The sequence below is a fragment of the Mytilus edulis genome, chromosome 12 (genome assembly GCF_963676685.1).
Source record: "Mytilus edulis chromosome 12, xbMytEdul2.2, whole genome shotgun sequence".
Taxonomy (NCBI): domain Eukaryota; kingdom Metazoa; phylum Mollusca; class Bivalvia; order Mytilida; family Mytilidae; genus Mytilus; species Mytilus edulis.
The window spans coordinates 7,632,759-7,704,847 of record NC_092355.1 but is presented as its reverse complement, the minus strand read 5'-3'; the positions used below and the strand labels follow the sequence as shown (position 1 = coordinate 7,704,847).

General features: G+C 34.1%; 3 long non-coding RNA genes across 3 annotated transcripts; all 3 read right to left on the bottom strand.

Annotated features, from left to right (window-relative positions):
• Positions 1–6,512: 6,512 nt before the first annotated feature.
• On the bottom strand, positions 6,513–8,533 carry LOC139499618 (uncharacterized). Its single transcript, XR_011658228.1, has 3 exons — positions 8,371–8,533; positions 7,857–7,892; positions 6,513–6,776 (listed from the first exon to the last, which is right to left on the bottom strand). It is a non-coding gene; the product is annotated as an uncharacterized lncRNA (long non-coding RNA).
• Positions 8,534–19,828: 11,295 nt separating this feature from the next.
• Positions 19,829–22,675, bottom strand: LOC139499620 (uncharacterized). The gene is made up of 3 exons (XR_011658230.1): positions 22,604–22,675; positions 21,841–21,912; positions 19,829–19,900 (listed from the first exon to the last, which is right to left on the bottom strand). It is a non-coding gene; the product is annotated as an uncharacterized lncRNA (long non-coding RNA).
• A 3,971-nt stretch (positions 22,676–26,646) lies between these two features.
• On the bottom strand, positions 26,647–29,517 carry LOC139499621 (uncharacterized). Its single transcript, XR_011658231.1, has 3 exons — positions 29,355–29,517; positions 28,272–28,343; positions 26,647–26,718 (listed from the first exon to the last, which is right to left on the bottom strand). It is a non-coding gene; the product is annotated as an uncharacterized lncRNA (long non-coding RNA).
• Positions 29,518–72,089: the final 42,572 nt, after the last annotated feature.

The window sequence follows — 72,089 nt, the reverse complement described above, 5'->3', positions numbered from 1 at the left end:
AATTACTATAGAAAGCTTCCACCAACATACCACTGAATTACTATAGAAAGCTTCCACCAACATACCACTGAATTACAATAGAAAGCTTCCACCAACAGACCACTGAATTACAATAGAAAGCTTCCGCCAACATACCACTGAATTACTATAGAAAGCTTCCACCAACAGACCACTGAATTACAATAGAAAGCTTCCACCAACGTACCACTGAATTACTATAGAAAGCTTCCACCAACAGACCACTGAATTACTATAGAAAGCTTCCACCAACATACCACTGAATTACTTTAGAAAGCTTCCACCAACATACCAGTGAATTACTATAGAAAGCTTTCACCAACATACCACTGAATTACTATAGAAAGCTACCACCAACATACCACTGAATTACTATAGAAAGCTTCCACCAACATACCACTGAATTACTATAGAAAGCTTCCACCAACATACCACTGAATTACTATAGAAAGCTACCACCAATATACCACTGAATTACTATAGAAAGCTTCCACCAACATACTACTGAATTACTATAGAAAGCTTCCACCAACAAGAAAGCTTCCACCAACATACCACTGAATTACTATAGAAAGCTACCACCAACATACCACTGAATTACTATAGAAAGCTTCCACCAACATACCACTGAATTACTATAGAAAGCTACCACTAACATACCACTGAATTACTATAGAAAGCTTCCACCAACATACCACTGAATTACTATAGAAAGCTTCCACCAACATACCACTGAATTACAATAGAAAGCTTCCACCAACAGACCACTGAATTACAATAGAAAGCTTCCGCCAACATACCACTGAATTACTATAGAAAGCTTCCACCAACAGACCACTGAATTACAATAGAAAGCTTCCACCAACGTACCACTGAATTACTATAGAAAGCTTCCACCAACAGACCACTGAATTACTATAGAAAGCTTCCACCAACATACCACTGAATTACTATAGAAAGCTTCCACCAACATACCACTGAATTACTATAGAAAGCTTCCACCAACATACCACTGAATTACTATAGAAAGCTATCACCAACATAGAAAGCTTCCACCAACAGACCACTGAATTACTATAGAAAGCTTCCACCAACGTACCATATAATACTAACGATATAAGGCTAGAACAAGAATACCATTTACTGTCCGTATTGTAATACGGCATATCCCAATTACATACAAATTTCATGCATGAGAAATGCAAGGAAAAAAGTATTCAGTAGTATTCAAATAATGACGATAATACGAACTGCCCGACATATATAAGGTGAAGTAGGTTTCAATATAGGGTAACTTCTGCAATGTCGGTTCTCCAAATGGTGAGCAGGTTGCAATGGTAAAAGTTTTGTAAGACGCAAGGTTTTCTTATCATCTGGGAGTTTACAATTGATCCTGGACCACAGTTATAGTCATTGGTTCACAAATATAGTCATTAGTGAGGGCAGTGTATAACTTGCATTTTTTTCATACATCTTTCAACTTTGTATGTAATTATATCTTTTGCATGGAATAGTAGGCTATGTAGTGGGATGAAATTACATGATCAAAAAATTTGGGTGATAATTTTTAGGTAAAGTAGTGATATGGTCCAGTTTTAAAATTAGCAGCAGTGAAACTTAATTAAAGAACTCTTTATCATGGAATTGTCCTTATTATGATTTAGAGGTGGTAGACTTTTCTATTGTTTTTCATACAATTTGTCCAAGAAATAATACACTATGCTGTAAAAGAAATGTTGAGGTATCGTAGGTGGGTTTTTTATGTGATACTAAAATAAATGCACAATGCAATAACTGTGTTTTTGGGCCAGTTTAAATTGTCTGTTTTTTTAAGATCGTTTTCTTTTTTTCTTAATACGGAGAGTTTGAAATTGCTACCCTATAGTATAGGTTCATGAATAATAATTATGCGTTTTGGATAAAAAAAAAATCTATAACTGAAGATCGTATATTGACCTCACTGTGTGTTTTTGTAGTTTCCAAGTCGTAGGGTTGCTGTCCCGTTATCGTAAACTGCATATATTTATTATTCGTATTCTAAATTAAAGCTGCGAAGACATCCTTTCAACGATTATAGACATAGTAACAGTAATCTCAAAATCCATGTATCACCGTGTAACATCAGTACACCGGAAATAGGTACTAAGCAAGCGGAGAATCATCAATTTTGACCTGACACGGTAAGAAAATCTTTGTTTTGTTTACATAATGTCAATGTGTACCTCACTCTTTATATAATTGTTGTTTTAAGAAATGATTTTATCGTAAATTCGTGATAAGGAAAGTCTTATTATTTTCTCAAAACAAGAACGCTTACTAAAAATAGTTGCAAATACTTGACCAAGAAGTTGGCACTCGTCTCATTCCATATGATTCTATATTCATTACAACTATTTTCCTGATAGAAGGCCACTGTGTGTGCGTAATAAGTATAGCTGTTTCAATAATTGGCATTGAAATCTTTCAGACATATGTTATTTTTGGATATTTTAGTCTGGAAAGACGCGTTGTATATGGTGTATAGCTGACCAAATAAATCCATATGTACGGTGCATAGTTAAGTGAATGTACGGTACATAGCTTTTCCAAAAGTGTTTAAAAAAATGTACAACCACTTCAATGCGGATCAAGTAAATTCAAAACCAGTTATATGATCACTAATTAACGATGTGTATAAATATGGGGGAATTCTAATGTCAGTTATATCTAATAAAGCTAGTCATCAATTGAATGCTTGTGATGAAATCACACAATTCTTTGCGTTGTTTAATTTATGTAATTTCAATTCTGAGTATTGATAGATAAACAGTAGAATGATCTCCTAATAGTGTGTAACAGAAGGATCGAGAAACTCGTATTCACATACCAGCGCTTTCTATCTAGAGCTGCTCGTTACAGGACGCTTGCAATTGCATAAATTGGGATCGCTGTATTTCGCTCATGCATATAACTTTATACTATTACACGATCATAAAACAAGCTGTTTTATAACTGGTTATTCCAAAAAAAAAGGATGACCCTTCATATATGTCAAGGCTGCATGCTGCATCTACCCCTGCGGATATGTTCAATTCATGTAATTTGATGCTCGACTCATTTCGACTTATGCACAAGAACTGTACTACTTGATTAGCTCGTTTTGACAGTCAGTCATACACAGTTTTAGGGTTAAAATATAAACCAAAGTGATAATCAAACTCATAAGTCGAAAAAAAACTGACAATGCCATGACAACAGTAAACAAAAAAAAATAGAAGACTTAAGACTGAGCAACACGCCCTCCCCCCCCCCCCCCCCCACCCACCAAAAAAAAAAAAAAAACAACAACCAAAAGACAACATAAAAACACTTGACTCTGAAATTAAACTGTTTTAAAAAAAAAAAAACTTCAATACACAAATTTCAATTTCAAATGGTACATGTATTTTCAATCTCTTATGCATATACAAGGAAAGTTAAAGAAAATGAAGGAATCGCATGAACTATAAACGGAAAAAGACCGGTGACATCGTCAATAATGCATATAGATTGTTAAACTCGCATTGAGGTGCTTCATGAACTAATTCCTAGATCTCTTGTAAATGGGAAAAACATTCTCCTGCATACACCCCTCCCCTAGAATTTCAAATGGTCGTCCCCTTATGAAAATATATAAAAATATGTATCTTTATATATCTTATAGATCAAACAAAAAAGTGTGGTCCATGCTTCAAAATGCTCACAACCGTGGCAACCTCGCGGTTGACACAAAGATCCACCCGCTGGGTGTTAAAATATCCATATCTACTGATATGAACGTACATAAACATATACGCTATCATTGACATAGCTAGTAAGTAAAGAGTAGAGAGACATTTTTGCGTCCAGAACAAAGTCTTTTTACGGGAAATGTTTGCCTGTAGTAAACAGTTTACACATGTTCATACCCAGTAAATATTGTTTTGAATGGATATACCCAGTGAGGTATTTTAATTCAAGTAACTATACCTCAAGATATATTTTAGTTATGAAATTATGGACGAATAAACTTACTACTTGTACGAAATCGTATTATTGTGTTATTTTTCAATTTGCAGCCCCGCAATCTAATGTTCATTTAAGATATAATATTACATGTAGTATTGACATTGTGTAAGTTGCTATTGGCTTTGAACCAGCGATCAGTAACTGCGAGTACTCTTGTGTCTGTACTTAGAGGCTTTTTGTTGTGGATATGTGTAAGTATCCTGCCACGTCCACTCTGTTTTTATTAGCTGTAATTTTCTATTTGTATCCATCTGATGAGTTCAGCCTTTTACAACTAATTTTTATAGTTTGTTCTTATGTTGTACTGTTGCACCACTGTTCCAGGTTTCGAGGAGGATTGGCGCCTTCAAACAAGTTAATCCTGCCCCATTCTGCATGTGCCCGTCCCAAGTCAGGATCCTGAAATTCAGCTGTTGTCATTTGTTGCTGTGTATCATTTTTCTTGTTCGTTCATTATTTTGTACATTAGTCAGGCCGTTAGTTTTCTCGTTTGAATTGTTTTACATTTACCATTTTGGTGCCTTTTATAGCTGACTATACCGTATGGGTTTGCTCATTGCTGAAGGCGGTACGGCGACCTATGGTAGATTTATGTCAAATTGCTAATTTGATATAGAAATAAGGAGATGTGGTAGGATTACCAAAGCGACAAATATCCACCAAATTTCAAATGAAGTGGATGAACACATTTATTGGCAACCGTACGGCCTTCAACAATGAGAAAAACCTATATCGCATATAGAAATAAAGTTATTTGGTGAGACAACTATCATCAAAAGCTAAAATAAAGTGGATGTAAGTAGTTATAGGCAACCGTACGGCCTTCAACAATGAGAAAACCCCATACCGTATAGTCGGCTATAAAAAGGCATCGACTTGAAAAATATGAAACAATACAATCGAAAAAACTAACGGCCTAATTTATAAAAAAAAATTTACGAGAAACAAATATGACAGACATGAACCAACGAACACCACTGAACTACAGGCTCCTGATTTGGGACAGGCACATAAAGAATGTGGCGGGGTTAAACATGTTTGTGGGCACTCGACCCTTCCCCTAACCTTGGACAGTGATGTCGGCTATAAAAGATATCGACATTAAAAATGTGAATTCAATTTAGAAAACTAACGTCCTAATCTATAATACTGAATTCAATTGATAACACCAATTTTGAGTTTCGATTAAAATGAATGCTATTGCTGGCAAAGCTTGAGATGCTATCTAAACTTTGTCGACAAAGAGAAAATACTAACTCTTATTTGGGGTATTGCACCTCACAACCGTTATTTTTTACAAATGGGCAACCGGAAGTCGACTGACTAATATTAAGAAGTTGGTCAAGTTTATTTGATACAAATGTATATGGTAGATCAACATAACTTATATCTGAAATTAATATAAAAAGTTCAATAGTAATTGAAATAAAAACTTTTCATATTATAACTATTTAAAAAAATCACGCTTATTCAATCTGTTAATCTCCTGTATTTAGCATGTAAGTAATTCATTAATAGCAGCCCAGTATGCTCATTGAAATTGAATTCATCGGAAGTAAACATAGAGTGGGAGAACAATAGTTATAGAATATTTAGGAACTTTACAAAAAAATGCATATGCAAAGGAACATGCATGATCAAAACATGTTAATGTAAAAAAAAAATATGACGTTCTCTGTGGAAACCAGTGTCACCTTGAGTAACAAAATAGAATTATCGGATAAACAAATATTTAATTTCAATTGTTCGCTTATTCACTTTATCCATCTAACTGTAATTATAACAATTTGTATAACGAAAAATAAAGATTTTGATAAATGTTTGTTTGAATTTAACCCATATGATCCCAAAACAAGTATGGTCAGCTGGACCGTAAGTATACTCATACGGTCCGACCGTACGCGTATGGTCCGACCGTACGAGTATACGTATACGGTCCGGACCGTACGCGTACGGTCCAAATACTCGTATGGTCTGGAACATATACATGTAGTTAGTATATGGTATGCTGGTGAAAATGTTATACAATAGTCCAGTGGTATGTTGGTTATTGCGTTCTGTTATCTCTATATTGTAAATTGATTATTCAGTTTGTATGTGGTGTGGTGGTAATTGCGTTATACAGTCAATTCATGGTATGCTAGTGATGCATTTTATTCAGTTGATGGCTTACAGGTGAACGCGTTATTTAATGATTAAATGATATGCTGGTGTCAGTATATGTTTTTGACAGTGTTATATGTTCAGTGGTATAAACTATTATGTTAGTGATAACAGTTGTCAGATTGGTCATTGGTTTTTTTAATTATTTTTCAGTGGTTATCTAAAAACAAAAAAAAACTACAAATTAACATCAACATTTATTGAGAAAAGTAAAATATTAAATTATTCCAAAGGAAATTAATGTCACCAGGTGCCACATCGTATTCCTATTTACATTTATCCCTACAGCCTGATTTGAAATCCCGAAAAATGATTTAAGATACACAAAAACTGTTTACACTTATCCCTACAATCTCATGTGAAATACCTCAAAATGATATATTAGAAACCAAAACCAGTTGACATATATTTTTATAATCTCATATGAAACCCCTTAAAATGAAAGATGAGGAAAAAATACCAAATGACATTTATCCTTACAGCTTCAAGTGAAATATAAAGTTTATCGTTGTTTTTTAAATTCATGATATTCTTCCTTTTCAATTTTCTTGCTTTCTTCCTTTCTCCATCTACAGCAAATAGAAAATTGTAAATTATATTTATTACCGTAATTGTAATAGATTTTTTGTTGTTTTATGCATAATCTTTTTATATTACTGCTTTATACTTGAAAAGAGAGGTGCAACTACAAATCACAAGTCACAGAAACATTGACAACACCTTGGTAAAAAAAAGATTTTTTTTTAAAGAAAAACACCGAACAGAAAACTATGGATCGAGAAATTTGAACTATTCCAAAAACCTAGGTTATTCTTATATGCTCATCATACAATAGCAGATTGGTGAATGTCTCTTGTTCAACACTAAAAACTGTCCAAAAACCGTAAACCATCGGTACCTATAAATACTGTTACCCTTAAACATGTTAAAAAAAACGTTAAAATTAAAAACAAATACATTGCTTCTTTATCCGACACTTTAAATTAACATTTAAATCGATTTTTGTTTGTAATTTAAAATGATTCTTTCTTCAAAGTATAATAGAAGTATTAGAACACTATGATTAGTGTTCATTGTTTGTGGCTACTTGTATATTATATGCGTGATGTTTATTTCATGTATACTGACAAGAGTTGTTAATTGTTCCAATAAAATATATAGTAGATTACTTTTCGCCGATGAAAAAACAAGAAGTTATCAAAGAGACAATCACAATTCACAACCGATTTTTTACTTGGGTTTCGTGCCGTTTTTTTTCTCTCACCTAACATTGGTAGATTTTCTTCAACTAATGCGTTTTGAATGTCCAATCGGTATGTTCCGCCTTTTTATTATTTCTCTTATCTCTTTTACATACAAAAATAACCTGAATTTCCAAAACTAGAATAGTCTTAAAAGTTCCTATGTTTTTTTAATGGCTTCGAAAATGTCAATTTGTTTAGAACCTTTCAAAATACAACAAATATTGTAAGTACTTTTTTGGAAAGCATTATTTTCCTTTTTTTACTATTCTAATGCAAAGGGATCAAATGGGACACTAAAAACTTATTAGTTGATGAAAAACTAATAATGTTAGGTGCAAAAAATACGAAAAAAGTGCAGATTATACAAATATTGTATATAAGTAATTCATTTGTAATTATATTTACCTATTTTTTTGTTTTTGCCTGCATCTTTTCACGATTCTGAAAAATAGAAATTGTAGGCATTATATGAAATTGAAGACAAAAAGACAAAAATAAGTTATAATAAATATAATACACACACATATATATATATATATATATATTGCATTTTTATCTCGATTTATATTTTTAAAGTCGTATTGTAGCGTCTTCAATATAAATATCACTTAATTCATCAGTTGTTTTAAGGAATCCATACCCTGTTCCATCACTTAAAATGTGTTCGCTGCAAGGATTCGGATATTTGTGCGCAATTGAGAAAAAGAAAAAAAATGTTGAATTACGGAAAGGATTGTCAAATATGCCCTTTTAATGGGTTTGATATTTGTACAGCTATAACATGTCTGGTAAAATATCACAATTAAAAAATGCTTTGACTATTTACCCGTAAATGCCAAGCAATAGTGTAAATGTCAATCAATAATTAAAAGTACAACTGTCATCAGAAACGATATACAAAAATTATAATATTACTTACTGTGACATTTTCCCAAGGAACATAGTTTTCTCTTCATATCACAACCAACACAACCATTTCCACCACCAGAAGGAGCAGGGTTGTCACATCGTCTAGTTCTTATTCCTATGCCATTACCACAGGTAACAGAACATCTCACAGACGACCAGAGGCCCCAATGTCCATCAACTATGATACAAAAGAATAAAGAATATTGTTAAAAAATATACATGGCTTATATTCAGTATTGCAAGGTGATGGTGATTTAAACATTTTTTTTCTAAAGTACGTTGTGCTTTATTTGTATTAGGCTCAAAGACATATCTGCTTCCTTTTTTCATTAGCTGTGTATACTTCAATCTTGTATATGTTGTAATTAAGAAACATAAAACGTTTCAGAATACAATTTTATCCATTATTGAATCTTGGTTTAGAAATTATATTGAAATTAAGATTCCAAAGCCCTCAGGCAGAGTGGTCCATAATTATCTATTCATCTTTGGTCTTAGTGTTTTATCGTTCTGTTTTTAATTATCTATTCATCTTTGGTCTTAGTGTTTTATCGTTCTTAATGAAAATGACATCAGAAGCAACAATTCAAGCATCTATTCCAAATTCAAAACAAAAGCATTGTAACTATTTTTTTTAATGTTCGTTTGAATTTTAAAATAACAAACAGACCGTTCAAATGGAAATAAATGTACGCTCAAAACACAACCCTTGTTTTGTTTCTTTCTGACTTTAATGGTATGTAGGAGATTATATTTTCAAGACGTACATGTACATTAATAAAAAATCAAACAAATTTCAATTTGGATATACGAAGTAAGTATCAAGAATGCTAGTTGGTATTCACATTTATATTAAGGAATTTTATCAACCATTCAATATGACACGTCAACTTTATAAAATTATTTGTATACGTCTATTACGTAATACCCCTCTTCATATCACATTTGTTAATATTGTTAAAAAGTTGACAGTGCTGCTTTCAATATTGTAGCAACTAGTATAGCCGTTATGTCTTAGATATCTATCTATGTCGACCGATAAGCTACGTAGCTAGCCTATCAAAATGACGTGATGGATTATATCCTTTCTGACGCCTTTTTGGATTTTCTAGAAACATACATTTTTTGGTCTATCTAGATCTATTAAGCCGATAGGCTAGCTGCACGTTCGATAGTAGCCCAACGTAGCACCTACCATATTGAACGCAATCCAGATATAATATGTAGTGGAGTGTTACGTAGTTTACCTATACAAATATTTTTATAAAATTTAATTTTAATACTTCCTAACAGATTTAAAGGAAGACATAACTTAAGCTGCATCTGGCAATACGTTTTGGAAATCTGGGTCCTCAATGTTCTTTAACTTCGTACTTTATGTGGCCTTTTAATTTGTAATGTGGGCGTCACAGGTGAAATTTGGTAAAACAAAACACACTTTTGGCGTTTACAAGTATTAGCTTGGTATCTGTGATGAGTTTACACAATACTTCTTAATACAATATTCTACATTAAGCCTAATATATATTTGCTGGGTGTCACTTGTATATATATACTACATGTGCTATCAAATATGCGTGTTTGGCAGTTTACAATGAGGATGATTTAAAGAAGTACGGTCTCACTAAAAATATTCTCTACTACTGCTGCCTCTTTTGCTGCCGTGCCATTTATTGACCAGGTTTAAGTAGTAGTGATACCATCAACACATGTCTACTGGAAATATGCATTGATAAATTCTTCACTGTTGGATGGATTGGTGTTTAATGTATAGTTGTGAATGTACTTTAAATATACATTCTACTCTGCTATGTGGTTGACACATCCTTATTGAATGGATGAATGATGATCCTTTACATTTGGTTGTAATTATTACAGCATTTCACATGTTAATGTAATTTGAATATGAACCTAGAATATGAATTTGGAAGACATGTTATCCTTCCGAAATGACTCAGACGCGCACACACGCTTGAAGACACCTCTTGCATAGCAGAGAAGAAGCAAATACAGAGTTCTTGATTTGATCCGGTCGAGATCTTATTAATCACCTTCTGCATCACAGATGAACATGCTAACTATAGACCACCGAAGCGGTTGAAAGATATTTAAAGAAACAGTCAATAGTTTTACAAATACACATTTATGTTGCATAATTACTATGCAACTAGACAACAAATTCGTCTTCTTCATGTAATGATTAATAGTGAAAAAAGTTCCTATAACGATAGAAAAAGTTGTCTTCTGAACATTTTCATTTTTTTTATGCCTTGCTCTTTTCATCCCTAAGAACTTATAAGTTCTTTTATCACACTGTTTTGCGTTCAGTTTGGTAAGTCGAATAAGAAAATCAAGCACTAGAGTTCCAAAAAAAGCCGCCAAGTAAAATAACTCAAACTCAAAATACGTGGTATCGAAATCTGTACACACCATGACCAAGAAGACAATCGACGAAAAGGAATCCAAAAGTTTACACAACACTATACCGTATACAGACAAATAAGTATAAGCAACAAGAGACCAACTCAAAACTGTATTTGATTTAAGGTGCACCAGAAGGATCTGCACAAAAACAGGCGTGTAAGTAAGTAATGCTCCCGCGCAAACTATAATTCATATAAAATATAACACTATGAATATGAGGGTGAGATTCAAATATACCCAATTGAAAAAAAAATACTCCGTCAACCACCATGTTATCATTATCAAATTGGTTTCTCATCAAATTTAGATTTAGAATAGGCCCAAATGCACCTTAAACGAACTACATTGTGACCATGCCCATGAATGTGTGATTTTGATTTGAATAAAGTTCATATTAATGAGTGTCAAGTTTAAGAAATTATAAAAAAAGTATTGGTAAAATGTAAAATCACAAAAATACTGAACTTAGAGGAAAATCAATTCGGAAAGTCCATAATCATTAAAACCACACAAAATAATTTAAATATAAATGGAAATTCTCTTTATAAACAAATGTTGTAATTGTGTTTAGTTTTGTTTGATTTTGTTCAGTTTAGTGTTAGTAAAATATTATTTTTACTTTTGTTTCTATGAATGTTGGCCAACTGACAATCCGAATATCCTACGTCTTTACAATGATCTTTTTAAACTTAAAAACAATTTTCAAGACGTATAAAGTAACGTTTTAAACGAAATGTATTTCTGTGTTGATTTTCGATAATATGTAAAAAGTAAAATAACGAAAATACCGCACCTTAAGGAAAATTCAAAACGGAAAATCCTTTAACAAATGGCAAAATCAAAAGCTCAAAGACATCAAACAAATGGAAAACAACTGTCATATACCTGCTTTTTATAGCAAGCTAAACCTCTCACTTGTATGACAGTCGCATAAAATTCGATTATATTGACAACAATGCGTGAGGAAAATTAACAGACATAATATGTTAAAATGTCAAAATTGGGGTACAGTAACTATTTATTTCATGTGGTGTTTCGTTGAAAGTTTAACTTAATTCTGGCTCTATTTCATTTGATTTAATACCATAAATCTGACGATAAGTCTTCTTCATTGTATAACTACATATCTAACATGTTTAAGACCAGGATTTCGAATTTTGAATATATTTTTTTTAAATTCTGTACAGTTTAAGAAATATTTACCTGGACAATCACCTAGATTACAAACTGTCGATTCGTTGTCGACACCTTGACACATGTTTCCGCCGTCAGAAGGTGAGGGGTTGTTGCAAGTTCTATTTCGATATATCGTGCCATTACCGCATGTCATGGAACACGATGTTGTTGTCCACGACCCCCACTGACCATCAACTTAGGAAATGAAAATATGTAAAATTAGATGTATTTGTAAAACCTTGCAATATATTTCGTATCAGTGAGAAAATTTTCTCAAAACATCGATTTGTTTTAATCTATAGTATGATTCATATTATTCGACTGGCTTTCAAAAATATAGTTGTACCTCCAGATTTGTTAACCGTTTAACTGTGTAACGCCCAAGTAATTAGATGCCTAGAAGAGAATATAACATAAAACGTTAATGAAGATAGTGATGCATCTTTATGAGCTCATCAGTAAACACTGACCATTCTTCTATAGTGATTTTACCTTGATTGTCAAGCATTCCTAAATATTAAAATAACAAAATTACAGAACTCCAAGAAAAATCCATAACGGAAAGTCCGTAATAAGATGGCAAAATCAAATGCTCAAACACGTCAAACGAATGGATAAAAACTGTCATATTCTCGGGGGAGTCATTTGTCTATTTAAGAAATGGTGGATCAAAACCTGGTTTAATAGCTAGCCAAACATCTCACTTGTATGACAGTCGCAACAAATTTCATAGACATCGGATTTGTTATTACAGGTTATGCATGTGTACATGAATACATCAAATGTGTTTTTCTTCTGTTAAGAGTATGGTTTCTAGTTCAAATAAACCAATTTGACATTGTATGATTATTTTTTCATTACCTCTCTATTTATAATAACCTATATAAGGGACGACATCAAAAGATCGATGTAGGATAAAAAAAACTTAAATCGATTAGTTTGGGGGTGGGGGGTCAACATTGCTGGAAGTTTTGTTAATCTAAAATCGATTTTACATTATATTCATATAGGTAAATCAATTTTTCCCAAATTAAGTTAGGAAGGGGGGTAGGGGGGCTCAGCGAAAAAACTATGTGAATTAAGTTATTTATCCTACATTGAACTTTTGATGTCGTCCCTTATACGATTTCTGTTTCAAATCTTGTAATGTGTGTTATTCTTATGTGTGTTTCTTATCAGAGTAAATTATACTGAACTCGAAGTCAATTTATAAGATACTATTGAATTACCTACCTGGAATTTTACAGTTCAATATATTAAACTCTTGGATGTTTGTGACTATACCAAAATCTGTGCAGTCTCCATAAAGTTTAGCGTCTGTTTGAATGGCTGCCCATTCAAAGAGATCGGTCATATTGCAACATAACAATTGGTTTCGACTCAAAGTTCTGCAAAGTAATATTGAATTAAACTGAAATACGATGTGTCAGTGTTTCAGATATAGAGCAACATGTTTTTGCGATCTTGGATCTTTACATACAAGCAAAATTATCATATTTGTATGTTAGCTGATTGTGTCCTTTTCCCAAGTCTAACAAGTAAAGGGGGATGATGCACAGAAACTGAACCAGGATTTTTGAAAGAGGGATTAAAATTCCATAAAACGGATTATAAACCGCCTAGAGAAATGAGGCGAAAAAGATTGTGGAATATTTCATGCTAGAAAAAAATCCTATTAATCAAGAAAAAATTGATAAAAATTGTGTTTTCTTTTTGGTGACAAATAACACAATTGAAATTCGCTAAATTACTGTTGCCCAAATTCATACTTCCGTTTTTTTTTCTTCTTTTTTTTTTAATGAAGCTCATAAAAAGTTACACGAATGTTAACAGAACATGACCCTAACTCGTTTTCTCCAATCTAAAAGCATCTTTGAGTAGTTTCCATTTAAACGATACCTTTCTCTATCCAATGACATGACTTAAAAATTACGAGACTAACACCCTTACATTTGTATAATTTTCTTAAGTTCATTCTATGTCGTATATAATAATGATCATTATACTATTACAAGTCAATAATATAATACGTACAAAGCCGTTACATTTGTCATTGCCATAAATATATTGGCTGAAACGGTTGTAAAAGCATTCTCGTTTAAATCTCTGAAATAAAAAAGTTCAAAAATTAAAAATTAACCTGCAGTATTAATCCATTATTATTTTCAAAAACAGTCGTATTAGGTTGATGTTAGCAGTATTGGCTCGAAGCGTAGCCGAAGGCCAATCAGCTGATCGAGCCCCAATACGACTGTACGAGGACACACTACAGGATTAATACGAAAATACCCATTTTATGACACCTTTATTAATCATTGACGTAAGATAACCCCCAAAAGCTGACTAAAGAAAAGACGCAACGGTAGGAAGACTCATACGGGATTAATATGAACTATTTGGGTTAAATATCTTTCTGATGCAAGGAATTTCGAATAACCCTGAAAAAAAAATAATGTGCGACGAATCACCCTTTTATTCACCGATTGATATAAACCTTTGCACCTCTCAAATTTTACACGAGTTATTTCCTATGAAAATGACATCACTAATGTATGAAAAACAAAATGGCAACGTCGATGTAAGAACTGGTCCGTGGACTGGAGACGAAGAAACAAGTATTTGAAATCCATCTGGTGCCGAGGATAGCTTTCACAAACGGCCCTTTTAAGGGCCACCAATACATCACAGAAATAGTCTTTATTTGTTGTACAATTTAGTTCCTTGGCGAAACTGTTTTGAAAAATTATTTGTTACAACTTTACGACATGTTCAAGATCTTCTTTAACATGTGTTTTCAATGATCCGAAAGACCAGTTGGTATGGTTTAAACAAATGTGGCCCATTCGAAGCGTTGCATATCCAACATTGTCCATCCTACAAATATCTCTCACTTCGGACTGCGACCTCATATAAATAATCTTTAATTGTTGACAATTCACATTTTGTACCGTCCACAATTGAATATACTCAAAGACAAAATAGTACAACATATGAAAAATACTCAACACCAAACATATTGAAAACTTATATTAAGCGTAATACACATGTCTATTTTCTGACACCTTTTTGAACCAAAAATCGGAAGTTGAAATCTTGTATTAAGACCAGTAAATATTCTGTGTTAACCGGCTTTTGTGTATATGAAATCGTATAAAATGGACAATTTTTAATGTATTTTAAGTCATTGACTAATAAACATTGTTATACATTATTTGGCGATATTTCGAAAAAAAATTGTATGCATTTAGAACTCGGTGATATGCATTTAAAAAGAAAACATGATATGAGTAGTATTTATACTTCTTAAGATTCAATCAATTAAAAATCTATAATTGAATCAATAAAGATGCATATACAATACAATTATAGAACAACGGTAGGGAGTTTACAAATCAATCAGATTAATGTATCTAAAGAATTAAGACCGCGAAAGCATTTCTATTGTGAGTGGAAACACATACACATCGTGATAGTGACCGACAAACTCCTACACGATACTAGGCTTTAATTTGTTTGCTCCAAACGCGCGTTTTGTTAACATAAAACTCATCAGTGGCGCGCGAATAAACTCCAAGACTCGAAGACCAACTCAAATATAAGGCAATAGAGATATGAACTGAAAATTTCTAGTTTGGCTATAGCAATATAGATCTGGAGTAGAAAAACTTTCATGTTATGAACGATTAAAAAATTTATAAATAGACAATTTACCGAAATGACTGCATATTTCAAAATTTATGTAAACCCCGATTTTGTTTTTTGTCCATGGATTTATGAGTTTGAACAGCGGTATACTACTGTTGCCTTTATTAAACATGGCAAAGCTGACTAGTGTAAACACGTGTTTCAAGGGGATTTCAGTCTTTATTTTTATTCACCCTGGCGGAGCATTTTTTGAGTCAGGATATGACCCCTGTTCAATTCCCAAAAATTGAATTTGTTAACTGGATTTGTTCTTTCTTAATCTATATACAAGATTTGAACTGTCGCCTCAAATTCACATATAACCGCTGTGAAAAGGGAAGTTGACAACGGGAAAGTTTAAATCGTAATGTTTGTCGTATATTTTAGATTTGTAAATGCTAAGCAATAGATCAATTATGTAACAGACATTCTAGTTTCGGTATTACCTAAAGGACAAGCATCCTTTGAATATGTGAAATAAAAGCAACCACTGAAGTGACAGGATATCATCAATGAATCATAAAGAAAAAAAAAAGAACTTAGAAAGATGCCCTTTTTTCTTTTTCTTCGTGAACGTTAGTGTGAATTATGCTTCATATAAGTACACAAACAAGTCGGCCAATAGGGATGCAGTATAAGTACTTATTACGTTTATAGTTTGCAGTTGTTTGCACAAAGAAATCAACACGTTATACATTGCATGCGTCCCAAGCGCTTTTTGGGATTTACCTTCATCAGGAACGCTCAAAGCCGAATATTTGAAAGCCAATGATGAATAAGAACTGAAACAGTTAAAGAGCTTTATAACAAACAAAAAAAGACCTAAAAAATAGCCAAATCCATCTACATTGAAGTACCGACTACTGGGCTGAGGAAACCCTCGGGGACTGATAGTCCACCAGCAGAGATATCGAACCAGTGCTGTAAAAAATGAAAACAACACGCTATAAATTTCATGCGTTCGAAGCACTTTTCTGGATTTATCTTTATCAGCAACGCTCTCTAACTATCTAATATCAACCCATGCTTTTTATGATGTGCTCAAAATGGAGTGTATCAGACATGGGGATGAAGAATGAACACAAGAACATTGACACAATGGATTGATTGATTGCACGTCCAGTGACCATCATGACAATATATATAAAAATAAGAAGATGTGGTATGATTACCAATGAGACAACTCTCCGCAAGAGACCAAATGACACAGAAATAAACAGCTATAGGTCACCGTACGGCCTTCATCAATGAGCAAAGCCAATACTGCATAGTCAGCTATAAAAGGTCCCGAAATCACAAATGTAAAACAATTCAAACGAGAAAACTATCGAACTAGTTAATGTACAAAAAAAAAAAAAAAAACCAAATATGTAATACAACAACACCACTGAATTACAGGCTCCTGACTTGGGACAGGCACATACATACATAATGTGGCGAGGTTATACATGTTTATAACGGATTAATGGTAAATTAATATGTAGATAACCACTCTTTTCTACAATATCGCCATACTCTATCAGACTACAAAGTAACAATTAGGACAAACTTCTGTCATTTCGATTAGAATAGTCGTTTACTAGTGGTACAGGATCTGCCTACCATACCGGAGAATCTGAGTTCACGCCCAGTTTTTAATGGCGTTTTATTGCTCAGTCTTTAGTTTTTCCATGTCTTGATATATGAACTTGTATTTCTATCGTTGGCTTTCGTATGTTCGTAGCATTGTCACTTTAACTCGACCAATGAGTTCTAAATGTCCCCCTTTATCTTCCACCTCTTTTTTTTCATATATTTAAAACCACAAAACCACATTATATTGATGTTTAACTTCACTGACATTATCACATTGTGCCACAAAAACAAGTCTGCCTGTAAACTGTTAAAACTATTACCAACATCAATGTTTTGTGATGAAATATTATTTCTCAGAAGCATCACGAATACGTCAACCTCATATTTATTCATTAGGTGTTTGCAATGTAACAATCTAATACGCCGTCTCAGGATCTAATGAATACTGGGAAATTTTTAATTATTTTCATTATAATTTCAATCATTTAGTAAAAATGAAAGAACATTTCTTTTTTAAAATTGTATTGTGATGTTAAAAATAAACCATACTTACATCCTCCTAAGTTTTATATTCGACGAAAACAACCCCGATGGTAGACTGTTTAAGTTATTTTTTTCCATTTTTCTGGAAAAAAAGTATCATTGATTTCAGTTGAAACACGTATTACTTAAGGGCAAACCAATTTGAACTGCATTACTTCATAGAAAAAAGAGAAGAAACATGGTCGTATGCATATAGTTTGATTTATTAGTGCCTGTTCCATACAAGACTTTTTTGTTTCTCAGTCATTTAGTTAATTTTGATTATTTTCGTCAAAATAACTTTGTTGTATGCATCCCAAAAAGAACGCCCTTAAAGTATTAAATATGTTTTGATATAGTTGTTTTCATTTTATGGTAATGATTTTTTATTGGATGCTTGAAATCCAGTTGGAACTATTTATCTATTTTTAGGATCAACATAATGCATGAGATGATTATTTCTTGCTTTGTTCTAAAAAAACATACGGAGTAAGGTGGCTATATTGATATGCACATGATGCATGTTGACCTTTTTTTCATATCGATTTATCACACGTGCGTTTGAATCGATCGGATTAATATATGCAATAGAAAAACGTGTATGTGGAAAAAAATCAGGGAGAAACTACTTTTGGAGCGGCATGGGGACTAAAATTTACGGAATTCTTTTTTTTTTTATTGAAAAGTCATTTTCCCCTAACAGGAGTGGGAAAATCTAAAGAACTGGGAATAGAATTGGAGTGGCCTAAACAACGTTTAGATTCGTAAGGCGATTCGATATTCTATATTAAATATTTCACTTTTCATTTCGAATAATTGCTTAGGTAATAGAACTCGATTTATTTTTCTCATGAAACCCTTATTTACGGTATGGTGATTACATATTTACGACTATTTATGATCATTTTCATTGAGAACTATTGGTTCGATGACAGGACTATATACATTTTTATTCTTTTTAAATCTTCATGCACTGCATGTAATATTGTAACATAAGATTGTCCTTAAATTCAAAAGTATATGAATACAAAATTTTTATCATTTTCATTTAAGCAAAATTACAAAAGACAAAACAATATTAGACATATCATGAAAATCAGATGCACTTTTCTAATCACCAACCGGCTAATGTTTTTCTTTAATTCCAAAGTACAGGCAAAAATATAGCAAATTCTATTTTCCTACATATAATATTGGCTGAGACCAATCAAACGACATCTTACATACTCTTGCATACTCTTACAACGTGAAGGCGATAACCCGTCATTCATCGCGGTATCTAATTAGTAAAAGTAAAATTAAAAAATACCGAACTCCAAAGAAATTTCAAAACGGGAAGTCCCTGATGAAATGGCAAAATTAAAAGCTTAAACAGATGAAACGAATGGAAAACAACTGTCATATTCCTGACCTTGTACAGACATTTCCTTATGTAGAAATTAGTAGATTAAACCTGATGTTATAGCTAGCTAACCCTCTCACTTGTATGACACTAAAAATACATATCATCATAATGACAACAATGTGTGAACATAACAATCAGACACAACCGGAAAAAAATATAAAAAATATGGGAACAGTCGGCAATTTTGATTATAATCTCTATCACTTTAAAAACAAACAAATATGTCAACAAAGAAAAACAAAATGGCATAAGTACCGAGCCACGACAAAAAGATATTACCAAAAATGGAAAACCAGTAAAGGTTAATAATTTACAAAGACAAATAAAAGAACACTCTATAACGTAATTAAGATGATAAACAACGTCAGGACCTAGAATCTATTCATCAAGACCATCTTGTATCATTTGTGAAGTTGATACGGAATATTTATCACCAAGGTCTTGGTATCTGTACTATGTCTTGAATATTCCAATCATTGGCGATAACACTGACATGCCATCAATTCATTCTATATCAAAAACTATAAAGTTTTGTTTGCCAAAAATTAACTGGTGGACTATGTGTTGTGTTATATTTGTGAAGTTTCAAAAACATTTACCGTCTAACAAGCCTCCATGCATTTACAGTTCAATATTCAAAAATGAATTTACTCTTTCGATGTTAAACATGCATTATACTTACACGACTTCAAGGTTTATGTTCGCCGAAAAGAACCCTTCTGGTACACTACTTAAACGGTTGTCACTCAAATCTCTGGAAAATATATCAACGATTCATGTTGAAGTAAGTCAGTTTTTTTTTTTGAAACAAGTGCTAAATAAGGTAGCACAACAGTTTATACTTTGAAAAGGCCATTATTTATGTTTGAAATGATGTATCTGTGTTGTCTATCTAGATTCAAAGACATGGGGTATTCAAAGAAAGACGAATCAATGAGTTCGTGATTTAATACACTGTTACACTTATTGCCAATTAGGGAATATTATTAAGGTTTAATATTTGGATACAATCTTTAATATTTTTGGTAACTTTCTATTTTAGAAATTAAAGCTTTCTATTTTTTAGCTAACAATTAGTAATTAGCTGTTTGCCATTTACCGATTTGATTCTGTTATTGCGATGATAAACTGTTTCCCTTTGGCATTTTATACTGGTTAAATACAGGAAAAAACTGGCTGCAACCCATGGAAAGCATGATAAGCTAATAGTGACATGAATAAAAAAAATATAACAATAAGAAGATGTGGTATGATTGCCAATGAGACAAATATCCACAAAAGTTGAGATGAAGTGGATGAAAGCCATCATAGGCAACCATACGACCTTCAACAATGAGAAATACCCATACCGTATAGTCGGCTGTAGCAGGTCCCGACATGAAAAATATGAATCAATTCACTTGGGAAAGCTAACAGCTTTATTGAAAACAAAACAATTTACGAAACACAAATATGACAGACAAAAGCAACGACTACCATTGAACTACAGGCTCCTGATTTGGAACAGGCACATATAGAATGTGGCTGGGTCAAGCTAGTTTACTGGCGCCAAACCATCCCCCTTACCTGGGACAGTGGTCTAACAGTACAACATAGGAACAAGCTATAAAACAATCAGTTCAAAAGGGCTTAACTCGTCAGATCGATACAGATCAGAATACAATTAACAAAAACAGAGACCAGATGTGACAAGATTTCTATACATCCCACAACAAACAAAGATACTTAATAAACATCTGACAGTACTCGCAGTTACTGACAGCTAGTTCGAAGCCAATAGCAACTAATAAAAAATCATTAGTGTAAAGACGTCATTAATATTTAGAGAAAAACATCACATTGTGCAATGCCATAATATAGGTATTTACGGATAGAAGAACCATGAATGTGCATATGTGTATAACAATAATATTTGGTATGGTTTTAATTAATTGATAACTGATAACAAAATCAATAGTTATAGCAAATTCGTTTTAACCAATTTTTAACGAAAATTTAAAACTAATGATATCAAACGTGTTTAGCTAAACAAATTATTAAATGTATTTAAAAAAAAGATCTGAAATTACACCCTTTACGCGCAGACAAATATTTCCTTTTCCGCAAGCTGTTCATTGTCAACGAAAATGTATGTCTCTCCTAAGAGAAACAATTATTATGGTCTAATTAATCATAAATATCTAAAATTGATCTTTATAATGAACTTTATATGACGCGAAAGCCTCATATACTGCATTTGCTACTGCAACTTAAAACTTTAGCATTTCCTTATGGCATTAATACAAAATCCTTTAACATTGAAATCAAGCATAAGGGCAAGAATTGGAAAGTAATATGAAGATATTTGACAAATTTTCATAAAACCAAACCGATTGAACCTAGTCTGATTCAACAACCTCTTGAACTCGCCCAATGCAAGCGATCACAAGACCACCAAGGCGGTCTTGTTTTCTTGAAAGTAAGTGGCGACCGGGCTTACCTGTCATCAGATTTTGATACTAAAACTATTCAAGATTTTTAAACAACATTGCATTGCATCAACGATTCTACCATGTGGTATCTTATTAGTACAATACAGAAGTGTTGCTTCTACAACCGTCTTTTTCCTCAAGCCTCCCTTCATTATAATTTCAAATAGATAGTAACACTCTATTTTGAAATTGTATTGTAATGTTAGACAGGTATTATACTTACATTTTATCAAGTTTTATGTTCGATAAAAGCAACCCTTGTGGTAGACTGCTTAAGTTATTGCCATTCAGATCTCTGGAAAAAAAGAAATCATTTGGTTTGTATTGTAACAATAATTTCTCAGTTGGAACATTATTACTTAAACAACATATTTATTCACGTTTCAGTTCGAAACTTTGATGTATAATAGAACTAGAATTTTTCACTTGAACCCTCATGAACCGTATATACTACTGTAACTTATGACATTCTTTATATTTCTTATATGATAAACACAACATCCTTTACAGTGTGAATAAGTACAAAACATGGCAACATATTAAAGAAATAGGAAGATTCCCGGATTTAAGTAAAAGACCGACACAATGCCTCGGTCTGTTTAATTTTCTCGCTAACCAGGTCACAGTCCAAAGAAATGGTATCCTAATCGGACACACCATTGTAATTTCCACCTGCTTATATTTGATTTAATTGCGAATTACTGCGTATAGGCGTAGAACAGCAAAACCAATAATATAATATAAATTCAATCATATTACAATATTATAAGTAGGTCTTGGACTTAAAGCAGCGTCATTTTGAACTTCTGGCGTGTACGGTATTTAAAAAGTTTTCTTATCCCCATTTAAGTCCGGAACGACAATCCGATAGTCTGCAACTAACTTTCTGGATATCCAAAATTACAAGATTAAAATATATCTACTATATGTTCTTAATTAAAATCTAGTATATAAAAAAAATATACTTTTTATTTTATTATACTTACAATTCTTCAAGGTTAATGTTCGACGAAAACAACTGTGCTGGTACACTTGTTAGACTATTATCCTCTAAATCCCTTGAAAAATACCAATGTTTTGTTTAGAAATATTTCTATGTTATATCACCTTATACTATCCAATGTAGCAATTCATAAGGAATATAATGTTAAGATAAGGAGATTGGTATGAGTGCCAGTTCAAAAACAGCCCTCATGATTCCACACAACTTGGTTAAGCAAATAATTGTCATCAGACGGCATACTGAGCAACATCCATACCGTACAATTTACATCCATACCGTACAATCCACATTAGAAATGTAAAACAATTACACAAAACAAAAACAGACGTTAATTAAAAAAAAACCCACAATAAATGAATAATTAATATGACTGGCAAAAGTCCGGGATACTACCGAACACAGACCTTTCAGACATATTATGAAATTTAGCTATTAACCTTGGATATAGTTAATCACAATTTTTAGATCTATTGGTGTAAATGACTTTGAGAAACACTCTATATTGATTAAATATTATACTTACAAAAGCGTTATATTTTTGTTCGACGTAAACAAGTTCATTGGTAAACTTGTTAGTAACAGATTATCCTTGATATATCTGGAAATAAATCAAAAATATGTGATGGATTAAGTGCTTTCTTCGTTAGGTCACTGACACTTCAACATCATTTTGATTTTGTTAGGATATCACATTATTGATTATCAAATAATTTACATCTCATTTAGATATTGGTATGATTGTTTCCCCTGGAAGTTCCGTGTACTGCACATTGTTACATTAAACAATCATCCAATTTCTAATGGCATGAATACTGAATATTTTACGATGACAACAAGGGCATGGAAAAGACGTTAGATAAAATTGAGAATGGAAATGGGGAATGTGTCAAAGAGACAACAACCCAACCATAGAACATAAAACAAAACAGCAGGTTTAGATGATATGGAAATATCCCGCTGATAGTACTTGACCGACACAAAAAGTGGTTAACAAGGTAACAATCCGACAAGCCACGATAATTTACCACATTTGGCTGATTTTGAACTAACTTGTTTCTGTTAAATTTAAATGCTTTGTGCGTGGCCATGAAACATAAACCAAATAATTATAATGTCTTTAAATTCAATCAATATTGAATTAAACCTAATAAATCGTATGATGATGTTTTCACGCTATCACGAGAACACAAAAGGCGGAATTTTAAAATAAATATTTGTCCTGGTTTTTTTTTCAACAAGTGGCGGAATTTCCATCACTTGATTCAATGCTTAAACTCTACATATGTGTTAACGCAAATAACATACTGCAGTGTATACTACCTGTGCATATTTGTTTTCCTCTAGGCGTCGCAAAAGCAAATATGGTCTTACTTTATTTCGTTTCGTCTGACAAATCTGTCTTCTTTTTAATTTCAATCTTAGTTTTTTGTGTTTTGACAGATTTTATCCATTGTTTTTCTAGCGATGATCATGTCGCTCAATATGAAAAGATTGTGTAGTGCTTTTTTATTGTTTTTCATTTCGCAATGTCTATTTTTCAGGCTTCTTTTGTGTCATCTGACTTTCATACCTCACTTACACCTCATCATGTTTCAAGAAATTAAAGCACTTTTCTTTCATTGGATAAACATCACATTCACACACCATTTCATTTACAACAACTATTTCAAATAAATATTATGCAGACCAACAGCGGTATTTCAATATCAATTTATTGGATACCAAAATTAAACAAAATTATTTTTACATTATATCTTCTTGCTTACAATGTGTTTATTATGAAGTACAAAGGTGTTACTTCGAAAATCCTTCTCGTTTCCGTTCATTTTGACGTCGATCTTTTAAAAGGAACTCTCTTATTAAATCTGTATTTTGTTGTTATATACTTATCTAACTTACACTTTCTTAAGGTTAATGTTCTTCGAAAATAACTCTTCTGGTAAACTGCTAAATGTATTTTTATTCAAAAATCTAAAAAACAAATTGTCGAGGATTTGTGAAGAAAGTCGGGTATAACATAAATGAGCTATTTTCACGTCAGTACATAAGTACTTCCTACTGGGTTTATGATGGTCCACAGCACCAAATTTCGAGGCAAAATCAATAAACATCCTCGGCATGAGAATATTGAAACCCATGCAATTTAAAAACGTATAATTTCTATCGTTTTTTATTATAATAATAACATTTACATTAGTTGCAATGACACACGATTAACAGACCCATTTGCTGCTACAGGCGAAATCGGTTTAAACCTCAAGCATCTAAAAAGATGATTACAGTTTTATTTAACGTTAAGAAAAGTATTAAATGATTTCAGGAAGTACAACACTTGATTCTTGATTTTCATTCCAAAGGGTTCGCACTAGGAATCATTTCTGCGTATGTCAGTTTATTTTAGACTTATGAGTTTTAATTGTCCCTTTTGTATCTTTCGGCTCTCTTTTACGAACAATCTCTTAAAATATTCTGAATATTCTTTTAAAAAGAAAAAGAAACTGTCTTTTTTAACATTATTTTTATGACAAATATCAAACTTACATTATCCTCAGGTTTATGTTCTTTGAGAACAACCCGCCTGGTACACTGCTTATAGTATTTGTACCCAAATCTCTGAAGACAAAAGTATCGATTAGTTGTGAAGAATGTAGGGTACAATATAAATTAGCTATTTATAAAATCGTGTTTGATCGTCAAGACTCCATTCCTTTAGTTTTATTATTTAAAGAAAAAAACAAACTTTCATAACCTTAATGTCTAATATTCATTTCAAAGAAAGGTTGACTGCAGACGTTGGATTGAAGTTGGATTAAGCTCACACTGATTGTACTTGAAGAAAATATTCTGTTTCGACAAAGCTTCTTGTGTTGTTTTTTTAGATCGATGGTAGAAGTGAATTGTCCCATCCGGGTTCACGTGAATAGTAATCGCTAGTTACATAGTAACAATATTCACGGTATCAATTTTCTAACAGATGCGCATTTCCACATTTATTGTCAATTTATTAACAAACGATGGAAAAATATACGAAAGTCAAAAACCTAATACAGACTTTCTAGAGATGATAAAACCACAAAGGATCAAAAGTAAAGTGACACCCGGACAAGGAATGAGAGCTTTGCATGCAGAGATATAAATGTACTTATACTAAACCTTTTAGTAGCAAATTTAAATAGAACAATATCCATATTTTCATTTTAGTATCAATGTTTTGGCTACTGGGATGGTGATACCTATAGGGATTAACTAGCGAATTATTAATGTACGTCATGGCCAACCGCACCACACATCATCACTGCAATAACTATCCTCGGGATGAGGATGTTAAATTTCGTGCAAATCATTATGTCGACCAAAGAGTTCAATAAGTCATAATTTCGGTCGTTCTCTATCGTGACATGATTTGTGGAGAATGTATGGTACAATATAAATGAACTATTTTTAAAATTGTGTTTGTCCATCAAGACACCGTTCCTTTTGTTTTAGTATTTGAAAAAAAACTTTCAGCCTTAATGTCTTATATTTCTTTCAAAGAAAGGTTGACTGCAAATATTTGCTTGGTGTTAGATTGAGATCAGACTGGGAATATTGAAACCAATGCAATAAATGATGTCAACCCAACAATTTAAAAACTTGTAATTTCTATCGTATTTTATTATAATAATAAGATTTACATTAGTTGCAATGACACACGACTAACAGACCCATTTGCTGCTACAGGCGAAATCGGGTTAAACCTCAAGCATCTAAAAAGACGATTACAGTTTTATTTAACGTTAAGAAAAGTATTAAATGATTTCAGGAAGTACAACACTTGATTCTTGATTTTCATTCCAAAGGGTGCGCACTAGACATCATTTCTGCGTATGTCAGTTTATTTTAGACTTATGAGTTTTAATTGTCCCTTTTGTATCTTTCGGCTCTCTTTTACGAACAATTTCTCTTAAAATATTCTGAATATTCTTTTAAAAAGAAAAAGAAACTATCTTTTTTAACATTGATTTTTATGACAAATATCAAACTTACATTATCCTCAGGTTTATGTTCTTTGAGAACAACCCGCCTGGTAAACTGCTTATAGTATTTGTACCCAAATCTCTGAAGTCAAAAGTATCGATTAGTTGTGAAGAATGTAGGGTACAATATAAATTAGCTATTTATAAAATCGTGTTTGATCGTCAAGACTCCATTCCTTTAGTTTTATTATTTAAAGAAAAAACAAACATTCTCAGCCTTAATGTCTAATATTCATTTCAAAGAAAGGTTGACTGCAGACGTTGGATTGAAGTTGGATTAAGCTCGCACTGATTGTACTTGAAGAAAATATTCTGTTTCGACAAAGCTTCTAGTGTTGTTTTTTGAGATCGATGGTAGAAGTGAATTGTCCCATCCTGGTCACGTGAATAGTAATCGCTGGTTACATAGTAACAATATTCACGGTATCAATTTTCTAACAGATGCGCATTTCCACATTTATTGTCAATTTATTAACAAACGAGGGAAAATATACGAAAGTCGAAAACCTAATACAGACTTTCTAGAGATGATAAAACCACAAAGGATCAAAAGTGAAGTGAAACCCGGACAAGGAATGAGAGCTTTGCATCAAGAGATATAAAGGTACTTATACTAAACCTTTTAGTAGCAAATTTAAATAGAACAATATCCATATTTTCATTTTAGTATCAATGTTTTGGCTACTGGGATGGTGATACCTATAGGGATAAACTAGCGAATTATTAATGTACGTCATGGCCAACCGCACCACACATCATTACTGCAATAACCATCCCCGGGATGAGGATATTAAATTCCGTGCAAATCATTATGTCGACCAAAGAGTTCAATAAGTTATAATTTCGGTCGTTCTCTATTGTGACATGATTTGTGGAGAATATATGGTACAATATAAATGAGCTATTTTAAAATTGTATTTGTCCATCAATACACCGTTCCTTTTGTTTTAGTATTTGAAAAAAAAGCTTTCAGCCTTAATGTCTTATATTTCTTTCAAAGAAAGGTTGACTGCAAATATTTGCTTGGTGTTAGATTGAGATCAGACTGATTGTAATTTCAGAAAATACTCTGCTCCGGCATAGCCTCTAGTGTATATGTTTTGATCGATGAATGAAGGGAAATATCTCATCCGGGACGCGCTAATATAAGCGTAGGTTACACAATAACAATATTCACTTGATCAATTTTATACCACCAATACGCATTTCGACATTAACTTAGTAACACTCAAGCAAAATTATATGAAGGTCGAAAACCTTATTCAGACTTTCAAGAGATGATAAAACCACAAAAACCAAACGTAAAATGAAACCCCGACAAGGAATGAGAGCTTCGCATGAAGAGATATATAAGTTACAATTATTTCCAAACTTTTAAGTAGCAAATTTAGATAGAACAATATCCATATGTTCATGTTAGTACCGATGTTCTGGCTATTGGGATGGTGATACTCACAGGGTCTAACAAATGAATTATTAATGTACTTCATGGTTAACTGCGCCACACTTTGACCACATTACTGCAATAACCCTCCTTGGAATGATGATATTTAATTCCGTGCAAATCATGATGTCGACCAAAGAGTTCAATAAGTTATAATTTCGGTCGTTCTCTATCATAACACTAAAACTTACAGATATTCCAACGATACAAAATTATCAAACGCATTTGCTGCTACCGTTGATATCTTGTTGTCCAATAAGATTCTAAAAATAATATTACTGATTAATCTTTAGTAAGATAAAGTATAACATGAATTCAGGGAGTACAACACTGGCTTCTTGAATTTCGTTCACAACATTCGCGTCAAGAATCATTTTTGCGTACGTCGATTGTGACCTAATGTGGATAAAGAGATTTTTAGTGAAACGGGTAAAAGCTCGTTAGTTAATAGTACGTTAATGGTGAAATCCGTTACGAAAATTCTTCTTTAAAACTTACTTCAAGAGAATACTCTCTTTTTTTACCTTGATTCAAATGACACATATCTTTCAATCCCGCACCGCCCTCATGTTTATGTTAAATGAGAATAATCCGTCTGGTAAACTGCTTCTTTGTCTAGCGTATGAAGCAAAGAGCAGCTAATACGAATGTTAAAGTCGTTGGAATGACGTGGACGGGTTGGTATTCTAACGCAAGACATCATACAGCCGTGGCGAACACGCTACTACGCGACCACTGGGTCGGTGATATCAAAATGAGAAATAAAAGTTTTAATAAGGAATAAAAAGAATAGATAACACAAAAGAATTTCGTAAGCTTCGTTTGTAGTTAATAAAGCCTACTTTGGATTCCTTTTGATGAATGTGATAACAGTTTTTTTCTGGGTTTCATAAGTAAGGGCAAACCACAAATTCAAATATTAAACACGTTACATTTTATATAGGATATGATTGAATGCGGTCTTATATCAACAATGCTAAAATATTCATGAAAATAATATTTATAAATATAATATCATCCACGAACATAATTACTCACAGACATTAATGAATTCATAGTATTCAACTAAACTTGATTGATAAACAATCTCCATCGTCATCAACCTCGACTTCAAAATAAAACTTGAAACGCCACATTCAGGAACATTAGTCATTTATCCAAAATAAATCCATCACAATTAAACATGAATTTTGATAGACAGCTGACTATCAGATTATTCAAATTAATGAGTAACTAAAAAATCAATAGAAGCTAGTGTTAAATATCATACTTACAACTCTGTTGTATTTATAGGTACACCTTCAGGTATTGCTGTTAAACCTTTGGAGCTACAATCGACTTTTGTTCCTGTGCAATCACATGTGGATATTTCAAATCCAATACATAGTACAGCATACGTGTGTTCTAGTAAGCTGACGATTACAATAACTATTACTGTTAAAATCATGATTCTAAGTTTCTTCTCTTTATATCTAAAACATAATGTTAAATTACATTAAAGTAAAATCACAAAAATACGGATCTCCGAGGAAAATTCAAAATTAAAAGCCCCTAATGCAATGGCAAAATCAAAAGCTCAAACACATTTCCAGATTTGGAAAAAAACATTGTTTCTATGGTAATTTACATAAAGGTGACAGTAATTTACATTTGTTTAAATATTGCAATTCGATTACGAATAGACAAATAAGTTATAAAATCCCTGAGTGGATCGAATGCTCTTCCGAAGGCAGTGAGACCAGGTGCGTCAACAGGGTAATTGTCTCCCGCTATCCATATAAAAAAAATGGTATGATTGCCAATAAGACAACTCTCAATAAGAGACCATATGACACAAAAATTAACAAAAAATTGTCACCGTAAGACCTTCAACAATGACCAAAGCTCAAACCGCATAGTCAGCCATAAGAGACCACGAAATGACAAATGTCGAGAGACCAAATGACACAAAAATTAACAACTAAAAGTCAACGTACGGCCTTCAACAATGACCAAAGCTCAAACCGCATAGTCATCTATAAAGGCCATGAAATGACAAATGTCGAGAGACCAAATGACACAAAAATTAACAACTAAAAGTCACCGTACGGCTTTCAACAATGACCAAAGCCAAAACCGCATAGTCATCTATAAAGGCCACGAAATGACAAATGTCGAGAGTCCAAATTACACAAAAATTAACCAATATTTGTCACCGTATGGCCTTCAACAATGAGCAAGGCCCAAACTGCATAGTCAACTATGAAAGGCTACAAAATGACAAATGTAAAACAATTCAAACGAGAAAAAAACGGCCTAATTTATGTACAAAAAATACATACAAACAGAAGGTGACTGGGTTAATCATGTTATCACATTTCCAACCCTCCTTCTGACCTTGAACATTGGTGAAACAGTACAACACAAAAACTAACTATAGAAATCAGTTGAAAAAGGCTCAACTCATCAGATGGATACAAAATAACAGAGTGGACATGGGTGGGTGCTTGTATATGTTTTACCTTTTACAAATTGTCACTTGGATGGGGAGAGGTCACATTGGCATTCATACCACTTCTTCTCAAATCTATATATCCGACGTCATGATGAAACAGACGAACATAGAGGATTGGTTATATTCTTAAGAAACAGTAGTGCATATGGACTTTCCATTCTAAAATAAAACATTTTTCAAAGCTTTATAGTAAAAGTGTTATAGTTTTAGCCTTAAAAGGAGTTCCTATGGGAAATTGCATTGTCGGTATTTACAGAAATGCAACCTATATGCTGAAACGCAGGTCCGTAACTTAGAACATAAGGACAATAAATTATACAAAAAATTAAAACAGCCATTCAGAAAAACTGGTTATTTGGTTAACATATACTTCTAGAAATTTTTGTCTCGGGCAATAAATGCAAGAAATAAACTGAGTCCTATAACATGAGCAATTAAAAGTTGATACAGTTATTATGCTATTTTTTTTATTTTCCTTTAGAATATAAGCACCAAAAGTTTCAATGACTTTGTACCTTTCTGATATTAAAATTTTCGATGATGGTAAATCAAGATATCATTTTGGACACACAGAATTTATTTTAGAGAGGCAAAAGATAGCGAAGGGGCATTCAATCTCATAAGTCGAACATAAATAAAGGCAACAATAGTTTACTTACTGTAAAAGAGAGGCAAAAGATAGCAAAGGGGCATTCAATCTCATAAGTCGAACATAAATAAAGGCAACAGTAGTTTACCGCTGTTCATTTTAGAGAGGCCAAAGATAGCAAAGGGGCATTCAATCTCATAAGTCGAACATAAATAAAGGCAACAGTAGTTTACCACTGTTCGTTTCAGAAAGGCAAAAGATAGCAAAGGGGCATTCAATCTCATAAGTCGAACATAAATAAAGGCAACAATAGTTTACTTACTGTAAAAGAGAGGCAAAAGATAGCAAAGGGGCATTCAATCTCATAAGTCGAACATAAATAAAGGCAATAGTAGTTTACCACTGTTCGTTTTAGAGGGGGCAAAAGATAGCAAAGGGGCATTCAATCTCATAAGTCGAACATAAATAAAGGCAATAGTAGTTTACCACTGTTCGTTTTAGAGGGGGCAAGAGATAGCAAAGGGGCATTCAATCTCATAAGTCGAACATAAATAAAGGCAAAAGTAGTATACCGCTGTTCGTTTTAGAGGGGCAAAAGAGAGCAAAGGGGCATTCAATCTCATAAGTCGAACATAAATAAAGGCAACAGTAGTATACCGCTGTTCGTTATAGAGGGGCCAAATATAGCAAAGGGGCATTCAATCTCATAAGTCGAACATAAATAAAGGCAACAGTAGTTTACCGCTGTTCGTTTTAGAGAGGCAAAAGATAGCAAAGGGGCATTCAATCTCATAAGTCGAACATAAATAAAGGCAACAGTAGTATACCACTTTTCGTTTTAGAGAGGCCAAAGATAGCAAAGGGGCATTCAATCTCATAAGTCGAACATAAATAAAGGCAGCAGTCGTATACCACTGTTCGTTTTAGAGGGGCAAAATATAGCAAAGGGGCATTCAATCTCATAAGTCGAACATAAATAAAGGCAAAAGTAGTATACCGCTGTTCGTTTTAGAGGGGCAAAAGAGAGCAAAGGGGCATTCAATCTCATAAGTCGAACATAAATAAAGGCAACAGTAGTTTACCACTGTTCGTTTCAGAAAGGCAAAAGATAGCAAAGGGGCATTCAATTTCATAAGTCGAACATAAATAAAGGCAACACTAGTAGACATACTGTAAAAGAGAGGCAAAAGATAGCAAAGGGGCATTCAATCTCATAAGTCGAACATAAATAAAGGCAAAAGTAGTTTACCACTGTTCGTTTTAGAGGGGGCAAGAGATAGCAAAGGGGCATTTAATCTCATAAGTCGAACATAAATAAAGGCAACAGAAGTATACAGCTGTTCGTTTTAGCTAGGCCAAAGATAGCAAATGGGCATTCAATCTCATAAGTCGAACATTAATAAAGGCAACAGTAGTATACCGCTGTTCGTTTTAGAGAGGCAAAAGATAGCAAAGGGGCATTCAATCTCATAAGTCGAACATAAATAAAGGCAACAGTAGTTTATCACTGTTCGTTTTAGAGGGGCAAGAGATAGCAAAGGGGCATTCAATCTCATAAGTCGAACATAAATAAAGGCAACAGTAGTTTACTTACTGTAAAAGAGAGGCAAACGATAGCAAAGGGGCATTCAATCTCATAAGTCGAGCATAAATAAAGGCAACAGTAGTTTACCGCTGTTCGTTGTAGAGAGGCCAAAGATAGCAAAGGGGCATTCAATCTCATAAGTCGAACATAAATAAAGGCAACAGTGTTTACTTACTGTAAAAGAGAGGCAAAAGATAGCAAAGGGGCATTCAATCTCATAAGTCGAACATAAATAAAGGCAATAGTAGTATACCGCTGTTCGTTTTAGAGACGCCAAAGATAGCAATGGGGCATTCAATCACATAAGTCGATCATAAATAAAGGCAACAGTAGTTTACCGCTGTTCGTTTTAGAGAGGCAAAAGATAGCAAAGGGGCATTTAATCTCATAAGTCGAACATAAATAAAGGCAACAGTAGTATACCACTGTTCGTTTTAGAGAGGCCAAAGATAGCAAAGGGGCATTCAATCTCATAAGTCGAACATAAATAAAGGCAACAGTAGTTTACCGCTGTTCGTTTTAGAGGGGCAAAATATAGCAAAGGGGCATTCAATCTTATAAGTCGAACATAAATAAAGGCAAAAGTAGTATACCGCTGTTCGTTTTAGAGGGGCAAAAGATAGCAAAGGGGCATTCAATCTCATAAGTCGAACATAAATAAAGGCAACAGTAGTATACCGCTGTTCGTTTTAGAGGGGCAAAATATAGCTAAGGGGCATTTAATCTCATAAATCGAACATAAATAAAGGCAACAGTAGTTTACCGCTGTTCGTTTTAGAAAGGCCAAAGATAGCAATAGGGCATTCATTCTCATAAGTCGAACATAAATAAAGGCAACAGTAGTATACCGCTGTTCGTTTCAGAGGGGCAAAAGAGAGCAAAGGGGCATTCTATCTCATAAGTCGAACATAAATAAAGACAACAGTAGTATACCGCTGTTCGTTTTAGAGGGGCCGAAGAAAGCAAAGGGGCATTCAATCTCATAAGTCGAACATAAATAAAGGCAACAGTAGTTTACTTACTGTAAAAGAGAGGCAAAAGATAGCAAAGGGGCATTCAATCTCATAAGTCGAACATAAATAAAGGCAACAGTAGTTTACTTACTGTAAAAGAGAGGCAAAAGATAGCAAAGGGGCATTCAATCTCATAAGTCGAACATAAATAAAGGCAACAGTAGTTTACCACTGTTCGTTTAAGAGGGGCAAGAGATAGCAAAGGGGCATTCAATCTCATAAGTCGAACATAAATAAAGGCAACAGAAGTATACAGCTGTTCGTTTTAGCTAGGCCAAAGATAGCAAAGGGGCATTCAATCTCATAAGTCGAACATTAATAAAGGCAACAGTAGTATACCGCTGTTCGTTTTAGAGAGGCCAAAGATAGCAAAGGGGCATTCAATCTCATAAGTCGAACATAAATAAAGGCAACAGTAGTATACCGCTGTTCGTTTTAGAGAGGCCAAAGATAGCAATGGGGCATTCAATCACATAAGTCGATCATAAATAAAGGCAACAGTAGTTTACCGCTGTTCGTTTTAGAGAGGCAAAAGATAGCAAAGGGGCTTTCAATCTCAAAAGTCGAACATAAATAAAGGCAACAGTAGTATACCACTGTTCGTTTTAGAGAGGCCAAAGATAGCAAAGGGGCATTCAATCTCATAAGTCGAACATAAATAAAGGCAACAGTAGTTTACCGCTGTTCGTTTTAGAGGGGCAAAAGATAGCAAAGGGGCATTCAATCTCATAAGTCGAACATAAATAAAGGCAACAGTAGTATACCGCTGTTCGTTTTAGAGGGGCAAAAGAGAGCAAAGGGGCATTTAATCTCATAAGTCGAACATAAATAAAGGCACCAGTAGTATACCGCTGTTTGTTTTAGAGGGGCAAAAGAGAGCAAAGGGGCATTCAATCTCATAAGTCGAACATAAATAAAGGCAACAGTAATTTACCGCTGTTCGTTTTAGAGAGGCCAAAGATAGCAAAGGGGCATTCAATCTCATAAGTCGAACATAAATAAAGGTAACAGTAGTATACCGCTGTTCGTTGTAGAGGGGCAAAAGATAGCAAAAGGGCATTCAATCTCATAAGTCGAACATAAATAAAAGCAACAGTAGTATACCGCTGTTCGTTTTAGAGGGGCAAAATATAGCAAAGGGGCATTCAATCTCATAAGTCGAACATAAATAAAGGCAACAGTAGTATACCGCTGTTCGTTTTAGAGGGGCAAAAGATAGCAAAGGGGCATCCAATCTCATAAGTCGAACATAAATAAAGGCAACAGTAGTTTACTTACTGTAAAAGAGAGGCAAAAGATAGCAAAGGGGCATTCAATCTCATAAGTCGAACATAAATAAAGGCAATAGTAGTTTACCACTGTTCGTTTTAGAGGGGGCAAGAGATAGCAAAGGGGCATTCAATCTCATAAGTCGAACATAAATAAAGGCAACAGTAGTATACCGCTGTTCGTTTTAGAGGGGCAAAAGAGAGCAAAGGGGCATTCAATCTCATAAGTCGAACATAAATAAAGGCAACAGTAGTATACCGCTGTTCGTTTTAGAGGGGCAAAAGAGAGCAAAGGGGCATTCAATCTCATAAGTCGAACATAAATAAAGGCAAAAGTAGTATACCGCTGTTCGTTTTAGAGGGGCAAAAGAGAGCAAAGGGGCATTCAATCTCATAAGTTGAACATCAATAAAGGCAACAGTAGTATACCACTGTTCGTTTTAGAGGGGCAAAATATAGCAAAGGGGCATTCAATCTCATAAGTCGAACATGAATAAAGGCAACAGTAGTTTACCGCTGTTCGTTTTAGAGGGGCAAAAGATAGCAAAGGGGCATTCAATCTCATAAGTCGAACATAAATAAAGGCAACAGTAGTATACCACTGTTCGTTTTAGAGAGGCCAAAGATAGCAAAGGGGCATTCAATCTCATAAGTCGAACATAAATAAAGGCAACAGTAGTATACCACTGTTCGTTTTAGAGGGGCAAAATATAGCAAAGGAGCATTCAATCTCATAAGTCGAACATAAATAAAGGCAAAAGTAGTATACCGCTGTTCGTTTTAGAGGGGCAAAAGAGAGCAAAGGGGCATTCAATCTCATAAGTCGAACATAAATAAAGGCAACAGTAGTTTACCACTGTTCGTTTCAGAAAGGCAAAAGATAGCAAAGGGGCATTCAATCTCATAAGTCGAACATAAATAAAGGCAACAGTAGTTTACTTACTGTAAAAGAGAGGCAAAAGATAGCAAAGGGGCATTCAATCTCATAAGTCGAACATAAATAAAGGCAATAGTAGTTTACCACTGTTCGTTTTAGAGGGGGCAAGAGATAGCAAAGGGGCATTTAATCTCATAAGTCGAACATAAATAAAGGCAACAGAAGTATACAGCTGTTCGTTTTAGCTAGGCCAAAGATAGCAAATGGGCATTCAATCTCATAAGTCGAACATTAATAAAGGCAACAGTAGTATACCGCTGTTCGTTTTAGAGAGGCAAAAGATAGCAAAGGGGCATTCAATCTCATAAGTCGAACATAAATAAAGGCAACAGTAGTTTATCACTGTTCGTTTTAGAGGGGCAAGAGATAGCAAAGGGGCATTCAATCTCATAAGTCGAACATAAATAAAGGCAACAGTAGTTTATCACTGTTCGTTTTAGAGGGGCAAGAGATAGCAAAGGGGCATTCAATCTCATAAATCGAACATAAATAAAGGCAACAGTAGTTTATCACTGTTCGTTTTAGAGGGGCAAGAGATAGCAAAGGGGCATTCAATCTCATAAGTCGAACATAAATAAAGGCAACAGTAGTTTACTTACTGTAAAAGAGAGGCAAAAGATAGCAAAGGGGCATTCAATTTCATAAGTCGAACATAAATAAAGGCAACAGTAGTATACCGCTGTTCGTTTTAGAGAGGCCAAAGATAGCAATGGGGCATTCAATCACATAAGTCGATCATAAATAAAGGCAACAGTAGTTTACCGCTGTTCGTTTTAGAGAGGCAAAAGATAGCAAAGGGGCTTTCAATCTCATAAGTCGAACATAAATAAAGGCACCAGTAGTATACCACTGTTCGTTTTAGAGAGGCCAAAGATAGCAAAGGGGCATTCAATCTCATAAGTCGAACATAAATAAAGGCAACAGTAGTTTACCGCTGTTCGTTTTAGAGGGGCAAAAGATAGCAAAGGGGCATTCAATCTCATAAGTCGAACATAAATAAAGGCAACAGTAGTATACCGCTCTTCGTTTTAGAGGGGCAACAGAGAGCAAAGGGGCATTTAATCTCATAAGTCGAACATAAATAAAGGCACCAGTAGTATACCGCTGTTCGTTTTAGAGGGGCAAAAGAGAGCAAAGGGGCATTCAATCTCATAAGTCGAACATAAATAAAGGCAACAGTAATTTACCGCTGTTCGTTTTAGAGAGGCCAAAGATAGCAAAGGGGCATTCAATCTGATAAGTCGAACATAAATAAAGGTAACAGTAGTATACCGCTGTTCGTTGTAGAGGGGCAAAAGATAGCAAAGGGGCATTCAATCTCATAAGTCGAACATAAATAAAAGCAACAGTAGTATACCGCTGTTCGTTTTAGAGGGGCAAAATATAGCAAAGGGGCATTCAATCTCATAAGTCGAACATAAATAAAGGCAACAGTAGTTTACCGCTGTTCGTTTTAGAGGGGCAAAAGATAGCAAAGGGGCATTCAATCTCATAAGTCGAACAGAAATAAAGGCAACAGTAGTATACCGCTGTTCGTTTTAGAGGGGCAAAAGATAGCAAAGGGGCATCCAATCTCATAAGTCGAACATAAATAAAGGCAACAGTAGTATACCGCTGTTCGTTTTAGAGGGGCAAAATATAGCAAAGGGGCATTCAATATCATAAGTCGAACATAAATAAAGACAACAGTAGTTTACCGCTGTTCGTTTTAGAGAGGCAAAAGATAGCAAAGGGGCATTCAATCTCATAAGTCGAAAATAAACTTTCAAACACTATAGGAACAAAAAAAAACAAAAAAAAACAAAAAGACGTAAAGCCAAATAAGAGTATACAAAACACAACATTGAAAATTAAAGATCGGGCAACATGAACCTCACAAAATACAATATTAGATGGTCCGGAAGGGTGATTTGTTCTGTAATGTCGCTTATTCAAGTGTTGTGAAGGGAGTGTTTCATTAAAAAGGTTTAAAAAAGAAAGTAAAGGAAATTAATCATTTTTGAATTAAAGATATAAGAAAAATTTATATTTTTGAGGAAATTTTAAGTTAGTATGCATTCTACTGGTTAACCCTATTTGCAAAGGTGCTGTCTCAAATGTAGATCGTAAAGGGGACGTCAATAAATGAGTTATCGACTATCATCAACGGATCAAAAACTGACACACGAACTTAAAAAAGAAAGATATTTGGTTCAACTGTTCAAATGAAAAGGTAAATATAATACCGTATAGCGGGTTATATTCGCGGATGTAAAAATTCGCGATTTTCATTGAATAAGTATACAAAATATTTTGGCTGTTATTGTTTTGGCGAATTCAAAACTTTTATCTTTTATCTTTTATCTATACATTTTCATGGCACTTTTAAAATGGTGTAATTTATTTTGACAATTTTGTTCTATCCGCGAAAAAAAGTGAAAATATAGACCCCGCGAAAATAACCAGCTATACTGTATGAAGAATGACTTCGGGAGAAAAAGCAACACTAACAATACAATCTAAAAACAAATAAAAAAGATGCCGAAATTTAATAAACTGAAAGTTCTACGTAGAATTATGTTTTATGTTAATTATGTAATGAGTACATTTGGATTTCAGCATGAAAATATTAAGAATGATTTCAGGCCAGAAAACAGTTCGAACGCGATATCATCTGTGTCATGTAGCAGGGAATGATGATGAGTTCTATAAAAGATAAGTTAAGATAGGTAAATGTATAAAGTTACTTACATGTTAAATAGTTGACAATACGACCACAACTGATCACACAACTGAACACTTGAAGAGAGGCTTTGTGAATGAAATAACACGTTGGAAGGGATGGTATATGTTTAATATCACGCTAGTGTGTGCGTGGTCCGAGGATGTAACACATGCTTACTGTCGTTTCAGTGGTTTAACAAGACATATATTTTTATGAATTTCTTTTTCTGTTAAGGAGCGTTTCGTACTTATTTAAAGCTGCGTATGACTAAAGATAAGAAAATACAAAAACTCTATGTAACATATTGCAAATAAATGCTTGAACAAGCACTATTGAATTTAACGTTTATAATAAATTGTGAATTATTTGAATAAATAAATTGTCAAATCATCAAATTAGACAAATTGTTAAATAACATTTTGTTCATGCTTTCTCAATTTTTAATTATTACAATTATTTGAAATCAGAAACAGAAAATGAAACCTCTAGCATACTAGGGGAAGAGAGATTTGCCTTCAATTTACAAAAGTGATTCAATAATATCAATACAAACTTTGATAACATATAATACATTTTGAAAAGAATAAATAAACTTAGTATCGAATTATTTTTATAAATTATCGTTGATCATCTCAACAAGATTGATTTTCTCGCTTGAGTCGGTACGGCGAAAGCGAGAAAATCCGTTGATATGACCAATTCTAATCTGTTTATCGCTATTTTACCTATGACGACCTTGTCAATGTCATGTCAATTTCATTAGAATCGCCACAAGCCTCCTTAGTTTATAGCGATAATTTTCCATCTCAAGCATAATATAAAAAAATATCACAAAAAAATATCAAAGGAAAAGTTGCACAAAAGAACGATAGTATATTTTACATCAACCACAAATTGACATCTATAGTTGTCATGTCTAGGACTCATGTAATTTGGACTGAGTGTGGATTCATTAGTGATGTCTGCATACATTGTGAGTCGTTATTGTATTCATTCTATTAAAATATTCCGATATCGTGTGAAGTTTATCAAATATCTTTTTTTTTTTTTTTTTATCATATATTTAGTAGGAAATACAGTAGTTTTAAATATTTGATAAATAGCCTGCTGTTTACTCCGTATCGCTCAACTTTGATGTAGACCCTTTATCACACCCCTATTTCGCATGTCTACCCTTTATCACACCCTTTATCGCATGCCTATGCTACCTTTTATAACACCCCACCTTTTTTTATTACACCTTTACTTGGAAATATGAAAATAGCACAAAAAAAAAAAAATTAAAAATGAGTGTTTTTCTTCTTTGGGTCTAAAATGGAATGGTCATTACGGCATTTTTTAAATGACGTAATTGTTTGGTATGTGACATCACAGTAGACCAGCTCTCATATTTTCGAGACCTCAACCCATCTTATAAACCTACATTAAGATAGAATAAACAACCAAACACCACAGTAAAATCAGTTTAAAATAAGTCCGAAACTGGTGTCAGAATCAGAAACAAAATAAACTGTTATCACAGAAATACATCTCAAAAGTTTCAAAGTCAACAGACCATAACTTAGGAGGCGGGGCCAAATGATATCCATGGTAATGAGATGTGCCAATGCTTAAACAACTGCATACCAAATATATCTTTGACTTTTCACTAGAAGTTCACCATGAATTAGACCTAATCACAAACAAATACATTGTTGACGCCGCCGACGTAATTGTTTGGTATGTGACATCACAGACGACGAGCTCTCATATTTTCGAGACCTTAACCCATCTTATAAACCTACATTAAGATAGAATAAGCAACCAAACACCACAGTAAAATCAGTTTAAAAGAAATCCGAAACTGGTGTCAGAATAAGAAACAAAATAAACTGTTATCACAGAAATACATCTCAAAAGTTTCAAAGTCAATAGACCATAACTTAGGAATCGGGGCCAAATGATATCCATGGTAATGAGATGTGCCAATGCTTAAACAACTGCATACCAAACATATCTTTGACTTTTCACTAGAAGTTCACCATGAATTAGACCTATTCACAAACAAATACATTGTTGACGCCGCCGACGCCCGAAACAGCATACATATGTTTCGCTTTTTGACTCCGAAAAGCGAGAAAATGAACTAAGCAAAATTACAATCATACCTTAATTATCAAAGGACAACTACAGGAATGACTGACATGCCAGCTCCTGACCTTCATTAAACTGATTGAAAGGTATGTCTTCAGTATACATTGTTTAAGAAAATCAAGTACAATCCCTCTCGTTATGGTTGTTTCATACCATCATAAAATATATGAGACGAACTAAACTCGTATCATGCCAACAACTGGTTTTAGAATAAATTTGCATTTTTTGAAGCAAAGACCCTTTGCATTAGACAATATAAAAACCAAAAAGACCCTTTTTGTGTTTTGTAAAAAATATTACCATGAAATATTAGATGGGAAATACCTGAAAGTATAAGTTGATTGCATGTTGAGTCATATTTTCGCATGATGTCCTTGTACCGACGATACAATTGAGTAAATGATTTGAATAGTTTGTGATATCGAAAACCCGGGTGTAATAATTTTCAGTAAGACTGATACTTCTTGTATTAGAATCTAATATGTTGTTACATACACGAGCGAATCGAACAAGTTGAGATACGGAAACACCGTACGATGGTGACAAGGGAACGTCATCGTCTAAACATTGATAATTAACAATAGGAAAAGAAAGCATCTCCTTCATCATACGTTTTAGTTTCAAGCTTCCAGCTACAGAACGATAGAGATAATAGTATCAATATCCAGAAAAGGGAGGTATTTATTGTTAATATTAGCAGGATAATTCTAATCACTCTACATACTGAGGTCGTAATTATTGAAAGCCAAATCATAATCCAAATATCTTGAAGTGTTATATTTTAGTATCAGATGATGATTCTTTGATCATTTTATAACGATACACAAACAAGTCCGCGATAAGTGTAGCACACCTAAGTATCTTTGAAAATCCGATAACATGACGATATATGGAATCTCCATACAAGCAAAAATGTTATCTATTAAAAAGTAAGGTAAGTTATAGAATCAAAGCAGGTTCGTTTGACTTAATTCTTTTGTTTGTTGTTGCTAAAAAATGATCTAAAAGAGTTTGAATACATAAATTCGCATTTTGTAAATGTGCATTTAATTAGTATAGGTGTTTGATGTTTTTCTTAATAAGATTATGAGAAATAGTGGTATGTAGGGTAGAAAAATAAAACATTTAAACAGCTTTGGAAGCCAGGCCTCAGTTGAAACTTTCATTGTATGTGGTTTCTCTTGTACAGAGGTAGCTAAAGATTTATGTTTGTTACAGATGAAATTTTTCAAAAATGAAGTAGTTGGAATGTAAGTGAGTTTGTGATTTCCTTTTGCAGAACCCCAAATGTAAAGTTTACGTCCAACAGTAATGATATTATACGCAACCTTATCAGTCGGAACAAAAACAAATCCCTTTACTAGTTTTTTCAGCTTATGTTTGGTACAAGAAATAGGGCTATTGTTAAGTAAAATATTCTTAAAAATGTTAAATATGAATATCAAAAATATACATGTTCATTTCTGAATTAAACAAGAATGTGTCTATAGTACACGGATGCCCTATCCGCACTATGTTCAGTGGACCATGAAAATGGGGTAGAATCTCAAATATTGCATTAAAATTAGAAAGATCATATTATAAGCAACATGTGTACATTGTTTCAATTTGATTGGACTTTAATTCATCAAAAACAAAATATCGACAAAAAACTTCAACTTGAAGCGGGCCAGATGAACGCAGAGTAAAAATCATAATGCCGATAAATTGGGAATACAAAAAAGTATATAAGGATTTTTTATCAGTTTTTTTCTCGTTTAATCCATCTCGAGCAGCAAGTACGGAATGAGTTATGATTGATAATACGACACTCATTCCAAATAATAATTGATGGAGGACGATTTTTAGGGTCTTAGCTCATCTGTTGCATTTACAAATGTAACCTGTTTTTGCATAAACCCAACAAAGATTAACAACAGTGGCATTAATCGTGTGGTTGTAAAATCTCATCAAATATTACCAGCAGTGCGTTAACCCTGTAATTGTATAAAAAAAATCAACAATGATCACAAGAAGTTGCTCAACCATGTTGTTTTAATAAAAGAGCAGATTGCGCTGAGGGATACGATTGCCATTGTTTTCATTGATTACATGTATTAGTAATATTTCAAAAATAATTCAACTGCACGTGTAAAATGTAATTTACGTAATCTGTATAGTTATTCAACTTTAAAAATAGCCCCCAGGGCGGATCCAGCAATTTAAAAAAAGAGGGGGTTCCAACTATATGTCCCCATTCAAATGCACTGATCGTCCAACCCCCCCCCCCCCTGGTACCGCCAACGCAAATCCTCGATACAAATGTACGGACAATGTACTTATTGTGTTTTATTTTTGTACTATCAATAGAGTTTACTTTCCACAGCAGTCACTGGGAGTGAGAGAAGGTACTTCACTTCGTGCCTTATCACATACTTTCCTACGTGAATTAAAGGTGGAACCCAATTCCTAACTCTTTGAATATTTAATTTCCTTTGGGTCAGTGGGCATGACTCCTTTCCGTACACATATCATTCCTCTGTTTAAACTCCGATCGGTTTTAATATGATTTGACGTCTACCGGCAGAACGAGTTAATGTTTTCTCGACTTATCGTCGATTGATGAAAGTTACTTTTTAAAAGGAAGGGAGACAACTCAAAGCGATAAAATTGAAGACTCCATTTTGGCTGAAGGGGTGTTCTAGTTACACCTTTACGTTGTGGATCGACTTCATTTATTTTAATTTAAATGATGCATATGATTTTAAATTATGCAACAACAACAACCCTTAATATCAGACAGACATAGAAAGGATCTCGCGAGCTTCAAATTAATTAATGGAGTGGGGAATCCAGAGCAACCATTCAATCTGATCCCCTACAAGCCAAGAAAACTATACGCATGCGCATACTTACCTAAACAAACTAAAGACTTGTGATTTGTAGCAAGGACGTATATTAAATGTTAATTAAACGACCTCCATTCCTTAATGGAAGTACAATATCAAATATCAGTTTCATAACGTTGACATATAAGAAAACGCAACTTCAGTTCTTATTTTTCTTTTTTTTTTTTCTTTTTTTTTTTTTTTTTTTTTTTAACTTTTTTGGATTCGAGCGTCACTCATGAGTCTTTTGTAGACGAAACGCGCGTCTGGCGTATATATCAAATTTAGTCCTGGTATCTATGATGAGTTTATTAATGACAGAAATAGAAATAGATTTATCGATCGAAATTCGAAGAACTCTTGCATGTTATCAAAACTGGGGAGTTCCCTCTGACGTGTTTCTAAATTTATAAAATCATAAAATATAAATACTGCTTAACTCTGATTTTCCGTGTTTTTTAACACGAAAACAAGTCAAGGTAAATATTGAAACATGAAGATTATGAGAAAAACATTATAGGACAGTTGTTTAAATTCAATCCTTTTGTTTTTTATACCATTTAAAGCAAGACAATCTCAAGAATCTTAGATGTTCCTTGATGTTTAGAATAAAACGGTTGACGTAAGTGCATGGCCCTGAGTCAATGGTATAAGTCTACAGTTTGCTTAAAAGCAATCGTATTTCAAAAACTCAACAAAGACTACCAGCAGTGGCATCAAGCTTGTGGTTGTAAAAACTCATCAATTATCACCAGCAGTGCATTAACCCTGTGTTTGTTAAAAATCAATAGTGACCAAAAGCAGTGGCATCTACCATGTGGTTGTAAAAACTCTACAAGGACTGCCAGCATTGGCAACAGCAATGTCGTTGTAAAAACACAACAAAAACTACCTGCAGTGGCATCATACCTGTGGTTGTAAATACAATTCAAAGACCATTAGTTATGGCATCAACCCTGTGGTTGTAAAAACTCACCAAAGACCACCAACAGTGGCATCAACCCTGTGGTTGTGAAAAATCAACAAAGACCACCAGCCTTAGCAACAACCCTTTGGTTACAAAACGTCAACAAATACCACCAGAATTGGCAACAATATGTGGTTACAAAACCTCATCAAAAACCACCAGTTGTGGCTTCAACCCTGTGGTTGTTAAAATTAATCAAAGGCCACCAGTAGTGGCATCAACCCTGTGGTTGTAAAAACTCACCAAAGACCACCAGTAGTGGCAACAACCCTGTTGTTGTAAAAACTCCCCAAAAAACCAGCAGTGGCATCAACTCTGTGGTTGTAAAAACTAATCAAAGACCACAAGTAGTGGCAACAACCCTGTGGTTGTAAAAACTAATCAAAGACCACAAGTAGTGGCGCCAACCCTGTGGTTGTAAAAACTCACCAAAGACCACCAGTAGATGCATCAACTCTGTGGTTGTAAAAACTAATCAAAGACCACAAGTAGTGGCATCAACCCTGTGGTTGTAAAAACTTACCAAAGACCACCAGTAGTGGCAACAACCCTGTTGTTGTAAAAACTCACCAAAGACCACCAGAAGTGGCATCAACTCTGGGGTTGTAAAAACTAATCAAAGACCACAAGTAGTGGCATCAACCCTGTGGTTGTAAAAACTCACCAAAGACCACCAGTAGTGGCAACAACCCTGTTGTTGTAAAAACTCACCAAAGACCACCAGCAGTGGCATCAACTCTGTGGTTGTAAAAACTAATCAAAGACCACAAGTAGTGGCATCAACCCTGTGGTTGTAAAAACTAATCAAAGACTACAAGTAGTGGCATCAACCCTGTGGTTGTAAAAACTCACCAAAGACCACCAGTAGTGGCGCCAACCCTGTTGTTGTAAAAACTAATCAAAGACCACCAGTAGATGCATCAACTCTGTGGTTGTAAAAACTAATCGAAGACCACCAGTAGATGCATCAACTCTGTGGTTGTAAAAACTAATCAAAGACCACAAGTAGTGGCATCATCCCTGTGGTTGTAAAAACTTACCAAAGACCACCAGTAGTGGCAACAACCCTGTTGTTGTAAAAACTAACCAAAGACCACCAGTAGTGGCAACAACCCTGTGGTTGTAAAAACTAACCAAAGACCACCAGCATTTTCATCAACTCTGTGGTTGTAAAAACTAATCAAAGACCACAAGTAGTGGCATCATCCCTGTGGTTGTAAAAACTCACCAAAGACCACAAGTAGTGGCAACAACCCTGTTGTTGTAAAAACTCACCAAAGACCAACAGTAGTGGCAACAACCCTGTTGTTGTAAAAACTAACCAAAGACCACCAGCATTTGCATCAACCCTGTGGTTGTAAAAACTAATCAAAGACCACCAGTAGAGGCATCAACCCTGTGGTTGTAAAAACTAATCAAAGACCATAAGTAGTGGCATCAACCCTGTGGTTGTAAAAACTTTCATTAGGTACGATAAAACACAAATGCCAAAGATGAATAGATGAATTCAAACATGAGGCGCTATTTGACAAAAAAAGGACATAGAACGGAAAACAAATTCATTTATGGTCAACTCTGCCTAAGGGCTTTGGAACCTTAATTTCAATCTTGTTTCTAAATTAATTTAGCTTATCGAATCCAAATTTGTATATTGAATTGTATTCTGAGACGTTTTGTGTTCCTCAATTACAAGACTGAAGAATAAACATCTTTAGAAAAAATGTTTAATTTATCATCACCTTCCAATACTGAATATAAGCAAATAAAATTGAAAATGGAAATGGGGAATGTGTCAAAGAGACAACAACCCGACCAAATAAAAAACAACAGCAGAGGGTCACCAACAGGTCTTCAATGTAGCGAGAAATTCACGCACCCTGAGGCGTCCTTCAGCTGGCCCCTAAACAAATATATACTAGTCCAGTGATAATGAACGCCATACTAATTTCCAAATTGTACACAAGAAGCTAAAATTAAAATAATACAAGACTAACAAAGGCCAGAGGCTCCTGACTTGGGACAGGCGCAAAAATGCGGCGGGGTTAAACATGTTTGTGAGATCTCAACCCTCCCCCTATACCTCTAACCAATGTAGAAAAGTAAACGCATAACAATACGCACATTAAAATTCAGTTCAAGAGAGGTCCGAGTCTGATGTCAGAAGATGTAACCAAAGAAAATAAACAAAATGACAATAATACATTAATAACAACAGACTACTAGCAGTTAACTGACATGCCAGCTCCAGACTTCATTAAACTGACTGAAAGATTATGATTTCATCATATGAACATCAGGCACAATCCTTCCCGTTAGGGGTTTAGTATCATACCATCATAACATATATGAGAAGAACATAACCCGTGTCATGCCAACAACTGTTTTTAGAATAAATGTGTTTAGTTCCGATGCAAAGACCTTATCAGTGACTCAATATTAACGCCAAAATATGCAATCTTTATAATGACTTGACAACAGTATCGTAATTATATCCCTTCTTAATAAGTTTATTCAAAGGTTTTGTAAGTTTCTGAGGTGAATACTGACACCTTTGTGCTTTATAAAGAATATTTCCATAAAAAATTGGATGTGAAATACCTGAACGTATTAGAAGTCTGCATGTTGAGCTATATTTACGAATGATGTCTTTATACCGATAATAAAATTTAGTAAATGTGTTGACTAGTTTGTGATATCGAAAACCCTGGTGTAATAATTTTTCAGTAATACATAAATTTCTCTCGTTAAAATCTAAAACATTGTTACATACACGAGCGAATCGTACAAGTTGAGATATATAAACACCGTAAGATGGTGACAAGGGAACGTCACCATCTAAAAACGGATAATTAACGATAGGAAATGAAAAATCATCCCTTTTATCATAAATTTTAGTATTCAGCTTTCCATTAGTGATATAGATATCAAGATCGAGAAAAGGGCAGTGGTCATTGTTAGTATTAGCTTTATTTAAAGTAAGTTCAACAGGATAAATTTCATTAATATACATACTGAAGTCGTCATTATTGAGAGCCAAAATATCATCCAAATATCTAAAAGTATTATTAAATTTGTTTATCAGATGTTGTTTCGATGGGTCTTTGCTTATTTTTGTCATAAATTGTAACTCATAACAATACAAAAACAGGTCCGCAATAACTACACAAAGATCATCAAGTACTGAATCAGACTTATTAAGTAAAGTCGAGACCTAGTCGAGTACACTTAAGTACAGTTAAGTACAGTCGAGACAATGTCGAGACTAGTCGAGTAAAATGTGTGCTCGATTTTACTGGTCGAGCACAAAAACTGGTCAATTCAGACTCTGAGCAGTTTGTAGTGCTGTTTGTCGCTATTTTACCTTTGACGACGTTGTCAATTTCATGTCAATTTCATTAGAATCGCTACATGCCTCCTTAGTTTAAAGCGATAATTTTACATCCCAAACAAGTAGCATGATATAAAAAAAATATCACAAAAAAATATCAAAGGAAAAATGCACAAAGGAACGATAATATATTTTACATCAACCACAAATTGACATCTATAGTTGTTATGTCTAGGACTCATGTAATTTGGACCGATCCAGTGTTGATTCATTAGTGATGTCTGCATACATTGTGAGTCGTTATTGTATTCATTCTTGTAAAACTATTCCGATATCGTGTGAAGTTAATCAAATATCTTATATTTTTGTCATATATTTAGTAGTAAATACAGTTCGTTTTAGAGAGGCAAAAGATAGCAAAGGGGCATTCAATCTCATAAGTCGAACATAAATAAAGGCAACAGTAGTTTACTTACTGAAAAAGAGAGTCAAAAGATAGCAAAGGGGCATTCGATCTCATAATTATTCGAACAGAAATAAAGGCAACAGTAGTTTACTTAATGTAAAAGAGAGGCAAAAGATAGCAAAGGGGCATTCAATCTCATAAATCGAACAGAAATAAAGGCAACTACAGTAGTTTACTTACTGTAAAAGAGAGGCAAAAAATAGCAAAGGGGCATTCAATCTCATAAGTCGAACATAAATAAAGGCAACAGTAGTATACTTACTGTAAAAGAGAGGCAAAAGATAGCAAAGGGGCATCCAATCTCATAAGTCGAACATAAATAAAGGCAACAGTAGTATACCGCTGTTCGAAATTCACAAATCAATAGAGAAAAAACAAATCCGGGTTACAAACTAAAACTGAGAAAAACGTATCAAATATAAGAGAACTATACGACACAACAGAAACACAACACCAAAATGTAACACACACAGAAACGAACTATAATGTAACAATGGCCTTTATCCTGACTTGGTACAGGGCATTTTATGAAAAAATGATGGGTCTTAAACTATCAAACACTATAAGAACAAAAACAAAAAAAGAAAAAGACGTAAAGCCAAATAAGAGTATACAAAACACAACATTGAAAATTGAAGACTGACCAATACGAACCTCACAAAACACCGGATGCAGTCTTAGATGCTCCGGATGGGTGATTTGTTCTGTTATGTCGCTCATTCAAGTGTGATGAAGTGATTGTTTCATTGCAAAGTTTTAAAAATGAAAGTAAAGGAAATTAATCATTTTTGAATAAAAGATATAAGAAAAACGAAGTCGTATACATACTGTAAATGACGATTTATACTTTTGTTCAGGATCTTTTGAGGAAAATTTTAAGTTAGTATGCATTCTAGTTAACTTCTCACAACAAATGATAACGAATGTATTTGCAAAGGTGCTGTATCGAGTGTAGATTGTAAAAGAGACGTCAATAAATGAGTTATCGACTATCATCAGCGGATCAAAAACTGACACACGAACTTAGTTAAGAAAGAAATTTGGTTCAACTGTTCAAATGAAAATGTAAATATAATACCGTATAGCGGGTTATTTTCGTGGGTGTAAAATTTCGCGATTTTCATTGAATAAGATATACGAAATATTTTGGCGGTTATTGTTTTGGCGAATTCAAAACTTTTATAAATACCTTTGCATGTGCACTTTAATATGGTGTAATTTATTTTGGCAATTTTGTTCTATCCGCGAAAATAAGTGAAAATGTACATCCCGCGAAAATAACATGCTATACTGTATGAAGAATGACTTCGGGAAAAAATGCAACACTTAGAATACAATCTAATCAAAAAGCAGAATGCTCTGAGGGATACAATTGCCATACACCTTATCGCTAATCCCGGCTGACCCGGCCCCTTGAACTTTTGACGCATACAACAATCACTTTTACATTGTGGCGTCAGATATGTTGTTCTATGACGTCAAAATTTTACGGGAACCTGTGCGATATCCAGTTATGAGGGACAAATAGCGATAAGGTGTATTGTTTTCATTGACACATGTACATAGCAGTTCTGCCAACTTTTCATAAAGCTAATGCGTGAGATGTGGCCAAAATTGAAAAGATCAAAGAAAACAACAATAGATCGAGAGATAATGCCGCAAAAAAGCATGAACAGGCGCGAGTCTCATGCATGTTTAGCAGCCCTGGTATAGCTGGATAGTATTATTTTCAAAACTATTTCAACTGCCAGTCATGTTAAATGTAATTTTAGTAATCTGAATAGTTACTCAACTTTAAAAATAGCCAATTCCGTATACAAGTATATGAGCAGTGTACTTATTGTGTTTTATTTTTGTACTTTAAATTCCAAGTTTATTTTCCACAGCAGTCACTGAGAGTGAGAGAAGGTATTTCACTTCGTATCTTATCACCATTAATCCTAGGAGGAACCTCATTTCCAACTCTTTAAATATTTAATTTTCTTTGGGTCAGTGGGCATGACTCCTTTTTGTACACACTTCTCTGTTTAAATTACGATCGTTTTTAATATAATACGACGTTTATCGTAATCTAACGAGTTAATTTTTCTCGTATTTTGATTTTGACGGAAGTTACTTACGGAAGGGAGACAACTCGAAACGATAATATGGAAAACTCCATTCCGGCTGAAGGGGTGTTAAAGTTACACCTTTAAGATGTGAACTACATTTATTTTAATTAAAAAGATGCATATGATTTAAAATTATGCAACAACAATAACCCTCAATAGCAGACAGACATAGAAAGGATCCTATGAGTTTCAAACTAATCAATGAAGTGGGGAATCCAGAGCAACCATTCAATCTGATACCCCTTGAAGTCAGGAAAACTATACGCATGCGCATAATTACATAAACAAACCCTTGACTTGTGACTGGGACAAAAACGTTTATTAAATGATAATTAAACGACCTAGATGGTTCTCCATTTCTTTATACGCGTACAATATCAAATATAAGTTTCATAACGGTGACATATAAGAAAAACTCCATTTCAGTTCTTATATGACAGAAATAGATTGATTGGAATTCAGAGAACTCTCGCATTTTATCAAAACTGGGGAATACTCTCCGACGTGTTTCTAAATTTATAAAAACACTAAATATAAATACTGCTTAATTCTGATTTTCCGTGTTGTTAAAAACAAGCATATAAATCAAGGGAAATATCAAACATGAAGATTATGAGAAGAACATTACAGGAAAGTTGTTTAAGTTCAATCCTTTTGTATGTTTTTATCTTTTAAAGCAAGGCAATCATTAGAATCTGAGATGTTCCTTAATGTTTAGAATAAAACGGTTGCTGTGAGGGCATAGCCCTAAGTCCATGGTATAAGTCTACAGATTGCTTGAAAGCAATCGTATCCCAAAAACATATAAAAAAGATGCCGAAAGGAGTAGGTCCAGTAAGACCCCTTTTTGGTCCCAAAATAAAGCAGTTTTACAAAATTGTTTAAATGTAAACTTTTAGTTATTTATTGGACGGTAGAATGCTTCTGCTACATAAATATGGGCTGTTTTTGACAACAGAATGCACATATATCGGGTACTAGCACCATTAAATCATGCTAAATTACTGAAATCTTCACAATTCTAGCATTTTAGTTAAATTTTAGACGGTTTTCGTGTAAAACGAAAGTGGCCGCATTCGTGTTCATCCTTAGTATTGAAATGAAAGTTGTATTTGATGATAATACATAACATATAAAGATTGAGGATGAACACGGATGCGGCCACATTCATTTTTGACAAAAAAACATCTGAAAATTGACATTTGTCGGCATATTTGGTAGATTTTTCATATTTGAGCTTGAAACGGATCGTTTTTAATGACTAAATCAGTTAAAATCTTTCACATACACTAATTGAATCAAATAAAATAGACACTTAAGTGTTTAAAAAGTGGTCAAAATCTTTCGTCAGACGAACCTGAAATTTGAGGCCAAAATCGGTCCTTACCGGACCTACTCCTTAGATAAACTGGAAAATCTACGTAGAATTATGTTTTATGTTAATTATGTAATGAGTAAATTTGGATTTTAGCATGAAATAAAATACATCACCTTCTCTGCATGATGTATCTATTAATGAATTGCTGCAATTTATACAAAAGCCGTTAGGTATTCATCACATTCGCTCGAAACTTTATTCATTACCCCTTTCAAAACTTCATTCTCTGTTCAATTTATGTTTGGAATCCACTGTTACAAACCCTCATTCAAACCTATACAAAATTACAGTTATAATTTCGGATATTGCAAGTCACAGACTTTTCAAGCCAGTCCGCATTGGCAAAGATAAAAAAGAGAAAAGATCTTTCCTTAATCTTTCCTTTGCCAACAAAGGTATCGATAGCGTCAACTTAGGCAATATCCTTCATCATAAATTAGTTCAATCGAAAATAACTCCTTATTTCAAAGACCAGTCTGTACCAATCATTTCTTATACCTATACCAAACCTATTGCAACTAAAATTTTCAATTACAAACACGTTTTGCAGGATCTCGATATTGACTTCAAGTCTAAAGCTCCCGATTGCACTTGTGCTAGTTCCAAATTCACATATAATCCCGCTGGCCACGTTATTACCGGTGACCTCAACATTGTTAATAACACTTCTCTACGAAAGGTGTTATCGAAAAGTCCGAAATATCGTGAGCCTAAATCCATCAATTGGAAATTCAACTTTAAAATTTTGATGGATTCAGTTGCAGATTATGCCAGGCAATGGGCTAAGCGCGAGAAGGAAGACGTAGACACTCTTTCCGAATGGATGAAGGCAGTGAGGTCGTTGATACAAATCAGAATTAAGAAACTGAATGGGTCTATCAATGCCCATGCTACGTCAATCTTTGAAGACCCAAATGTTGCAAAACACCTATCCTACCTCCATGACAAATATGTTGTTGTCCCCGCAGATAAAGCCCCAAACAACATCGTTTTTGTATGTAAAACTCATTACATTAACTGCTTGATAAACGAATTAGGTATTAACAATTCACTTGGAAACTCAACATATACCCTCACGACACTTACCAAGGAGGAAATCCTGGATAATCATAGGTCTGTTCTGTGTTCCTTTGGAATTTCAACCAAAGATGAAGAACTGGATCTGCCATCACTGTATTGGATACCTTAACTACATAAGTGTCCTTACAAACAACGGTATATTGCTGGGTCTTCCAAGTGCTCCACGAAACCTCTTTCTAAATTATTAACATCTATTTTATCAGCAATCAAAGACGGGCTTCGAAGTTATTGTGAAACTGCCTATTCTAGAGGGGGCGTCAATCAGATGTGGATACTTAAAAAGTCCAAAGATCTTACAGAGTACATACAATCTAACTCTCTTTCATCTTGTAACAGTATTAAAACATTTGACTTTTCTACTCTGTACACTAGTATTCCACATTCCAAACTAAAAGACAAATTGAAAGAGTTGGTATTGCTTTGCTTCGTAAAAAAGAATGGCCAACGTAGATACAAGTATCTTGTCTTAGGGAGGGATTAATCCTACTTTGTAAAGGATCACTCTGATTCGAACAAAAAATTCTCTGAAACTGATATTATCAAGATGCTTGATTTCTTGATTGACAACATATTTCTTACGTTCGGAGGAAGTGTTTTTCAACAGACTGTCGGCATTCCAATGGGAACAAACTGTGCCCCTCTACTTGCCGACTTGGTTCTTTATTATTATAAGGCTAACTTCATGCAGGAACTTCTTAGGAAGAAAGATAAGAAGTTAGCACTATCCTTTAACTCTACTTTTCGCTATATAGATGATGTTCTTTCACTAAATAATTCAAAATTTGGTGACTATGTGGAACGCATCTATCCAATCGAGCTAGAGATAAAGGATACTACACATTCAGTTAAGTCGGCCTCATATCTTGACTTACATCTAGAAATTGACAATGAGGGTCGGTTGAAAACAAAATTTTACGACAAAAGAGATAATTTAAGCTTTCCAATTGTGAACTTTCCATTTCTAAGTAGCAACATTCCAGCAGCACCTGCATACGGGGTATATATCTCCCAATTGATACGATATTCCCGTGCTTGCATTTCCTATCATGATTTTCTTGATAGAGGGTTGCTGCTCACAAGGAAGCTATTAAACCAAGAGTCCCAAATGGTGAAGTTGAAATCATCCCTTCGTAAGTTTTACGGACGACATCACGAGTTGGTTGACCGTTATGGAATAACCGTTTCACAAATGATATCGGATATGTTCCTTACGTCGAAACTACAATCCCCTTCCCTTTCCTGAATGTGATCTACCGAATTAGACTATTTACCGGATTTGTTATCACATAAGCAACACGACGGGTGCCGCATGTGGAGCAGGATCTGCTTACCCTTCCGGAGCACCTGAGATCACCCCTAGATTTTTGGTGGGGTTCGTGTTGTTTATTCTTTATTTTTCTATGTTGTGTCGTGTGTGCTGTTGTTTGTTTGTCTTTTTCATTTTCAGCCATGGCGTTGTCAGTTTGTTTTAGATTTATGAGTTTGACCGTCCCTTTGGTATCTTTCGTCCCTCTTTTAAGAATGATTTCAGGCCAGAAAACAGATCGAACGCGTTATCATCTGTGTCATGTCGCAGGGAATGATGATGAGTGCTATAAGTTAAGATAGGTAAATGTATAAAGTTACTTACATGTTAAATAGTTGACAATACGACCACAACTGGAAAAACTGATCACACAACCGAACACTTGAAGAGAGGCTTTGTTAATGAAATAACACGTTGGAAGGGATGGTATATGTTTAATATCACGCTAGTGTGTGCGTGGTCCGAGGATGTAACACATGCTTACTGTCGTATCAGTGGTTCAACAAGGCAAATGTCTTTACGAATTTCTTTTTCTGAGAAGGAGCGGTTCGTACTAATATAAAACTACGTATGAATAATCATAAGAAAATAGAAAAAATATGTAACCTATTACGTATGAAAATTTATGTACATATTGCAAATAAAGTCTATGTAACACATTGCAAATAAATGCTTGAACAAGCACTATTGAATTCAACGTTTATAATAAATCATGAATTATTTGATTGAAGAAATTGTCAAATCATCAAAGTAGATGAATTGTTTAATATCATTTTGTTCATGCTTTCTCAATTTTAATTATTACAATTATTTGAAATCAGAAACAGAAAATGAAAACTGTAGCATACTAGGGAAAGCGAAATTTGCCATCAATTTACAAAATGTTTCAATAATATCAATACAAACTTTGATAACATATAATACATTTTGAAAAGAATAAATAAACTTAGTATCGAATTATTTTTATAGATTATCGTTGATCATCTCAACGAGATTGATTTTCTCGCTTGAGTCGGTACGTATACGGCGAAAGCGAGAAAAGCCGTTGATATGACCAATGCTAATCTGTTTATCGCTATTTTACCTAAAAGGACGTTGTCAATTTTATGTCAATTTCATTAGCAACGCCATGTGCCTCTTTAGTTTCTAGCGATAATTTTCCATCTCAAGCAAGTAGCATGATATAAAAAAATATCACAAAAAATATCAAAGGAAAAATGCACAAAAGAACGATAGTATATTTTACATCAACCACAAATTGACATCTATAGTTGTCATGTGTAGGACTCATGTAATTTGGACCGAGTGGGGATTCATTAGTGATGTCTGCATACATTGTGAGTCGTTATTGTATTCATTCTTGTAAAACAATTCCGATATCGTGTGAAGTTTATCAAATATCTTTTATTTTTATCATATATTGAGAAGTAAATACAGTTCGTTTTAGAGAGGCAAAAGGCATAAAGGCAACAGTAGTTTACTTACTGTAAAAGAGAGGCTTAAGATAGCAAAGGGCCATTCAATCTCATAAGTCGAACATAAATAAAGGCAAAAGTAGTTTACTTACTGTAAAAGAGAGGCAAAAGATAGCAAAGGGGCACTCAATCTCATAAGTCGAACATAAATAAAGACAACATTAGTATACTTACTGTTAAAGAGAGGCTAAAGATAGCAAAAGGGCATTCAATCTCATAAGTCGAACATAAATAAAGGCAACAGTAGTTTACTTACTGTAAAAGAGAGGCCAAAGATACCAAAGGGGCATTCAATCTCATAAGTCGAACATAAATAAAGGCAACAGTAGTTTACTTACTGTAAAAGAGAGGCCAAAGATAGCAAAGGGGCATTCAATCTCATAAGACGAACATAAATAAAGGCAACAGTAGTAAACTTACTGTCAAAGAGAGGCAAAAAATAGCAAAGGGGCATTCAATCTCATAAGTCGAACATAAATAAAGGCAACAGTAGTTTACTTACTGTAAAAGAGAGGCTAAAGATAGCAAAGGGGCATTCAATCTCATAAGTCGAACATAAATAAAGGCAACAGTAGTATACCGCTGTTCGTTTTAGAGGGGCCAAAGATAGCAAAGGGGCGTTCAATCTCATAAGTCGAACATAAATAAAGGCAACAGTAGTTTACCGCTGTTCGGAATTCACAAATCAATAGAGAAAAAACAATTCCGGGTTACAAACTAAAACTGAGGGAAACATATCAAATATAAGAGAACTATACGACACAACAGAAACACAACATCAAAATGTAACACACACAGAAACGAACTATAATGTAACAATGACCTTTTTTTTTTACTTGGTACAGGGCATTTTATGAAAAAATGGTGGGTCTTAAACTATCAAACACTATAGGAACAAAAAAGAATAAAGCCAAATAAGAGTATACAAAATACAACATTGAAAATTGAAGACTGAGCAATACAAACCTCACAAAATACCGGATGCAATCTTAGATGCTCCGGAAGGGTGATTTGTTCTGTTATGTCGCTCATTCAAGTGTGATGAGGTGATTGTTTCATTATGAAAAATGAAAGTAAAGGAAATTAATCATTTTTGAATAAAAGATATAAGAAAAACGAAGTCGTATACATACTGTAAATGACGATTTATACTTTTGTTCAGGTTCTTGTGAGGAAAATTTTAAGTAAGTATGCATTCTACTGGTTAACTCCTCACAACAAATGATAACGAATGTATTTGCAAAGGTGCTGTCTCGAATGTAGATCGTAAAAGAGACGTCAATAAATGAGTTATCGACTATCATCAACGGATCTAAAACTGACACACGAACTTAGTTAAGAAAGAAATTTGGTTCAACTGTTCAAATGAAAAGGTAAACATAATACCGTATAGCGGGTAATTTTCGCGGGTGTAAAATTTCGCGATTTTCATTGAATAAGGTATACGTAATATTTTGGCGGTTATTGTTTTGGCGAATTCAAAACTTTTATCAATACCTTTGCATGTGCACTTTTAATATGGTGTAATTTATTTTGGCAATTTTGTTCTATCCGCGAAAATAAGTGAAAATGTACATCCCGCGAAAATAACATGCTATACTGTATGAAGAATGACTTCGGGAAAAAATGCAACACTTACAATACAATCTAATCAAAGAGCAGAATGCTCTGAGGGATACGATTGCCATACACCTTATCGCTAATCCCGGCTGACCCGGCCCCTTGAACTTTTGACGCATTCAACAATCACTTTTACATTTAGTGGGAGATATTATGGACATAATTGTGCAAATCGTGATACAAGCATGAAATTTGGTATAAAGGTTGACTAAATGATACTTAAAAAAAATCCGCTGCTGGCCAGAAAAAAAAATCATTTTTTCAAAAAGGCCCCCACACATTAGGGAAATAGCGTCATTACAAATTGGCAAATTCGTTAATCCTTTGATAGGTGTGTTATATGTAATGTCCAATGTTAAGTTTGATAAAAAAAAAAAAGTAAATGACAGTTCCTAAATTACGACTAGAAACACATTAATGAAACTAAAGGTGACTTCCGGTTTCAAATTGCCGGCAAAAAAGTAAAAAATCAATTTTTATACTTTCAAGCAACTTCACAAGGGATGTAAATCCTTGAAAGATGTATTATAGGTATAATCCAATGTAAGTTATGATAAAACGTTAAAAACAGTTCCTATGTACGACAAAACAACACATAAATGAAAAAAATAGTGACTTCCGGTAAAAAAATGGCGAAAAATACGTAGAAATATTATTATAATTTCCATCAACTTCACAAGTGATAACACTCTTTGTTAATTTTAAATGCCTAGTTTGGTTAGAAAGACAGGTTGCTTATCTTATAATTATCTGATAGTTGCCTATACAACAACCCGTACAAGGAAGGCCAGAACGATATCATCTACAGTACCAACACAGCTGGATTTTCGCCTCCGCATTTCAAAATATCCTGACACGAGGATGCAACGGCAGTCAAAGAAGTTCATTTTTGTTTCCAAATGTCATTGATTCTTTCTTTCATCCAATCACAACGTTTATGACTTGGTACATGTACCTATCGAATACATGAATCAGGCTGAGCCCAAACAACTCCTCCTTGATATACTTCTCTTTAGATGTGCTCTGGAAAAGAACCCCTAGTAGGCGGAATTGCATCACAATGCCGCTGCCTCCTGGCAAACAATTCACATCGTGCCTCGTTTCATACTTAAGCCAAAAAAAAACGTCCTTTACATCTGGAAAAACTTCCATTGTTAGCCAAGCTGACATCTTCCCTTTCTCACGACAATTCGACAAAGTGCAACATCCACAGAATGCATGGGCGAAAGGAAGAGCAACCACACAAGGACTAAACGCATTTGACATGTCACGTACAGGAAGCCATCAAAAGTCGTTATTCCTTCCATAACCTATCCACAATTTGTTCTACCTAATTTTCCGATTGCTGCAATTATTGATATTATTTCATCTGTGTCAGTACTACATAGAATTACATTTTACAACACTTTTCATAATCATGCCGAACATGGACAAACATTCGTGTATCTGCTTCTTCATGATTACAAGGGGATAAATAGGAAGTATCCTTATTGAAACTGCAAAGAATATTTTCACCATGAGTAACATACACATTTGTATTAGTCTCTCAAGAAGCAATTTTGTCAGCAAGAAACTTGAACAATTTCGTTTCGTTGTCATCTTCACAGAGAAAACTACTACAAACCCTTGGTGTTCTACCAGAACCAACACCTTTCCATCTGCCACAAGAACCTTTAGTAAACATCAAATACAATGTCTACTTTTGAATATTTATATAAGGCAGTATGACATCATTAGTATAATCATCAAATATTTTTGCCCAACTTTGTGACCTGGAATTAACCATTTCTACCCCACTAACGATAAATTTAAATGCGTCCGAATTTGGATCAGCAAATCACAGAATGTTTCAAGTAAACCCATTTGTAGCGATTTAATACCACTATTTCAAGTGACATCCTGAGATAAAGACGGAGGAGCAGTTTAGTTTTTATAGATAAAGAAATATTCCAAGTAAAACTGTCTACTGTGACAAGAAATGAAAAGTCTAGAAAAGATATCGCAATCACTTTAAAGGGTCTTTAGCCTTGTTTTTGACAAAGACGTTTTGCATTTACTTCAAAAGATCTTCGTATTGTTTGGACCAATATATTGGGGTTTATTTACATATCTTATCTGTTTCCGAATCAACAATTTCCTAAATGGAGTATTTTTTTTTTTTACAAATCTGTCGACTCTTCTAGAAATAAATTTCCAGACTCGTTCATCACTTTACAAATCCTTTAAAGCTGTTTAAAATAATCTTTTTGCGTTTTCATAGTCTTCATTATGTCGTTCGACTGTTGTAGAATGACCCAAACCACTAGATCTTTTAAATTCATATTCTAGTATACTGAATCCTGGTCCAGCTACCATCCATTTGTCTAAACGTGATCTTTGGTTAATCATATGGCACCAACATCGCCCTTCATAATTTCATTATTCTGTTTTTGTTGCTGATCAATTGTGTAATAAGAAAAAAATTGCTGGTCTTACGTACAGTGAAATTATCATTTTCCATCGCCACCTGTGGGTGATGTTCGGGAAGGGAAGTCATATTTCGGAGACGGGTCGGTAACGATCGAGCATAATTCACATGATCAAATCCTAAAACAATATGCTATCATGCTTTATATGGACTGTTTGAAAAGTACGAAATTTCCAAGATGACTCTGTTTCCTTACACCAGTCTTTTAAATCACTGAACGCCACAGAGTCATGACATAATTATATATTCTGAGTTTAGCTTTCATAATCTGAAATCAACAATTCAAGCAAACTACATGCGGTTGTCTGATGGACCTGTCTAGTTCTAGATACATTTGAACATTCATAAAAAGAATCTTCCGTTCTTGGTGTTGCAATATTGGCTTCAGTAAGACAACATGTCCATCCCCTATCACGAAATATATCACCCAGAGATTTAGAACAAGTCATTGCAATATGCAATTCACGAAACATGACGATACACTTTTTCCGTACAAATCAGGCCATTCCTACTGAATTTCAAAAAGTGGCTGATCTGCAATTACAATTGATGTTTTTCCGGGATTAACCACATTTTCGCCTTAAGCATCGAATACCTGAGAATTGCCTGGTAGTGCATACAAATCGCTCTTGATGTCTATAAATAGTTTGCACATGCGCAAAAGTGGTAAATACATGTGTATCATAACCTTGAAAAATGTTATTAAACTAATTCATAATATTATTAGAAATCCAAAAACACTAAATAAATGTTTTTGAAAGAATTTTGTTACATTTTAGCGCATGCGCAAATACTGGATATGTCAAATATTAATTTTTTTATAAATATGTGATGTAAGGAATGAATCCACCAAACCTGGTAATTGGTTTTCACTAAAAACATGATAAAGAAGTTCAAAGAAAATTTTTCCAGAAAAATCAGTATTTTCAAACTAAAGAAAACAGCCATTTTAGGAAATGGCCGTGGCCATCTTGAAAAAAATCATTTTTTTAATGGCCAGCAGTTAATTCTTAAAAAGTATATAATAATGATGCTTTGTGGTAATTTTGCTTGCTAATATCTCTCACTAATTGTGGCGTCAGATATGTTGTTCTATGACGTCAAATTTTAAAGGGAACCTGTGCGATATCCAGTAATGGCGGACAAATAGCGATAATGTGTATTGTTTTCATTGACACATGTATATAGCAGTTCTGACAACTTTTCATAAAGCTAATGCGTGAAATTTGGTCAAAATTGAAAAGATCAAAGAAAAAAACAATAGATCGAGAGATAATGCCGCAAAAAAGCATGATTATGCGTGAGTCTCGTGCATATTTAGCAGCCCTGGTATAGCTGGATAGCATTATTTCAAAACTAATTCAACTGCACAGTCATTTTAAATATAATTTTCTTAATCTGAATAGTTACTCAACTTTAAAAATAGCAAATCCCGTATACAAGTGTATGAGCAATGTACTTATTGGGTTTTATTTTTGTACTATAAATTCCAAGTTTATTTTCCACAGCAGTCACTGAGAGTGAGAGAAAGTATTTCACTTCGTATCTTATCACCATTAATCCTAGGAGGAACCTCATTTCTAACTCTTTAAATATCTAATTTTCTTTGGGTCAGCGGGCATGACTCCTTTCCGTACACACTTCTCTGTTTAAATTGCGACCGATTTTAATATAATACGACGTTTGTCGTAATCTAACGAGTTAATTTTTCTCGTATTTTGATTTTTACGGAAGTTACTTACGGAAGGGAGACAACTCGAAACGATAATATGGAAGACTCCATTCCGGCTAAAGGAGTGTTAAAGTAACACGTTCACGATGTGGACTACATTTATTTTAATTAAAAAGATGCATATGATTTAAAATTATGCAAAAACAATAACCCTCAATAGCAGACAGACATAGAAAGGATCATATGAGTTTCAAATTAATCAATGGAGTGGGGAATCCAGAGAAACCATTTAATCTGATACCCCATGAAGTCAAGAAAACTATACGCATGCGCATAACTACAAAAACAAACCCTTGACTTGCGATTTGGAACAAAAACGTTTATTAAATGATAATTAAACGACCTAGATGGTTCTCCATTTCTTTATGCGCGTACAAAATCAAATATAAGTTTCATAACGGTGACATATAAGAAAAACTCCATTTCAGTTCTTATATGACAGAAATAGATTTATTGGAATTCAGAGAACTGAGGAAAACTGGGGAATTCCCTCCCACGTGTTTCTAAATTTATAAAAACACTAAATATAAATACTGCTTTATTCTGATTTTCCGTGTTGTTAAAAACACGCATATAAGTCAAGGGAAATATCAAACATGAAGATTATGAGAAGAACATTACAGGAAAGTTGTTTAAGTTCAATCCTTTTGTATGTTTTAACCTTTTAAAGCAAGGCAATCATTAGAATCTGAGATGTTCCTTAATGTTTAGAATAAAACGGTTGGCGTGTGGGCATGGCCCTGAGTCAATGGTATAAGTCTACAGATTGCTTGAAAGCAATCGTATCCCAAAAACAAATAAAAAAGAAGCCGAAAGGAGTAGGTCCAGTAAGACCCCTTTTTGGTTCCAAAATAAAGCAGTTATACAAAATTGTTAAAATGTAAACTTTTAGTTATTTATTGGACGGTAGAATGCTTCTGCTACATAAATATGGGCTGTTTTTGACAATACAATGCACAAATATCGGGTACTAGCACCATTAAGTCATGCTAAATTACTGAAATCTTCACAATTCTAGCATTTTAGTTAAGTTTTAGACGGTTTTCGTGTAAAACGAAAGTGGCAGCATTCGTGTTCATCCTTAATATGAAAATGTAAGTTGTATTTGATGATAATACATAACATATATAAAGATTGAGGATAAACACGGAAGCGGCCACATTCATTTTTGACAAAAAAAAACATCTGAAAAGTGACGTTTTTCGGCATATTTGGTAGATTTTTCATATAAGAGTTTGAATCGGATCGTTTTTAATGACTAAATCAGTTACAATCTTTCACATGCACTAATTGAATCACATGCAATAGACACTTAAGTGTTTAAAAAGTGTTCAAAATCTTTCGTCAGATGAAGCTGAAATTTGAGGCCAAAATCGGTCCTTATCGGACCTACTCCTTTGTTAACTGGAAAATCTACGTAGAATTATGTTTTATGTTAATTATGTAATGAGTAAATTTGGATTTTAGCATGAAATTATTAAGAATGATTTCAGGCCAGAAAATAGTTCGAACGCGTTATCATCTGTGTCATGCCCCAGGGAATGATGATGAGTGCTATAAAAGAGGGACGAAAGATACCAAAGTCATACTCATAAATCTAAAACAAACTGACAACGCCATGGCTAAAAATGAAAAAGACAAACAAACAACAGCACACACGACACAACATAGAAAACTAAAGAATAAACAACACGAACCCCACCCAAAAACTAGGGGTGATGTCAGGTGCTCCGGAAGGGTAAGCAGATCCTGCTCCACATGCGGCACCCGTCGTGTTGCTTATGTGATAACAAATCCGGTATAATTCGGTAGGTCACATTCATGAAAAGGAAGGGGATTGTAGTTACGACGTAAGGAACATATCCGATATCATTTGTGAAACGGTTATTCCATAACGGTCAACCAACTCGTGATGTCGTCCGTAAAATTTACGAAGGGATGATTTCAACTTCACCATTTGGAACTCTTGGTTCAATATCTTCCTTGTGAGCAGCAACCCTCTATCAAGAAAATCATGATAGGAAATACAAGCACGGGAATATCGTATCAATTGGGAGATATATACCCCGTATGCAGGTGCTGCTGGAATGTTGCTACTTAGAAATGGAAAGTTATCAATTGGAAAGCTGAAATCATCTCTTTTGTCGTAAAGTTTTGTTTTCAACCGACCCTCATTGTCAATTTCTAGATGTAAGTCAAGATATGAGGCCGACTTAACTGTATCTGTAGTATCCTTTATCTCTAGCTCGATTAGATAGATGCGTTCCACATAGTCACCAAATTTTGAATTATTTAGTGAAAGAACATCATCTATATAGCGAAAAGTAGAGTTAAAGGATATTGCTAACTTCTTATCTTTCTTCTTAAGAAGTTCCTGCATGAAGTCAGCCTTATAATAATAAAGAAACAAGTCGGCAAGTAGAGGGGCACAGTTTGTTCCCATTGGAATGCCGACAGTCTGTTGAAAAACACGTCCTCCGAACGTAACAAATATGTTGTCAATCAAGAAATCAAGCATCTTGATAATATCAGTTTCAGAGAATTTTTTGTTCGAATCAGAGTGATCCTTTACAAAGTAGGATTTGTCCCTCCCTAAGACAAGATACTTGTATCTACGTTGGCCATTCTTTTTTACGAAGCAAAGCAATACCTACTCTTTCAATTTGTCTTTTAGTTTGGAATGTAGAATACAAGTGTACAGAGTAGAAAAGTCAAATGTTTTAATACTGTTACAAGATGAAAGAGAGTTAGATTGTATGTACTCTAAAAGATCTTTGGAATTTTTAAGTATCCACATCTGATTCACGCCCCCTCTAGAATAGGCAGTTTCACAATAACTTTGAAGCCCGTCTTTGATTGCTGATAAAATAGATGTTAATAATTTAGAAAGAGGTTTCGTGGAGCACTTGGAAGACCCAGCAATATACCGTTGCTTGTAAGGACACTTATGTAGTTTAGGTATCCAATACAGTGATGGCAGATCCAGTTCTTCATCTTTGGTTGAAATTCCAAAGGAACACAGAACAGACCTATGATTATCCAGGATTTTCTCTTAGGTAAGTGTCGTGAGGGTATATGTTGAGTTTCCAAGTGAATTGTCAATACCTAATTCGTTTATCAAGCAGTTAATGTAATGAGTTTTACATACAAAAACGATGTTGTTTGGGGCTTTATCTGCGGGGACAGCAACATATTTGTCATGGAGGTAGGATAGGTGTTTTGCAACATTTGGGTCTTTAAAGATTGACGTAGCATGGGCATTGATAGACCCATTCAGTTTCTTAATTTTGATTTATATCAACGACCTCACTGCCTTAATCCATTCGGAAAGAGTGTCTACGTCTTCCTTCTCGCGCTTAGCCCATTGCCTGGCATAATCCTCAACTGAATCCATCAAAATTTTAAAGTTGTATTTCCAATTGATGGATTTAGGCTCACGATATTTATAAAAGATAAGTTAAGATAGGTAAATGTATAAAGTTACTTACATGTTAAATAGTTGACAATACGACCACAACTGGAAAAACTGATCACACAACCGAACCCTTGAAGAGAGGCTTTGAGAGAATGAAATAACACGTTGGAAGGGATGGTATATGTTTAATATCACGCTAGTGTATGTAACATATTACGAATAAAAATTATGTACATATTGCAAATAAAGTCTATGTAACATATTGCAAATAAATGCTTGAACAAGCACTATTGAATTCAACGTTTATAATAAATTATGAATTATTTGATTAAATAAATTGTCAAATCATCAAATAAGATGAATTGTTTAATATCATTTTGTTCATGCTTTTTCAATTTTAATTATTACAATTATTTGAAATCAGAAACAGAAAATGAAAACTCTAGCATACTAGGGTAAGAGAGATTTGCCATCAATTTACAAAACGATTCAATAATATCAATACAAACTTTGATAACATATAATATATTTTGAAAAGAATAAATAAACTTAGTATCGAATTATTTTTTATAGATTATCGTTGATCATCTCAACAAGATTGATTTTCTCGCTTGATTCGGTACGGCGAAAGCGAAAAAAGCCGTTGATATGACCAATGCTAATCTGTTTATCGCTATTTTACCTATGAGGACGTTGTCAATTTTATGTCAATTTCATTAGAATCGCCACATGCCGCCTTAGTTTATAGCGATAATTTTCCATCTCAAGCAAGTAGCATGATATAAAAAAATATCATAAAAAAATATCAAAGGAAAAATGCACAAAAGAACGATAATATATTTTACATCAACCACAAATTGACATCTATAGTTGTCATGTCTAGGACTCGATCATGTAATTTGGACTGATTGTGGATTCATTAGCGATGTCTGCATACATTGTGAGTCGCTATTGTATTCATTCTTGAAAAACTATTCCGATATCGTGTGAAGTTTATCAAATATCTTTTATTTTTTGTTATCATATATTTAGTAGTAAATAAAGTAGTTTTGAATATTTGATAAATAGCCTGCTGTTTAATCCGTATTGCTCAACGTTGATGTAGACCATTTATCACACCCCTATATCGCATGTCTACCCTTTATCACACCCTTTATCGCATGTCTATGATACCCTTTATCACACCCCACCTTTTTTTTTTTATCACACCTTTACTTGGAAATATGAAAATAGAACAAAAATTAAAAATGAGAATTTTTCTTCAATGGGTCTAAAATAGAATGGTCATTACGCCATTTTTTAAATGACGTCATTGTTTGTTTACATACGACGAGCTCTCATATTTTCGAGACCTTAACCCATCTTATAAACCTACATTAAGATAGAATAAACAACCACACAGCAACACCACGGTAAAATCAGTTTAAAAGAAGTCCGAAACTGGTGTCAGAATAAGAAACAAAATAAACTGTTATCACAGAAATACATCTCAAAAGTTTCAAAGTCAATAGACCATAATTTAGGGGGCCGGGCCAAATGATATCCATGGTAATGAGATGTGCCAATGCTATAACAACTGCATACCAAATATATCTTTGACTTTTCACTAGAAGTTCACCATGAATTAGACCTAATCACAAACAAATACATTGTTGACGCCGCCGACGCCCGAAAAAAGCATACATATGTTTCGCTTTTTGACTCCGAAAAGCGAGAAAATAAACTAAGCAAAATTACAATCAAACCTTAATTATCAAAGGACAACTACAGGAACTACTGACATGCCAGCTCCAGACTTTCATTAAACTGATTGAAAGGTATGTCTTCAGTATACATTGTTTAAGAAAATCAAGTACAATCCCTCTCGTTATGGTTGTTTCATACCTCGACAGCTTTTTTGGTTTTTATATTGTCTAATTCAAAGGGTTTTTGCATCGAAAAATGCAAATTTATTCTAAAACCAGTTGTTTTATGCTTTGTAAAGAATATTGACATGAAATATTAGATGGGAAATACCTAAAAGTATAAGTTGATTGCATGTTGAGTCATTTTTTCGAATGATGTCCTTGTACCGACGATACAATTGAGTAAATGATTTGAACAGTTTGTGATATCGAAAACCCGGGTGTAATAATTTTCAGTAAGACAGAGACTTCTTGTATTAGAATCTAATATGTTGTTACATACACGAGCGAATCGAACAAGTTGAGATACGGAAACACCGTACGATGGTGACAAGGGAACGTCATCGTCTAAAAATTGATAATTAACAATAGGAAAAGAAAGCATCTCCTTCATCATACGTTTTAGTTTCAAGCTTCCAGCTACCGAACGATATAGATAATAGTATCAATATCCAGAAAAGGGAGGTATTTATTGTTAATATTAGCAGGATAATTCTAATCAGTCTACATACTGAGGTCGTAATTATTGAAAGCCAAATCATAATCCAAATATCTTGAAGTGTTATATTTTAGTATCAGATGATGATTCTTTGATCATTTTATAACGATACACAAACAAGTCCGCGATAAGTGTAGCACACCTAAGTATCTTTGAAAATCCGATAACATGACGATATATGGAATCTCCATACAAGCAAAAATGTTATCTATTAAAAAGTAAGGTAAGTTATAGAATCAAAGCAGGTTCGTTTGACTTAATTCTTTTGTTTGTTGTTGCTAAAAAATGATCTAAAAGAGTTTGAATACATAAATTCGCATTTTGTAAATGTGCATTGAATTAGTATAGGTGTTTGATGTTTTTCTTAATAAGATTATGAGAAATAGTGGTATGTAGGGTAGAAAAATAAAACATTTGAACAGCGTTGGAAGCCAGGCTTTCAGTTGAAACTTTCATTGTATGTGATTTCTCTTGTACAGAGGTAGCTAAAGATTTATGTTTGTTACAGATGAAATTTTTGAAAAATGAAGTAGTTGGAATGTAAGTGAGTTTGTGATTTCCTTTTGCAGAACCCCAAATGTAAAGTTTACGTCCAACAGTAATGATATTATACGCAACCTTATCAGTCGGAACAAAAACAAATCCCTTTACTAGTTTTTTCAGCTTATGTTTGGTACAAGAAATAGGTCTATTGTTGAGTAAAATATTCTTAAAAATGTTAAATATGAATATCAAAAATATACATGTTCATTACTGAATTAAACAAGAATGTGTCTATAGTACACGGATGCCCTATCCGCACTATGTTCAGTGGACCATGAAAATGGGGTAAAATCTCAAATATTGCATTAAAATTAGAAAAATCATATTATAAGCAAAATGTGTACATTGTTTTAATTTGATTGGACTTTAATTCATCAAAAACAAAATCTCGACAAAAAACTTCAACTTATAGCGGGCCACATGAACGCAGAGTAAAAATCATAATGCCGATAAATTGGGAATACAAAAAAGTATAAGGATTTTTTATCAGTTTTTTTCTCGTTTAATCCATCTCGAGCAGCAAGTACGGAATGAGTTATGATTGATAATACGACATTCATTCCAAATAATAATTGATGGAGGACGATTTTTAGGGTCTTAGCTCATCTGTTGCATTTACAAATGTAACCTGTTGTTGTATAAACCCAACAAAGATTAACAACAGTGGCATTAACCGTGTGGTTGTAAAATCTCATCAAATATTACCAGCAGTGCGTTAACCCTGTAATTGTATAAAAAAATCAACAATGATCACAAGAAGTTGCTCAACCATGTTGTTTTAATAAAAGAGCAGATTGCTCTGAGGGATACGATTGCCATTGTTTTCATTGATTACATGTATTAGTAATATTTCAAAAATAATTCAACTGCACGTGTAAAATGTAATTTACGTAATCTGAATAGTTATTCAACTTTAAGAATAGCCCCCAGGGCGGATCCAGCAATTTAAAAAAAGAGGGGGTTCCAACTATATGTCCCCATTCAAATTCACTGATCGTCCAACCCCCCCTGGTACCGCCAACGCAAATCCTCGATACAAATGTACGGACAATGTACTTATTGTGTTTTATTTTTGTACTATCAATAGAGTTTACTTCAACAGCAGTCACTGGGAGTGAGAGAAGGTACTTCACTTCGTGTCTTATCACATACTTTCCTACGTGAATTAAAGGTAGAACCCAATTCCTAACTCTTTGAATATTTAATTTCCTTTGGGTCAGTGGGCATGACTCCTTTCCGTACACATATCATTCCTCTGTTTAAACTCCGATCGGTTTTAATATGATTTGACGTCTATCGGCAGAACGAGTTAATTTTTTCTCGACTTATCGTCGTTTGATGAAAGTTACTTTTTAAAAGGAAGGGAGACAACTCAAAGCGATAAAATTGAAGACTCCATTTTGGCTGAAGGGGTGTTCTAGTTACACCTTTACGTTGTGGATCGACTTCATTTATTTTAATTTAAATGATGCATATGATTTTAAATTATGCAACAACAACAACCCTTAATATCAGACAGACATAGAAAGGATCTCGCGAGCTTCAAATTAATTAATGGAGTGGGGAATCCAGAGCAACCATTCAATCTTATCCCCTACAAGCCAAGAAAACTATACACATGCGCATACTTACCTAAACAAACTATAGACTTGTGATTTGTAGCAAGGACGTACATTAAATGTTAACTAAACGACCTCCATTCCTTAATGGAAGTACAATATCAAATATCAGTTTCATAACGTTGACATATAAGAAAACGCAACTTCAGTTCTTATTTTTTTTTTTTTTTTTTTTGGATTCGAGCGTCACTGATGAGTCTTTTGTAGACGAAACGCGCGTCTGGCGTATATATCAAATTTAGTCCTGGTATCTATGATGAGTTTATTTATGACAGAAATAAAAATAGATTCATCGATCGAAATTCGGAGAACTCTTACATGTTATCAAAACTGGGGAATTCCCTCTGACGTGTTTCTAAATTTATAAAATCATAAAATATCAATACTGCTTAACTCTGATTTTCCGTGTTTTTTAACACGAAAACAAGTCAAGGAAAATATTGAAACATGAAGATTATGAGAAAAACATTATAGGACAGTTTTTTAAATTCAATCCTTTTGTTTTTTATACCATTTAAAGCAAGACAATCTCAAGAATCTTAGATGTTCCTTGATGTTTAGAATAAAATGGTTGACGTAAGTGCATGGCCCTGAGTCAATGGTATAAGTCTACAGTTTGCTTAAAAGCAATCGTATCCCAAAAACTCAACAAAGACTACCAGCATTGGCACCAAGCGTGTGGTTGTAAAAACTCATAAATTATCACCAGCAGTGTATTAACCCTGTGTTTGTTAAAAATCAATAGTGACCAAAAGCAGTGGCATCTACCATGTGGTTGTAAAAACTCTACAAGGACTGCCAGCATTGGCAACAACAATGTCGTTGTAAAAAAACAACAAAAACTACCTGCAGTGGCATCATACCTGTGGTTGTAAATACAATTCAAAGATCATTAGTTATGGCATCAACCCTGTGGTTGTAAAAACTCACCAAAGACCACCAACAGTGGCATCAACCCTGTGTTTGTGAAAAACCCTTTGGTTACAAAACCTCAACAAATACCACCAGAATTGGCAACAATATGTGGTTACAAAACCTCATCAAAAACCACCAGTTGTGGCTTCAACCCTGTGGTTGTTAAAATTAATCAAAGGCCACCAGTAGTGGCATCAACCCTGTGGTTGTAAAAACTCACCAAAGACCACCAGTAGTGGCAACAACCCTGTTGTTGTAAAAACTCCCCAAAGACCACCAGTAGTGGCATCAACCCTGTGGTTGTAAAAACTCACCAAAGACCACAAGTAGTGGCAACAACCCTGTTGTTGAAAAAAACTCCCCAAAGACCACCAGTAGTGGCATCAACCCTGTGGTTGTAAAAACTCACCAAAGACCACCAGTAGTGGCAACAACCCTGTTGTTGTAAACACTCACCAAATACCACCAGTAGTGGCAACAATCCTGAGGCTGTAAAGACTAATCAAAGACCACCAGCAGTGGCATCAACCCTATGGTTGTAAAAACTAATCAAAGACCACCAGTAGTGGCATCAACCCTGTGGTTGTAAAAACTAATCAAAGAGCACAAGTAGTGGCATCAACCCTGTGGTTGTAAAAACTCCCCAAAGACCACCAGTAGTGGCAACAACCCTGTTGTTGTAAAAACTAATCAAAGACCACAAGTAGTGGCAACAATCCTGTGGTTGTAAAAACTCACCAAAGACCACCAGTAGTGGCAACAACCCTGTTGTTGTAAAAACTCACCAAAGACCACCAGCAGTGGCATCAACTCTGTGGTTGTAAAAACTAATCAAAGACCACAAGTAGTGGCATCAACCCTGTGGTTGTAAAAACTCACCAAAGACCACCAGTAGTGGCAACAACCCTGTTGTTGTAAAAACTAATCAAAGACCACCAGTAGATGCATCAACTATGTGGTTGTAAAAACTTATCAAAGACCACAAGTAGTGGTATCAACCCTGTGGTTGTAAAAACTCACCAAAGACCACCAGTAGATGCATCAACTATGTGGTTGTAAAAACTAATCAAAGACCACAAGTAGTGGCATCATCCCTGTGGTTGTAAAAACTCACCAAAGACCACCAGTAGTGGCAACAACCCTGTTGTTGTAAAAACTAACCAAAGACCACCAGCATTTGCATCAACCCTGTGGTTGTAAAAACTTATCAAAGACCACCAGTAGAGGCATCAACCCTGTGGTTGTAAAAACTAATCAAAGACCACAAGTAGTGGCATCAACCCTGTGGTTGTAAAAACTTTCATTAGGAACGATAAAACACAAATGCCAAAGATGAATAGATAAATTCAAACATGAGGCGCTATTTGACCAAAAAGGACATAGAACGGAAAACAAATTCATTTATGTCAACTCTGCCTAAGGGCTTTGGAACCTTAATTTCAATCTTGTTTCCAAATTAATTTAACTTATCGAATCCAAATTTGTATATTGAATTGTATTCTGAGACGTTTTGTGTTCCTCAATTACAAGACTGAAGAATAAACATCTTTAGAAAAAATGTTAAATTCATCATCACCTTCCAATACTGAATATA